The sequence below is a fragment of the Liolophura sinensis genome, chromosome 9 (genome assembly GCF_032854445.1).
Source record: "Liolophura sinensis isolate JHLJ2023 chromosome 9, CUHK_Ljap_v2, whole genome shotgun sequence".
NCBI lineage: Eukaryota > Metazoa > Mollusca > Polyplacophora > Chitonida > Chitonidae > Liolophura > Liolophura sinensis.
This window is the reverse complement of record NC_088303.1, coordinates 36,400,436-36,472,524: the sequence shown is the minus strand read 5'-3', so window position 1 is coordinate 36,472,524 and position 72,089 is coordinate 36,400,436. Positions and strand designations below refer to the sequence as shown.

At 39.3% G+C, this 72,089-nt stretch overlaps 2 protein-coding genes across 2 annotated transcripts in view; both read right to left on the bottom strand.

Moving 5' to 3' along the window:
- LOC135475826 (dentin sialophosphoprotein-like) overlaps positions 1-4,319 on the bottom strand; it is a 4,802-nt gene extending 483 nt beyond the window's left edge. Inside the window, exons 1-2 of the mRNA XM_064755766.1 lie at positions 4,254-4,319; positions 2,133-2,319 (exon numbers count right to left, since the gene is read on the bottom strand). Coding sequence (XP_064611836.1) covers positions 2,133-2,319; positions 4,254-4,319 — 253 coding nt within the window. The remainder of the gene's footprint in view (positions 1-2,132; positions 2,320-4,253) is intronic.
- A 29,346-nt stretch (positions 4,320-33,665) lies between these two features.
- LOC135475286 (transcriptional regulator Erg-like) lies at positions 33,666-70,975 on the bottom strand. Its single transcript, XM_064755125.1, has 8 exons — positions 70,958-70,975; positions 69,993-70,551; positions 51,660-51,863; positions 51,058-51,201; positions 44,977-45,030; positions 42,443-42,520; positions 35,891-35,938; positions 33,666-35,538 (listed from the first exon to the last, which is right to left on the bottom strand). The coding sequence occupies exons 1-8, from the start codon at positions 70,958-70,960 to the stop codon at positions 35,012-35,014; spliced, it is 1,617 nt and encodes a 538-aa protein (XP_064611195.1). The 5' UTR covers positions 70,961-70,975; the 3' UTR covers positions 33,666-35,011.
- Between the last annotated feature and the right edge of the window lie 1,114 nt (positions 70,976-72,089).

The window sequence follows — 72,089 nt, the reverse complement described above, 5'->3', positions numbered from 1 at the left end:
CAGTTCTATACCGACTGATCTTGTATACTCTTAAAAGTAGCGAATTAGAAGCCCTCCACAGCAGCATAGCTGAATTTCAACTATGTGAAAAAATGCAACAATGTTAGTTGCAATTTATCAGGCATCACTGGTGCAGGCTCATTATACCTATACTCTTGAAAATTTCACCATGCACTTATACTCTCCATGCAGAATTGTAAAATCATTTCTATCATAGAAACAAGTGAATGATGTCTTGACACTTTAGTTTATCACTAGATTCTATGACCATCCCTTCAGCTCTAACAACGTACACATATTCATATGTTTATCCGACAATATCCCGCAAGCCTATCAGCGGTAATTCGCTATCGTATAAACTGTCGTTTTGATTTGTCTCTTTACACTATCTACAGGTGAGGCCCAAAGCTATGGAACAATTGCATTCAAGTTATAAATCTTTCAATTTTAATAAGAATGGATATAATCGAAAATGATGCCATTTTAATTTGGCTCTGTTCGCGTCTAGCATGTTTGTATATATACAACAATCTATATATTATGTAAACAAGTGCGTCTAACATGTTTGTATATGTAAAACAATCTATATATTATGTAAACAACTCTGGTGAAGCAGTGGAATGGTCTACCGTTATATTTAATTATAAATGATATTATAGAGACGCTTGTAAATCCACATGTTACCGATTGCCGTAGTTGAAGTACATAATCTTTGCGATTTCATCATCTGTCTGTGTAGACCTGATCAGGCCGAGTAATTAAGAAGCTTTGCTAATGATTGCTTTAATTCTTAAAAGTCATTAGTGAGTGACATATCCTCTGTAAACTGAACAAATTCCGGGGAGGCTAGAAACATAACCAGGAATTTAACAGGGGCGTGAAAAATAACTGGCTTTAAACAATCGACTCTAGGTTTCTCTGACGCTAAATGCAGCGGGGAAGAAAGGGCTTTAACGCTGTTTGCACGCCGCTTCAGCCGTATTTACCGTCTCCAGAGAGGATCGGTTCAAATCACTTAATGTTTTTGTACGTCTTCAGTCACTGAAGTATCCCAAGTGGAAGGCGCCACCTGCTAAATAGTCATGTTGATAGCCTCTGGAGCGGCGTTGGGTAAAGACAAGAGCAATCTCGAAGACCCTAACACGAATACAGTCTGTTTGGAACGATTCAGAAACGTTTCCAAGACGTTTGTAAACATGGCCTAAGGCTGTTGTTGACGTCAAGACATTTTACAGAGAGATGTCCAAACACCTTCAGCCGTGGAATCTCCCGAGAACTGAGACAGACGGACAGCAAGATGGCGGACGCTTTGCCCTTACTGGTACACACTCAGCGTAATTATCGCTTTGAGGTCTTTTTTCTAGAGAAATTCTGCTTCCTTTGGCCAATAGTTGCAGGGCTAACACCATAACAGTTTCGAGTGGGGGAAAGAGCGTTGAAGGGTTAGTCTTCAATCGGTAATAGTTCATTGGCGCCACCCTTTCAAACAGGTCCAAAATCCACTTATCCATTCCAAGTATTGTGAAACAGAGATAGAAAATCGACTATGATTACGACGTGCTTTTTACCTAAGGTAAATGCGCGAACAGATGACGTAGAAGAGATGTGGAGAGGTTTGTCAAGCAGACATCTGGCATTGCGTTACCTTTAGTCTTCCACTTCACACAGCAGGTCACCTGATCAGCTGCCAGTCGAGAAAGACTAGCTTACATCCTGGCAACCTCAGTAGCTACAAAGCATTCTGGTCGTTGTGATGAACTTGTACACGTGTGCTTTTGTTCAAGATTTAAGCAGAACAGTTCAATATTGCTGGAAATGGTGGAGATGTAGGGATTCCTCTGTAATGAACAGACACACCTATGAAAATGAAATCTCCACCCTGATTAATATTTAAATTATGATAGTAATGAACGGGTCTGTTCTATTCATAACATAACTGGCCCAGTGTTTATTTGTTGACATCAATACCAATGCCAATGTTTTGTGTGATTAGAGAAAGCGTCATTAAGACGAGATTTGAACGTGGATCCCCTGATCAGAAATCTAGCAGTGTAACCAACCGAGCTAAGGGGAAGTTCACGCTAGCTTATGTAAGTATAAGTACGGAAAACCTGGCTTGTCTGCATGCAGACTTTTGTCAGAAAGGCTGTCGTTAGAGCTGTCGTCGGAGGTGTCGTTAGAGCTGTCGTCAGAAGTGTCGTTAGAGCTGCCGTCAGAGGTGTCACTGGAGTTGTCGTCAAAGCTGTCGTCAGAGCTATCGTCAGAGCTATCGTCAGAGTTTGCCCGCGCTGTTCTGCCTGGTGTTGTCGACCCAGAAATCTGATTGCCATCAAATACGGTGATATATATTTCAATAAATTCGTACCGTCCTGAACTTCTATGTTGACGTGACCACTCTTGTTGATGCGATTGCACATGTTTTGATGCGTCCAGACAACGGTGGATTAACTCAATGGGTCAGTCATACAGTCATGGAGTTTATAAGCACGTTAAGCGTGGGCAGCTGAATGTTCATTTCTGACGTATAGACGGGCTTGATTATTTACGGTACTTCGATGGAGTCGTCATCAGGAAATCGAGAAACATTAGCTTGCGCTGATCTTATCTAAGGAAAACCTACTCAGCTAAAAGTTTATCATGGCGACAAGTTAATCATTATCGGTGACGGGCTGGAAACAGTAGTGAGCCCTAATTAAAGACATACGATACAGCCAACCGGAAGGGGATGGGTCACGTGATCATGATGTGTTGTGCGTCTACAACCCGGCATGGGTGACACTCGGTGTCACCTGGTTCACGGATGGATAGCAAATGGAAGTATGCCGTTGATGTTCAATCAGCGCCGGGACGATTGATCGCTCCTTTGATGGGTGGACAGTGGTGTCCAATTACTGCACAAAAAAGGCTTCATCTATCACATTGTGTTTGCCAGTCGAAGCTAGACATGTTCACCGTAAATTTTGTCTACGCCTTTAAAGTGCATAACTGGGAATGCTGCCTTTGGCGTAGTGCAGCCATTTAAAACACGTTTGAATAAAACAAAGCTGACAGATCAATAGACATTCTTGTAAAGATACTATCATGATGTTTTTATTTTCCTATAAAAAGTATTGTACAGTTCCATCATTAAAGACATCATTGTTTGAGACGTTTACAAAGCCAACATTGCTTTCAGTTGCACTCACAGCAGACGGAAAACAATGTTCGGAAAACTTCGAACCACATGTTTTGTACGTATCTGTAGAGCAAAATTTTTAGAATACGTTGGCTGATTTCAGGTTTGTGCAAACATGATTTGACACCAGTTTACAATGTTTAAAAGTTCAAAGAGTTATTGGTGATGGTTACATATGGTTGACAGTTCGAATCCAGCTTCTTTCGAATTGGTGGAGTCTTTCCTCAAAAATAGTTTGTCAGTAACACGGCAAGGTGCGATGGTTTTGAGCGCTGACTGCTCAGTTTTCCTCATTCAATAACAGCCCTGAGTACCACAGTTGAAATAAAGGAAATAAACAATTATTAAAGTATTAAACAAAAGTAATAAATATTCAGTCCAATCTTCTTATGTGATACAAGGCACTTGCAGCCGACACGCGCCTTTAGCATGGAGCCCATAATCGCAGAGAGTCATCGTTTGGCAGCGCGTGTGTCAGTTGATACATGTAACACTCATCACAAACACATTCGAATTTTGCTTGGCCTTTAACATCTGTAACATATTCAGAATGTTGTTTGTTTATTGTGTTGGCTTCCCCTGGAAACCTCATTTTCCAATGGGAAATACTTCGAATTAGCAATATAGGTTTTTCCTAAGACTTTCGAGGCAAAAGTATATAACTCCCAAAGCAGCAGCCCATGGAAGACTTTTAACCGGAATACGCACGATTTACATACAGCATCGACACTCCTTGTTCACAAAGTGGCGTTTGGAGATAAATGTAGCTGTCTAAAGACGTTTATGTATATCTCATATAACTCTTATCAATGGTCTTAAAGAAAAAAAGAATATGTATTGAATTTTACGCTGTTTGTTTGTTTTTGTTTGTTTCTTTGTTTTTTGTTTATTTACCTATAATAAGAATACAAATACATACAAAAAAGTAAGATAAAGAAAATATAACATTAGGCATTTAGAATTATAAACAAATTTTTGAATGACTGCGAGATGGAGAAAGTCCGAGTGAACTTGTTCTTTCCCGATTTCATGTAAATACTTGTCTTTGATGGATATCTCCATCAGATATCGAACTTACCTTTACGCGTACAATACGCAGCACAAACAGATCTGCTGGGCTATGTTTCGTTATAACCGATGGCATGTTATGTCTTGCCTTTGCAATGGCGCCTATCAAATGCCACTATACCTGTTAGGCCTTTCTTTCGAAAGTTAATCGAATATTTTAAATTTGTTTCTTTATTTGGCTTCTAAGCTGAACGCTCTGAAAGTTCTTGCTCCGAATATTGAAATTATTCTTTCGGGCAGTATTTTTGTCCTTTTTGTAGAAAACTGCAAATCTGTCAGCAAAATACAGATATTGTCTTTCAGGGTTTTGAATTTTGAAGTTTGTTGTTAAACGTGAAGTTTGTTGTTAAAGGGACCGGTGGTTCCGAATTTACTTTTTCGTCTGCGTTTGTAATTCCACAAGTTTTTAAAGGACATCACTCTATTTCAGATAGAGAAAATTAAGCCCATTTATTTAACCTACACACTTATATTCTCTTAAACTGTTCATGATTTATCAAAACTTGGAGTAAACCACTACTAGATACTATAGGTGGAGGACACCGGAGGACTTGGAGCAAACCACTTTCCTTCGCCACAAATCTGATACTATAGGTGGAGGACACCAGAGGACCTAAAGTAAACCACTTTCTTTCCCCACAAATCTGATACTATAGGTGGAGGACACTGGGGAACTTGGAGCAAACCACTTTCCTTCGCCACAAATCTGATACTATAGGTGGAGGACACCGGAGGACCTAAAATAAACCACTTTCTTTCCCCACAAATCTGATGCTATAGGTGAAGGACACTGGAGGACCTGAAGTAAACCACTTTACTTTGACACAAATCTGATACGATAAGTGGAGGACACCGGAGGACTTAGACAAAACGACTTTCCTTCGCCACAAATCTGATACTATAGGTGGAGGACACTGGAGGACCCGGAGCACACCACATTATTTCGCCGGGGAGGACACCGGGGACTTGGAGAAAACCACTTTCCTTCGCCACAAATCTGAAACTATAGGTGGAGGACACCAGAGAACTTGCTGAAAACCACTTTCCTTCGCCACAAATCTGATACGATAAGTGGAGGACACCGGAGGACCTGGAGTAAACCACTTTCCTTTGCCACAAATCTGATACTATAGGTGGAGGACACCGGAGGGTCTAAAATAAACCACTTTCTTTCCCCACAAATCTGATACTATAGGTGGAGAACACCGGAGGATCTAAAATAAACCACTTTCTTTCCCCACAAATCTGATACTATAGGTGGAGGACACTGGGGAACTTGGAGTAAACCACTTTCCTTCGCCACAAATCTGATATAATACGTGGAGGACACAGGAGAACTTGGAGTAAACCGCCTCCCTTCGCCATAAATCTGATACCAAAGGCAGATGTCGTCCTGGATGCCGACGAGCTATACTATTGCCATTGACAGTGATCTAGCGATATACTTTGTATACAAATGCTATGCACACGTCTTCTATTTGACTGCATTTGGAATGAGAATATGGTGAAACCCAGTGATAACACTTATTCCCGCAGGAATATGCAAGAATGTATGGAGAAAATTCTCAACAATTCAACTATCTCTTTTTATATTATTTTCTCAGGAATTCTCTGTTTTCTTCGTCACTATGTTTTAATCCGAAAACATCACTGTCAAGTCGGACATGATGTGTTCACTGAGGTGTTTTTATTGCGCTTCCTGACTGGCTAGAGATAATCTGGAAAGTGTTGTCGTTGATCAGTCAATTATTCCAGATAAAACAATCAGCATGTGTCAGCAGTTTATGATTTATGAGCCCGGCCAATCCTGTAAAGGTCTCCAGTCATATCAAATCGCTAGCTTCTATATACATATTAGCTCACGTGACCAAAAATGAAAAAAAACGCACCTTTTGGGGATTTAATTGCAAATTAGACAGTAAAACAACAATAACAACTTTGAAAAAAGTCAGATTAACGTTCATCTTACATCATACTTATAAATTTAAAATTAAAAAATATGTCATTAACTGACCTCACATGACCCATGACAAGCGTCTGCAGTAGCCATTGGTATTCAACGCTTTTCGAAATTGATTTTGCCTGGTAAATGCTTTTAAAACATACCAAATTTCAGCTTGATACATGCAGAGGAGAAGAAGAGTGTAAAATATTTGGTCACCTAACGATTTACATGTTACATAGTAATTTTGTTTTTACTACTCAGCAGCAGTTTGCTTCAGTCATGACCAACACTTTTTCCCAGGAGGCTCTCACCAATGCGGTCGCTGTGAGTTCAAGTCCAGCTCATGCTGGCTTCCTCTCTGGGAAGGTCAGTCAGCTACCTGCGGATGGTCGTGGGTTTCCACCGGGCTATGCCCGGTTTCCTCCTACCATAATGTTGGCGGCCGTCGTATAAGTGAAATATTCTTGAGTACGGCGTAAAACACCGATTAAATAAATAAATAACGAACAGTTTTTCGTGGGAAATAAATAAAAAGTGGGTGCATGGAACACTTTTGTAATCGTCAGAGCGAGAATGAAAGGCTTCTAGCTGTTAGCGTGGAAACCTAATTACCATGAGATACATGAAGATGTCCTTCGATCTTCCAAAACTGTATACAATTACGCCAGCTTACGTCGGGGAGTGTGGAGAACTATGGAGTATAAATCAACTTGGAAATGTATCAATGGGTTTCTTTTTCTTCGCGCTAGTCGAGTGTCTAACTTTCGAAGTAGAACTTGTGCTGTATCAATTTGTGCGCCAAACAAGTGTTTCATTTTACCAGTTTACAAAACGGCAGAATGTGACTTTTCGCACCGCTCGATCCTTCCCTGGGATACCTGCGCATATAGAGACAGTATTGCACACTTTCTTGGTGCTGGACGCAAACTGTGCCAACTCACTGTAGCAATAATTTGTCCTCAGATAATTTACTTTCGGTACTTTTTTTGCAGGGACAGCATTTCTATAGGACAGCATTTCTATTTGAAATTACCGGCCAGGATAGCACAGTTGGTAAAGCGTCCGCTTCGATCAATCCTGGATCGAGTCACACACAAGACTTTAAAAGAGGAAGTTGTAACTTCCCCGCTTGGCGTTTAGCAGGAAGGGGATAGTGCAACGACTGGTTGACCCGCTTTGGTATAATGGGCTTACTTGCCTTCGGTAAGTCGTCTCAGTGAAGCAGCACTAGATAATGATCAAAGGCAAACTTCATACATATATATATATATATATATATATATATATATATATATATATATATATATATATATATATATATATATATATATATATATATATATATATATATATATGAAGTTTGCCTTTGATCATTAACTTCTGATTAGTTCCCGTGTACATGTCTGTTAATGGAGCTCTCCTAGTCCACCTGATCTTTGCTTTGTCTCTTACAGTGAGATTGAGCGAAAAGTATGGGCGAACGACCTTTGCTGCCAAATGAGTAATCCATCGGCTGTAAAGGGGAGACAATACAGAGACGAACCGCGATGTATTAGCGTAAATGCACGAACGTCCAGGCATGTTAAAGACAAAAACGTTGAAAACAGTCCAAAAGGGTTCCCTAATGGACTTGTCCTGTGATAGCAGTCAGCCTAGCATGGAACGAGCCGGCCCCACACGTGCGCCATGTATAGGTTTGAAACCATCTGTAGGAAACCGCCAGGCAAGCACGGGCCCTAATCATACAGTAGATGGTAGGCATCTCCCAGCATCACCTGGGTGACACGCGGGAACGTCACGTGATGAACAACTTCGCGCGTGGCAAGTATAATCGGGTCTCTGATGAAACGTGACTCTAGGCCAGCCTATTATTTAGTAAACACGGTCAACTGAGCCGGTCACGTCATAACAATACAACATAAACCCTTTGTTTGCATATCGCATTTAGTAGAAACTCGAGAAGATAATAATCGGCTAGTGGGGGCTGCAGCATTCCGTGGGGTTATCTTTGGGGCAATCACTTCGTCCCCGACCCCTGTACTGGGAATGTTTGTCCACGGACTAATCAACGGCGTGTCTAGTTTGCACACAAAAGGACATGCTCTTAGCAGGCTTTGTCAAACGTTATTTATCTGGTTATGTATTGGCCTATTGCATTTGTAAATTCTGTGTACCCGAGACTGGCATTTTTAAACTTCGAACACTACTCCGATATACAATTAGTGGAAAATGTAAATCATTCAACTCATTTTTACTTTATAAATATTTAACTATCTGAACCACACCGCTTTTATCTCCTTGTCCCACGAGGAATGGACGATTTTGCTGGAGATGCCAGAGCATGCAATTATTGCTGACTAGCTCTACACACCAATACGATAAGTATGCGTTACCTAATTATTTTTCGTGTTCAAGAAATCATAATTTACTAACATTATATTTTAGTAAAATATAGTTGAGTTACACCTTGAGTTACAAGGTGTCCATTAATATTCCCTCTCAAGTCAAAAAGTCACCCAATCAATGGAGACCTCATTTTTAAACAGAAATTAGAGATTCAATACTTATCTGGCTTAAACATGGAATATCAAACGGGTCATCCAGACATCATTAAACTCCAGATGCTAAAATAACTAATTTTCCTAGATTTTTTATCCGTGCCTTTTTTAAAATAAATCCAGATGTTGGCTTTCCGTTTTGTATTAAATGAAAACACGATACTAGGATTTGTTTTGTTTAATGGTCATAGATGTAGCACAAAAATAGTTTTCGCTGCTAACCTTATCTAGGAATTGTGAAAATAGCATGCTATATTTTATTACTGAAGTGTTTGCGATATGGAACTAACACCACTGATAAGTATCTATGCAAAAAACTTGTATCAATACAATCTGTGAAAGGAAGTTATATCAATGTTAATCCTCGAATACACGAGCCGTCGGATATGTATCATGCTCCAAAGAGTCATCTTCGCCCAGATAATTTGTCTCTGACACCCTTTGATGCTTAAAAAAGTACTGGATCGAGGAATAGATAAGCTGTCAGAAGAATCCTTGATGGCTTTTGTCCGCTCTGTGACATATCCGTGAAAGGGTCTGGTCGGACGAGGGTATCCAGTAACTCGTTGACACGTTGCTGGCGCTATCACTTGCCCTCGGTGTCGTGCCCAGCGCTAGACCAGAAATGATAGCCACTAATATTAGCATGGATTCCTGCGGAATCGTAGAACGTGTATATCAAAAGTAAATTGGAAGGGCCACAAGGTGGTTTTTTGTGCTTTTTTTTTTGTTTTTTTTTTTTGTGCCGATCGGGCTACTTTCCCGTCATTATATTGGTGATGGCGCGCACAGCGACCGGGATTGACGGTAACACACGACCAGCTCCCTCCACCTTTAATTATAAATCCTGGTCGCGTGTGTTGTTGGGACAAAAAGTAAACCCGTTGACCACGGAAAAGATATCATCAAATAATCGAACGAGATGTGCGCGTGGCAGGCAGCGGTCATGCCGTCAAGTGCAGAAAAAAAGTCCGCCAAAAATTCCCAGGAATTATTCCGGCAGGCAGTGTTAAGGGTGTGATTTGCAGTATAAGCCGTCTCTTACACGCTAAAGGGCGGAAAGCCACGTGGGGGCCTCGAGTCCGTGGGACCAACTCGTTTGTCTACTATCCACAGTGAGGATGTCCCATCAAATTCGTCTTAATTACCCTCAAAATTAATTGATTTGTACAATGTTGTTTTTGCCCAAAGTGTTTGACAGTGAACATATCATTGTCTGTAACTTCGGCTTACTTATAGAGAGAAGATAGCGGAAGATGCATGTGAAAATAATCAGGTACGCCACAGAGACCAAACGCTTATACATCACTTGAAGTAGACATGCAGGTATATGCGTTTACACTGAGTAGTGATTCATTCTGCGGTACATATCCACGCTTATAAATTACTATGGGTAAATACTGTTGTCTGTATATGACTTGGGGTAAATACTGTTGTTTTCATATTACTTCAGGTAAATACTGTTGTCTGCATATTACTTCTGGTAAATACTGTTGCCTGTATATTACTTCGAGTAGATATTGTTGTCTTATATTACTTTGGGTAAATATTGTTGTCTTGTTATTACTTGGAGTAGATACTGCTGTCTGTATATTATTTCGGGTAAATACTGTTGTCTGTATATTATTTCGGGTAAATATTGTTGTCTGTAGATTTACTTAGGATATATCCACGAATCTAATTGGGTTCAGATGTAGCAAGTTGCATGGTGAAAGAATTATTACATAGGTGATGACCCGTGGATGTGGGAATTGTGGTTCACATATACTGATAAACTTCGTGAATAAACTTATAGTGTGTTATTAATGCAAAAAAAATATCCTCCTAATCATAAATATTCCGTTTTTATAATATGCTTTGATTGGCTGTTGGTAAAGAATTCTTATGATTTCACGTGTTTTAAATTAGTCAGCATCAAGACGTATCTTAATGAAAATGCTGTTGTCTGCTCAGTTTTATACCATTAATTATTAATTGCTTATATACATATATACGAGGGACATCTAAGCAAAATGCCAGGGAAACACAAAGTGAATGGATCTGAAGATCTATGAAACATTATAAGAAACTATTACTTAAAATTTATTCATGGAGATCCAGCAGCAAGGTAATGATAATTAACTTTCGTTTTATTCAGAAAAATAATCAACTTATTTTTGGGTTAATGGATTAATGTAACCTCCGCAGGTTTGACAGCGACATGCAGACGGATTAGCATAGGGCGCCATAAAGTGGTCACGTGACGCCTGGCAGATTGCAACCTCTCGTGTCGTCGTCAGTCGCTTATGCCATCTTTGCGCGGTCAAATCTTGGCGTCACGACACGACAATTATCGCAGATTCGAATACGTGTATAACATTATCCAGCTCTGCATTACCATCGTCACCCACAACTTGGGAAGCTATTTTCACCCACCATTCGGGAAACACTATTTTCACTCACCTGGGGAAGCACTATTTTCATCCACAACGCGGAAAGCACTATTTTCACTCACCTCGGGAAGCACTATTTAAACCCACGACTCAGGAAGCACTATTTTCACCCACCACTCGGGAAGCACTATTTTCACCAACAACGCAGAAAGCACTATTTTCACCCACCACTCGGGAAGCAGTATTTTCATCCACAACTCGGAAAGCACTATTTTCACCCACCACTCTAGAAGCACTATTTTCACCCACCACTCGGGCAGCACTATTTTCACCCACCACTCGGGAAGCAGTATTTTCATCCACATCTCGGAAAGCAGTATTTTCACCCACCCCTCTAGAAGCACTATTTTCACCCACCACTCGGGCAGCACTATTTTCACCCACCACTCGGGACACACTATTTTCACCCACCACTCGGGAAGCGCTATTTTCCCACAGACAATTTTCTTAAAATATACTAGACCTACATATATGAAAAATTGGAAGAAAAATTGCAGCAAAGGCATGCAACCAATTGGAGTGGCCAAAACAGTATATAGTACTAGGTTTGCAGACGTTATTCTGTCAATATATGAAATGAGCCAGCAGACGAAATGAGAACGTAAAGTTTTCATGTATATGCGCCAGCAAAATTGTTAGAAATGTACATTTTAGTTAGGCTGCATCTCTAATTAACGGCATAACGCTGATCTTGTTTTTATAACTTGTTTTCTTCGATATTTATTCGGGTATGTGACCTCTTATACATGTCACAGGGACAGACTTGAGGGCCTAAGGAGCCACACATAAACACCCCTATATTCTCTGAACTCAGTCGTAGCCTGAAGGCTTTTACAGAAAAAAAGAAAACAATCTGACAAAATAAGGATAACACAGTGACCTTTTAAACTACCATCTATCCGTTATAGACTTTTTTGGGGGGAGGGCATTTATGTTTCGAGAATATTAAGGGATGAAATAGCTTGCTCAGTTTTTATGAGGGATGTGGGCATTGCCTGTGGTAAGAAGTTAGCATGCCTCCACAGCCAGCTTGGGTAACACAGGTAACCAGTCGGAAGTCGGTTCGTAAGTGACCTTTTCCTCACGGTCCTCTCTCGGAAGTCCTCTATCGGTAGCCGCACTAAACTACCGGTGAACAGGACAGAAGCCCGAAGGCTCCGAGGTTCCGTGCGGAAACCACTCTTGAACTATCTCTTCTAGTTTCCTTTAGCCTTCCGTCTCTTTCACCTTTCTCCAATCTGACAGCTAGCCTGAAATGCTTCCTTCTCTGGCTATAAAGAGCTCAGAAGTCACGGATGTGCTTGTTTCCCCCTGCCAACACGGTCCCTAAACACCCCGTAATTTGCTTAGCAAAAGCCGTCACACGTCATCCGTCTGCAGTGATTATAGATGATTATGTTGTCATGACCAGTGCATTAAAGTCAATGAAGTGAAATTGAAAGCAAAACCCGGCCTTTCATCATTTATTTAAGTAATCGCGAAGTATTAGAAAACACAGTCGCTGCACGCAATCTCGCCAGTACTATAACAGATTTGGACGTCCCTTCTATTAGCCCTTCAAATCATTTATATATTCTGTAGCCGTGCTGTTCCGCTCCCCACCCCTCACCCAAGACAATAAAGTCTGCATGGGCAGTAATGGGCGGGGTGGACGAAGAGGGGAGTTAAATGGGTCGTTATAATAATTGGGTTTAACAAAACAAACCTGCGACAGAACAAAGTTAAGGCCAATAATTAAATACGATTCTGCGTCACTATATAATAACATATACATACACTGACGCCATTTCAACTTAACCCTCTTATATGTTATAAAGTATTTCTGTTCCCTGTATATATTTCTGCCGAGGAAGAAACTTGTAAAAATTTATCCTACATTTTCTTAATTTCAGGTATGTTGTCTAACTAAGCCTCGTAAAATATGTTAATAAAGATCCCAGATTAAAAATAAGAGCTAATTAGAAACCCTTCCAAAAGGATGAATTCTTCACGTTAAAATTTCAACACAACAGCACCGCTTTATTGAACTTTTTTATAAAGCTGACTCACTGTTCTAATCACCAGTGGATATGTTAATTATATTTTAGGTGCCTCCGTGGCTCAATTGGTTAGCGCGCTAGCCCAGCGTAATGACCCAGGAGTCTCTCACCAATGCCGGTCGCTGTGAGTTCAAGTCCAGCTCATGCTGGCTTTCTCTCCGGCCGTATGTGGGAAGGTCTGTCAGCTACCTGCGGATGGCCGTGGGTTTCCCCCGGGCTGTGCCCGGTTTCCACCCACCATAATGCTGGCCGCCGTCGTATAAGTGAAATATTCTTGAGTACGGCGTAAAATACCAATCAAAAAAAAAAATTATATTTATCTCCTGTTGTGGAAAGATTAAACTATTATTATGATGGATCGGGAATGGATCGGGAATAATCTCTCACCAATGCAGTAGCTGTGAGTTCAAGTTCAGCTGTACCTAAGAAGGTCTGGAAGCAACCTGCGAATGGCCGTGGGCTTCCCTTGGGGCTCTGTCTGTTTTTTTTTCTCCCACCGTAGTGGTGGCCGCCGTTGTATAAGTGAAATATTCGTGTGTAACACATCAATCAAATAAATAAATATAAAACAGGGGAAGATTCTTGAGTAAGGCAAAAACTGCAATCAAATAAAAAAATAAATAAACATATAAATAAATAAAGCAATAGTGCAGGTTCATAAACAAGATCATAAGTAGTTAGTATTTAGTTCCATTTTTGGCCACCGAAAACATTGGTATTTACTTCCATGTTTTCCCCTTTGTCCCACATTTACCGCAATAAATTTTTTCGCCAAGCCCTTACAATTCTGCTCGCTCACAGTGGTCCAATCATTTATTGCCTAACCCCCCCAAATCATTAGACCTGATCCGCTATCATGAATGCCAACCTTTATCCTCTTCTTAAAACACGACGCTGATAAAAGACGAAGTTTTCATTAAGGCTATGGAGTTATGGCAGTCTCGAATAGTCGATTGGTGCTCACTCGCCATTATACTACGAGTCGTTAATTACTGCCATTCGGAGGATTTAAGAATACCACAAGCTCATTTGTTGATAATGCAATCTGAATTAGAAAGGTCGAAAGCGAACCATATAGACGTGGACATCTATTAGCTCTTATCAAGGCTTAAAAGCCCGTTTGTTAGAGCGATAAATAGAGAAGGATTGAAATAAACCCTCAAATGAGAAGCCATTTCTCACCGGAAATGCCGGGCTTTGCACAGAATTGGACAGTCGCTGGCGAAATTGAAAAGATTTCAAATGGAAACTGTATTAAATGGACTCAGAGAAAGAAAACAGAAACGATCAGAAATTGGCTGCCAGGAGAACAAAGAGAAAACAGCGACGAATTAAAGTTGATCAAACGTTCTCGGATTTTCAGTGTGGAAATCCTTTCGGAAATGGTCGGCACGTCCCCCTTTCCAGATTAAATTATAGGCACTACCGTTATAGGAGAGTTACGCCAGGTCCCTGCCCCGTTTGTAAAACACACTCTTCAATAACCTAAAACATGATCGATGACTTCGTGGCACTAGTCAAAGTAGTGAACACGGGGGAAGAGGAAATTTGGTTTAGCCGTCTGCTGCCGTAGCCACAACTCCTGGTAATTACCTCTTAATTGTACCTTTGAAATGCAGAACTCGCGAGCTCAATTACCATGGAAACATACCTTCCACCGGAAGTGAATTTCGGTAAGCAGAGAGGATGACGCTGGAGGCAGAAAATCATTTCTAGAAAAACTTCAATCGTTATTTTTTGTTTAGATTCATCGTCGATAAAGGGCTATAGCAATGAAGCGGGCGGCGTTTTTCGGAATAAAATGCTAATCTTTGGTAACCTTTTTCGTATTGGGCGTTAGCAGCGTCTGGTAAAATTGTCGCCGTTTGAAAGGACCACTTATCCCGTTTTCCGATTCTTGACATAGTTTACGATGGGTAATGGAAGCTCTCGGCGATATCTTTTTTAATTTCCTGGTTCAAACATGACCACGTCCCGCCTTCCCGGTCTGAAAGCTGGCCCCTCCCATCTCTCATACTATTGTGAATCCCCTGCCGCCAACCTAATTTCACCTCGACCCGACCTATGTCTTCTACCAACTGAAACACCATACTGATTAATTTTCCACCTGCTAAGATTGACATCAATAGTGGAAGGTCTTCGTCTACCAGCCCACTTAAATGATTGGTGAAGCAGCACCGATTTATACCGTTTTATTTCAGACAACAGCGTTGAAACACTGTTCCCTGCAGATTTCCGAGTATCGACTTGAAAAGTGCTTTCTTCTTGGTAACTACGTTATGTCTGTCACGCCTTACTGTGTTGATTCTTCATCTTATTGATAATAGCTATGTCATAAAAATAAACATAAATATTCACCGTAATGAATAAATCTTCCTTTCATTCCATACCAAGAGAACAAATATGTTGTTTTTCTAAACAATATACGCACAATTGATTACTTCACTTCTAACACTCGGCAGCGATATGAAGGGGATCAACCATAAATTAGAAATGTCACACTCTAATGGCATAATCTACGGTAAATTGATACTCCGCCGATCCCAGTCAAAGGCACTATCGCCGTCCAATCGCAGGCGTTTTCTGAAAAAAAATCCGAAATTGAATTGATTTCTAGCGTGATGGGAGTTCCATTTATGTCTCTGCCTTTCAAATTGTGTACTTTCTCTTGTTAGCCACGCGCCAGTAACTAATTCATTGAAATTTTAGCAAAAGAAAGCTACTTCCGGCTGGATCGGAGGAAACGCCATTATGCATTCAGACAGCAAGTCTTTGGACGCTATGAGTCAAGGCGTACTGTGACAGGGCCGTGGCTAAAGTGCTATCCATCTGAATACAGCCACTTATCCTGTGGAGTGAGAAAAAATTTGTAGTTACTGTTTCAGTTCCTTTTCGAGGCGGGTAACTTTTGAACAGTTCCGTCCGCTCTCCAACAACGGCTTTTATATCTCTGATGAGCTCCCGCTTGGAACCATCCTATCACGACTGACAGACAAGGAAGGGATAACAGGCTTTTGTGTACCTCCCATATCTCCGGTGTACTTACATATATAAATACCAAAATGGCAGCTTACAAATATAACATTACCCATGATATCCGAAAGCTTTCCTTTGATTTGAAGTCTTCGGGTGTATTTGCGCTCGACCACATAGGCCTTGACCTAAAACCCCAGACCTATCGGAAGAAGATCGGATTTAATTTTTATTCCCAACCACCACTTTTAATTAACAAACTGACATTAGACATGCTTTCTGGTTGATTTGGTGGATTAAGCCCTGCTGTATCAGTGTGGCGTAATTTAGAGATAAAGAAATTAGAGGCATTGTACAAACGCCAGTCTGACGATAGTAACAAATTAGAATCAGTTTAATTTCTATGCATTAAAGACGAACATATGCTAACTTCGCACGCATTTTCGTCATGGTTAGTTAAGCAGCCTGAATTCAGTGTTGTTTAATTATTAAAAATAGCAAAGTAATTGTTTTCTAAATAGTATTAAATACGGGGAAAATAGATTGGTACTGAGTGGGGAAATCTTGGGGATTTTTATACCGCATAATTCTGCGCGCTGGTCAATTTTGCATGGTTTCTGTAATACAAATAAAATTTATGCAAATTATCCCCAATTGTTTGCTAATACATTCTGTCAGAGATTTTTTTCAATCGGGAATAGATTAGCAACTCAGCAAGATTTTCAGCTGAATACTTATAAACTTAAATGCACCGATTAATATAAGCGTATATAAATTTTTGGATATGTTGAATGTTCATATAAATAGGCTGCAGATATGAGAAATCGTGAACGAATCGATAATCTGAAATTAACTTGGAGGAATAATTTTAAGCGCGTACAAAGCCAGTGATAATATCTGCTAAATAAGATTCTGAGCATGTATTTTGTGGTTACTGTGTGCATTCACACAGATTATACTTGGGATAGTGAATTGTATTTACGTGTATATACAAGCTAAAAGCCTGTGCGCGTGCTTTCTGTTTCATTTAAACTTTTAAGGGTTTTTATTTTCATTTAAAATATATATATATATATATTATGTAGGTTTCACTCTGGGTAGATATATTTTAGACCTGCTTCAGAATATGTATGCTACACATAAGAGTGTGTAGCTGTACCACTTCACTGGATTTCGGCTTCATGCTCACATATATATATAATCTACGTCTAATTAAAACGTTTATGTTTCTTCCACAAATAAACTAGACACTATATGTGCATGAAGAAGACTTACGCTTGACACAGACTTAGTTATAACTTCAGATCGTATAAGTGTAAACTGGCATAATAAATATGAGAATCCGCCAAAGCTTTCGAAGGTAAGATGCATGAACCGGGCCACTATGGCGTTACGACTCTGCAAAATCCTTCAAAACCATGAACAAATTATTCTGTCCAGATTTGTGCGGTTTATTTCTGGCCTTAAAATGTAACATAATCATCACCGTGTATTTATCCTGATAAATGTTGGTTTCGTCGTTCAACTATAAACATAAGATCAGGAAAACGTTGTCCGGTGGCTTATGACCGTTATATATATATATATTATTTATAAATACAACGTAAATCACCAGTGAGATAAGTAGGCCTATAAATAAAGATAATAATAAAATTTGTTATCATATGGTAAACTGTATGATATCAAATATAATTTAAACACAATAAAGTAAGTATGCATAAATGTATGTAACTATATGGTTATATATACTACTAGTATTACTGATTTAAACCGGTATTGTCTATGGTATATTTGTCTTTGTAAAGCATTAAAAAGAATGGCTCAGAATTCAGATTCAGACATTGCAATTAATTCAGTGATTATGTCCATAAAAAAGTTCTGGACTTTGTTATATTACATATAAAACCTTACTTTGAATATTTGAATATTTTCATATATTAATTTAAATATTTCGTTCAGTATGATTTTTGAAATCACCGCTCCTCTCACCCTGCAAGTCATCGCTTGACGGCAGTTGTCATAGAGATCTAGATTTAGGCCACAATTTTGGAGCCAAATGTTTCGATACATGAGCAATTATTTAATGCTGGTATTTTCAAAAAAAATCAAAGATCGTCATCTTATCGCACACTAATGAACCGTGTTATGTTCTCTGTTCACAAAAATCACAGATTTCTTTGTTGTTTTCTAGAACTATATTTAGCGAAATGTGTGGTTCTGTTCCTACCGTTTCACAAATATCGATATCAGTATGCATCTCATTTATATACTTATTTATTTATTTATTTATTTATTTATTTATTTGATTGGTGTTTTACGCCGTACTCAAGAATATTTCACTTATACGATGGCGGCCAGCATTATTGGTGGGTGGAAACCGGGCAGAACCCGGGGGAAATGGTTGCAAATAGACGTTGTCTACCCTATCAAGCACCTAAATCCGTTCAATATAAATTACGGGATAAATAGGATATGCAATTCATGACCAATTATATCAAATTTATTAGACCTGTGATATAATTTTCATCCTTTACAAATGAAAATTACACCATTCGTTTAATAAAATTAGGCCCTAATGGGTCATTCATTGTATACCCTCTGTGTGTATTATTGGTATATATTACAGGACTGATAAGTCAAATGCGTCACTCATTATATACAATCAATCATCTATACATCCATAATCGCATGACTAATTTCCTAAGCAACCCACAAGACAAACCATTGAGGAAAATGTAAGAAACTAGGACGGGTTCACGTAAAGAAACGCGATCAAGTTTTCAATGATGCTGGAAAAAGGCAACGAATGTTCTAGGTGATTGGGTAAATTCAGTCAGGATTCAAATCATGTATCCTAGATGAATTTCATGTTTGCACAAAAATGTGATAACATGGTATTGTTTCTACAAATCAGATGTATTAGTTTCAAGCATATTTCGTTACACGTGATGAAGTGAGCGCTAACTGCTGCAAGCCTGTAACAATCTGTGACCTGTGCACCCATCAAACCTGGCGACAGGGCCATCCCCGGGTCCGTATCACTCGGACAAATAGCCTCAGACCATATTGAAGCGGTAATTACCCGAGCATTGCTGTTAGATTCACTCTAGTGAGCGCCAAATAACTTAATTAGCTCATCAAACCATCTTATTGAGTGTGGGGGTGACACGAGCTATCTGCGGGCGACCGTGGAACAGCTCCCCTGGGAGGGATTGTTAGAGGCTGCTGGGCCGTGAGACAGCTCTCCGTCGACCCTCCCCCGGGCTACTCACTTGCCCCGCTGTTTTCATTCTTTCATTATGACTTTTTGTCGTTGTTATTCGGCCGGTCGCACAAGTACAAGGGTTAGGCTTAGCCTGTAAGCTCGACCTGAACACGAATACTTCGCGCGATAGCATCAGCCGAACACCCCATTGCTTACTGACAACAATTCTTGATGACGTCATTTTCTGTCATTAACACCATGATTTGTGCGCTGTGAGACACACGCCTGTCTCGTGACGTGACGTGTGACTTAACATCGAGTAAGAAATGATAAAAAGCATTATCTTCCATATAAACAAAATATGACATTATCATGACCAACGTGGCGTTCCGAGTTGCAGACCTAGTTACGCGTAATGTTTTTCAAACTCAACTTTTTAAAATGCTCTTACGCTCTGTACATGCATGGTTGTGTACATGTGAGCGCGTTATTGTGGAAAAATAACGAAACTTTCTGTGGGTTTACATCTGTTTTGTCACATTACATATATTTGCTACATATATATCTCTTTCATAGTACGTGGGGCCTCCGTGGCCAATGCGGTCGCTGTGAGTTCAAGTCCAGCTCATGCTGGCTTTCTCTCCGGCCGTAAGTGGGAAGGTCTGCAGCAGCCTGCGGCTGGTCGTGGGTTTCCCCCGGGCTGTGCCTGGTCTCCACCCACCATAATGCTGGCCGCCGTCGTGTAAGTGAAATGTTCTTGAGTACGGCGTAAAACACCAATCAAATAAATAAATATTTCATAGTACATGTATTTTACACATCAGAACTAATAGCTTAGACTAGATAAAAAATACCTACGTTTTAAAGAATCCAAAAATTAACGAATCGTCAATAAACATACAGTTTATATAGGCTAACAGTGGCTACTACATTTGGCACCATTTCTGACAATACTGCAATAACTGAAATCAAAGATATCTCCTATTTCATTCACTGGTATTAACAAAATGGAAAACTTAATTGCATATTCGATAATTATGCACTCAAACTGTAATAATCTATCCAGATTTTGTGCGAAGCAGATATAAATATATAACGAGGTATGCAACTCTCTTTTCTTATTTACGTCGTTTGGAGGGGAACCAACAGCCGATAACTTAGACAACAGGTAACCATAGCATTTGTTATCTTGGCCAAACACCCTAAAACTTTGATGATGTGAATTTGAAAGGGCTTTTAGCGCTGTGTATACATCTCTCAAAGCTTTATTTCTGAATGAATTTGTGGCTTGCTAGAAGTGTGTTTATGTTTATTGCCAAGTGTTTTGATCTCGGTATATTTTCGTCTTACAGTACACATCCGTTGTGCGCACAGTTAATTCGGTTACCATTTTAAGCCTCTTTTGATCCAGAGAAATACATTATTTTCGTAAACCATAATAACCAATATATGTTATCCCCTGCTCGTTTATGGTCATGAGATAGATACGGGTATATAATGTTGATCGATAACCAGCTAGAAGATATATTTGAATTTAACAAGTATTTTAATACTTGTATAATATAATTGAAGGCGAACAGCATAGAGAATAAAACCAGAGCGGCCTCTTGTCAGTTTACCGCAGTCAGCGTTTTATTCTAACTGTTCGCGTAAATGCATAAAAAGTAGCAATTTACACGCCCCATAGCATCATGGGCTAAACAGAATTATGTAAAAAAAAAACGCAGTGATGTTAATTGCAATTTATTAGACTTCACTGGTCTAGAATTACTCAAAATGCTGTGTTGTCATCACATTTAACATAGAATCACATTAAAATAATGCAAAGGAACCAGGCCTCGGGGATGATTAGTCCATCAGCAGAATCCTAGTTTATACAGGAATACAGTATAATTAAAGACGTACAGCGCAGAGAGTAAAACCGGAGTCAGCGACGACAGTGTGATAGCCGGCAAATGGTCACACGAAACCGGTGAAATACGGCCTCTTGTAAATTTATTACTTTCTTTATCAAGTTACTATCAGTCCTGAGTCATCGCAATATACAACGTTATCATCATTATATACAGCATTATCATCATTATATACAGCACTATTGTCATTTCATACATCATGATCATCATTATATCCATCTCAGTGGTGCTGGCAGCTTTTTGACGCCCTTCATTTAATAGGTCAACAATACATGTATGATATGCACGGTTTCATTTTGTCCAAGCCGTCGATGTGCCGATGTGGGCAAAGCGTACCACGCCCTTCTCTGAATGAATTAGGGGGTTTATTGAGGAAATAGATAACTTCCCAGAATATCCACATCTATCCTGAGCAATCATGGACTAGAGGAAACCGAACAACCGGCGCCCGAGGTAAGCACAGAGTACTTCCGTTCATTGCCAGGCTTGGATCGAAGAGCGCCATTGTCATGGGGCGCTGACATTGACTATCCAGGCTATCGTTTAGAGAACGTCAATCCTAGAGTGGGCAGTGAGCTTCTGCCCGCTCACACAGGTGGGCCGTGGGAAGCCGATGTGATTTCGCTTGTCCTCTAGCCGACCGTACCTGTGCTCATCTAATGATAATGAATGAATGCTGTTACAATATAAAGTACACGTAAATGTGACGACGTAACGCAGGGGGGAAAAGTTCAAAAAAGAAAGAGATAGAAGAAAAGACCTAAAAACAACGAGCAGAAACATGTCAATTGTTTGGCCTATACAGGGGCATTCATAACCGCCCTTATACCCCGTGTGAAATTATCCAACGTACTGGTCCGTGTTTAGTTTTACCAAGCACTCGAATGACATGTCAAATAGTCTAATCGAGACGTGATTGCTATAATTGATGACAGAGCGCGATGGATCTGTTTTGTGCTCACCATTAAAAAGGTTTAATCAATATCGACTCGTTCAGTGGCTATTGTACAATTCTTGTGAATCAAAATAAACGGTCGCTCTCACATCTCTTTTTGTCAGCGGGACAGATCACGCGTGATAAGGCTAGCACGTGTATAACACTTGAGCAATTCCTAAAAGCTTTGTTTCCTATGCTGTATGTTTCATGGTTCCAACGTGATCTATACTTCCATGTAACGTGATTAAATAGAAAGCTGTGGGAAACGAGGAAAAGCCGGTTTTAAAAGAAGGAAAAGGAGCTATGTAGTTGAGGGAAGTATTCTCTTGTAAACCAACTTGACAATTTCGGAGTTTACTCAGTGTGAAAGTTTCCTAAATACTGACACCATACAGTTTTGAAGCTTAAGCGGTGAAAGGAACAGGGGAGACAACTTTTCCAGAGTGGCATGCTGGTTTTTTTTTTGGTTTTTTTTTTTTAATTTTGTTAAGGTACTTTACACCAGAAGCTAGCTGAAAACATTATACACAGCAAGTGACTTATGCTCGAAAAACATATTTTACACATGACAATATATTTGCGACTCTCTGTTAGTGAACCCCCCAGCACAGCACACGCCTCATGTAGGACCTACGCCCCTTCTCTCAAAGAATCGTGAAGAATCTGAATTCAATTACTATACACTGCTGACTTCAGTGTAGTTTTAAACCATATGTAAGTTTTAACAGGCAGTACACCTGCCCCCGTGAGTCATCTTGATGGCCGTCTTGTAAGTGATATGTACGGTAATCTTGCATCACTAAGAAAGATAAAATCTAGAACAACAAATGTACGAACGGGTTTCAAGATCTCTTCGTGCGCATATGTTTGTATTGAACTTTATACTGAACCGCTGTTGTCTGGTATTGAACTTTATACTGAACCGCTATTGTCTGTTATTGAACTTTATACTGAACCGCTCTTATCTGGTACTGAACTTTATACTGAGCCGCTATTGTCTGGTATTGAACTTTATACTGAACCGCTATTGTCTGTTATTGAACTTTATACCGAACCCCTCTTATCTGGCATTGAACTTTATACTGAACCGCTCTTATCTGGTATTGAACTTTGTACTGGACCGCTGTTGACTGGTTCTGAACTTTATACTGAACCGCTCTTATCTGGTATTGAACTTTATACTGAACCGCTGTTGTCTGGTATTGAACTTTATACTGAGCCGCTATTGTCTGTTATTGAACTTTATACTGAACCGCTTTTATCTGGTATTGAACTTTGTACTGGACCGCTGTTGTCTGGTATTGAACTTTATACTGAGCCGCTATTATCTGTTATTGAACTTTATACTGAACCGTTCTTATCTGGTATTGAGCTTTGTACTGGACCGCTTTTGTCTGGTATTGAACTTTATACTGAGCCGCTCTTATCTGGTATTGAACTTTATACTGAGCCGCTCTTATCTGGTACTGAACTTTATACTGAACCGCTGTTGTCTGGTATTGAACTATATACTGAGCCGCTCTCATCTGGTATTGAACTATATACTGAGCCGCTCTTATCTGGTTTTGAACTTTATACTGAACCGCTCTTATCTGGTATTGAACTTTATACTGAACCGCTGTTGTCTGGTATTGAACTATATACTGAGCCGCTCTCATCTGGTATTGAACTATATACTGAGCCGCTCTTATCTGGTATTGAACTTTATACTGAACCGCTGTTGTCTGGTATTGAACTTTATACTGAGCCGCTCTTATCTGGTATTGAACTTTATACTGAACCGCTATTGTCTGGTATTGAACTTTATACTGAACCGCTATTGTCTGGTATTGAACTAAAGCTCTACAATGTAACATGTAAGAAAAAAATCTGCGAACTGAGAAATGTAAGATGGGCCCCAGACCAACTTTCGTTAATACATTCGACGGATATATATTTCATTGCGTGGTTTTTCTTTGACGTATATAATGTCAGATTTATGAATGTCGGAAAACGTGCAGCACCAGGGGGAAAATACCACACCTAGCTGAAACATGTGACGACCTGCCTTTGTATGTCTGGACGGCTCGTTATATACAGTGTGTATCTGTAGGCAATTCTCACGTTACTTAGCAAAAAAAAATTTTGAAGCCTTTCCATTTAGCCTGATGTTTATACCAAGATCCCTACCAGTTGAAAACTCAGATAAATTAGCTGACAACTTAAGAAACGAATGGATGAATCAGTCAATTAATCAATCGATCAATCGATCAATCAATCAATAAGTTCATCCATCCACCAATCAATCAGTCATCCTATGAACCACAAAGCCTATCAAGCAATAGATCAATTAAACAGACAGCTTCGGTGGCCTAGTGGTTAGATAGTCCGCCTCAATCGTCCGCATGGACTGATTGCCACAAGAAGACATAGTATATGTACACACACCTAATGACACCTAATTGTAGTCATATGACTGAACAATTGTTTAAAAAAAATCGACGTTAAACCCCAAACATCCATTCATTCATTCATTCAATTAATCAAGTAATCAAACACTCAATCAATGAATAAATCTATCCACCCGCTAGTCAACTTCAGGAGGATTCAGTGTGGAGTATTCCTTGTGTGATACCGGTACCTCCTTCCCTGTTCTCTGATTGGAGTGCTGGACGTGCCCTGTAGCTTAGAGTAGGTGACGGATAACTAGTTTAGCTGATGGTGTCCGGAGAGGAGAGATGCCGCTAATACACCGTTAGCTTATCTCTTCTCCCTTTCCTGATATCCGCCAATAGCACTTTTCTTTCAGCGAAGGCCCAGCCAAATTAAAAGATGTCGTACGATAAACAGTATTTATTGCCATTCCTTTCCACTCGCGGATAACGTTCGAAGTTTAATCATGAAACTAATTAGGCAGGGGCAGTCCGGGGAAGGGCCTCTCTTCCCAGACATTTCCACGCTGTGTAAGTTTATCTGTATGCAATCAAAGCCATTTCCGTTTCACTTCTCCTTACAAAGTAATCGCCGCATCTTTGGAAGAATAAACTTTTAGCGGAGAATTAGATTCAACATGATTCATGATCGTTTGTTTAAATCATTGCCACTCTTATCACTGAGCATGCGCAGAGCGCGTGACACGTGACCCCTAACACGTGACGCGTGATCCTCAACGAGGCCTAATGGCAACAAACTTGAGGTGGCCGTTGATTAGACATACGTTCAAATAACGAGGCGCTTTATCTGAACGTGATTATTGATCATCTAAAGTCATGTTTACAATAATGAATTTCCCTCTCACCGGACTAGAACGCTGGGAAATCACGAATTGGCCAGGAAAATGAACGCAAAAGAGACAGCGGATAGGAAAACATGGAGACACGTTCCTCGGGCAGTAATTTCCGCTTCCCAAAGCGTATCGAAAGGCATCGCTTCTTAGGTGGATCGCTCTAACAGATTGTTTATTTGTACTCTCAAATTGGATTTCTTTCCTGAATTCGGTTATCTTTCCATTATGAGACGATTGATCCATAAAACCAGAATTCCTACGCGCTGTTCGCACTCCTTTTTTTCTGTGACTCTTTCTCTTCCTGTGGTTTTACTGGTTCTCTGATGTTATTGAATCACGACCTCAGCGATCTCAGCGAAGATGTCCCTTCCATCAGAGGCCGTTGTTTATTGAATACCGTGATGCAGATAAGGAGAAAGCTGTCAGAAATTGAGAAGTGAGAGGAAGTCATAGGGAACAATACATCTGAGAATCTCCCAGCCTTCATCGACTAGATAGTTTTTCTTTAAAGCGATCTGTTGACTGCGCGCTTGCATGTGAATAAGCTGTAGTTCCGTGTTATGTTTGCAATAATGTATCGGAAAATAAGTAGTTAATAACTAAATTTGGAATACGTCAGTTATTTGTTTATATACAATTACATTTATGGACATATAAATTTGGAAAATGAATAGATAAGAGCCAGTAAGGCGGAGTTTTGGAACCATGACCCATCGATGGCGGATGGTTAGTGTCAAACAGAAAGATATAGCGCAAACCGGGTCATTATGTTATTCTGACAGAAGACGACTTGCACGTTATTCACTAGCATGGCTCCATGGCGTAACGGTTAGCGTGCTAGCGCAGCACAATCAGCCTCACAACAATGCCATTGCTGTGAGTTCAAGTCCAGGTGGTCGTGGACTTCGGCCGGACCCTGCCTGGTTTCCTAACACAACAATGCTGGCCGCCGTCGTATAAGTGAAATATACTTAAGTACGGCGTCAAACTTCAATCAGATAAAGAACTACGTAAATTACATATATGATATATGCATTTCTTCGGTATGACTTTATTACATTATTTTCTATTATTTAAAAATTATGCATATAAGACAAATCTGTTTTTTTTTTTACAGAAATGACAAATCTCCCTGACAACCCACCCCCCACCCACAAATTCACACACACATTCTCTCAGGAAAAAATGTGATGAATCATTGTGTATATTTTTCCCAAACATTCATTGGTGTTAAGCCATGATCATTTATTCATTTCGTACATTTCCCTGTAGCTGACAAAACTGTGAACATTACACATATGCATTCAAGACTATGTATATAAATGAATCTTACAGACACGAGTCCTTAAGGCTGATATACCTGTGTTACACAACGCTCCATTAAAATTATTTTAGTAGCATTGGACGACATGGAACAAAAAAGAATCAACTGGGGCTGCATTAAATCACCGCTACACATTCACTTTGGCGCCAGGCATTACACTTTCCCTCTTCGGGCTAAATATTTAATGTGCCAGCATGGCAATCCCATTTCCGGTCCGGAAAGGGCGACAACCGTGGAGGAGCTTTTAGGATATGACACTTCACACATTTTTGCCCATAGCATGTGGCCAGAACATTTGCTGGAATGTAGGTATACATTAAAGATCATTTCTGTAATGAACAAGACAAGAAGAATAAATGCAAACAATGGAAGATGTGGGCGGTCTGTCTTACTGTAGGAAATGTTCACCTGGTCCCAATAAATCGGGAGTACATGCCAGGTGGTCAGATCTGATGTACCTTATGCTACACATTCCATGAAAACACATGACGGCATTCTCCCAAAGCTGGCTTACCATAACAATGTCGGTGATGTTTTCAAAGCCAGCTATATGCACTTTTCTGAAGATTCAACATTTGATATGTCGCTAAGATTCTTATACTACAAAAAATGCTGATTACAAACTATGGCCAAAGAGTAGGAAATTGTATTTGATCTCGTGATCCGTATTTGCCTTGAACCAGTTAATCCTGTGTCCTGTGAAAACTGAAGCGTATCTCCATATCTGTTCATATTTTGTTTATTTTGATTTTGAAATATTTTATTTAAAATGATGCTTATACTACCATTTGCAATTGTCCAGGACTAAATAGAATAAGATGTGAACTGCTATATGTACCTGATCATTATAGGGGTTCTGAAAGCTCTGTTCTTAGCTGACAGGTAAGTCATATCGTGCACTGAATTTCAAAAATTTGAAAAGGTCTTCTATGCACGGATATCATAGGACTGGAATTTCTACAGACGTGGATAATCGTAACATCATCTCCTACATTTAAGGTCAATTGGTTTTTGGTTTGTAAAATATTATAAAAACGTTTGTTCTTGCTTTTGGTTGAGTGTTGCCAACTACAATGTGTACCTGATTGATATACGATTTTCATGATTCAGTAAAACTGATTAGGCGATGTTATTGTTTAAATGTTAACGTAGCAGCAGAGCACCTGGCGAGACAACCTTTAAAGTCTACTTGGTGTGTAGGTAAGGGAACATTTGCCATGTTCCACAAGTATCGTTCCAATCGTTTAAGGTATATAAGGCTTTCAGAGATTCCCAGTAGTGGTTTATCCATGTCCAATCCCAAAACGGAAATGTTACATCACGAGTTATTTCCCTTTGACACCGTGCGCAATGATTTTGATACCGCGTTACACAGCTTTTGGTTTATTGCCTACTACGTTAAACCCTCAAATCAATATTTTTGTATTAATTAAAAAAAGTCCAGTCTTGTCAGCTCTAATATTGTATTTGAAATTAAGAATTCTAACAACGTGAATGCTGTACCGTGCCGTACACCGAATTAGCCTACCTCTGATCAGCGGTCTATGTCACTAGAATGTCAAATCAAATATGTATCAATCGTAACACATCATTCCGAGTCACCGGTAGATCTTGTACACATATTAACAAGAGGCACTTGATAGCTATGACAAGCCAATTCGCAGTCTATATAGGCAGTCAATAGGTAGTCTACGTGGGATATCCGGAAATTTATTTTCCAGATATCTAGACTTGGGCCAGTTTATTTCGACTCATCTTAATTAATTTGACATATATGGAAGTCATTTTCACATATCTGAAATTCGTTTTATGACATGTAAAATAAATTTTGCCTGGAACATACTGAAAGAAAAACATTTCCGATATTTAAAAATAATTTCCAACACTGTCCAAATGCAGTAAAGGCATCTGAATATAAACGCTAATTTCACATATTATCACGTAACAGTTATTGTCAAAACACACGTATTTTACCACGTGCCATGGTTTTCCCGGACGATATGTATGTTCATCTCCTACTTAAGGAGCGATAATTGCAATTTTGTTTGATTTCTGATTTGTGGTATTTAGCGATCATGTAGACCGTGATTGTTTGTGGATATACGTTCAACAGAATTTCAGAGAGCTAGAAAAGGTTTTGAGATATCTGAAATATATATAACAAAATGCTGCTATTTGAGAAAGCTGAAAATGACTGATACCTGAAAATTGGACTGAACTGGTTTGCCCTAGAAAATTTACCATTCATTTTTTCTTTTTTAGCACGCCAGCACGCAGCAATGACCCAGGTGCCACTCACCAATGCGGTAGCTGTGTGTTCAAGTCCAGCTCATGCTAGCTTCTTCTCCGGCCGTAAGAGGGAAGGTCCCTCAGCAACCTACGGATGGTCGTGGGTTTCCCAGGGCTCTGCGCGGTTTCCCCCCACCATAACGCTGGCCGCCTTCGTATAAGTGAAAGTTTCTTGAGTTTGGCGTAAAACATCAATCAAATAAATAAATGAATAAATCATTTCTCTTTACTTCACAATTTACAAGCTCTAATATAAAATTCAGATATAGTGTGTCCGTTATGTGTGCTGTAATTACAATGCTGTTTGTGTCTGTTACAGATGCTTTCATTACAATGCGGTCTGTTTCTGTTACGGATGCTGTACCCACATGCAGTTTGTCTGTTACAGATGTTGTAACTACTATGTGGCCTGTTACTTATGCTGCACCCTCCGTTTAGTCTGTCCATTATGGATGTTGTAACCTCCGTGTAGTCAGTCCGTTACGGATGTACCTTCCGTGTAGTTTGTCTGTTACGGATGTTGTACCTTCCGTGTAGTCTATCTGTTACAGATGTTGTATCCACTATGAGTTCTGTGTTTGTTGTGGATGTTGTACCCTCCGTTTAGTCTGTTCGTCATGGATAATGTACCCTCCGTGTAGTCAGTCCGTTACGGATGTACCTTCCGTGAAGTGTTTGTTACGGATGTTGTACCTTCCGTGTAGTCTGTCTGTTACGGTTGTTGTGTCTGCATGTTTCAAATGTTGTACCCTCCGTGTAGTCTGTTACGTTCCAGGTCAATAATACGGAGGGTACAACATTTGAAACATGCAGACACAGACCACATCGTCTGTGTCTGCTGCGGATGTTGTACCTTCCGTTTAGTCTGTCCGTTGTGGATGTTGTACCCTCCGCGTAGTCAGTCCGTTATGTATTCTGTCTATTACGGATGTTGTATCTACGATGCGGTCTGTGTCTGTTTCGAATGTTGTACCCTCCGATGCAGCCTGTGTCTGTTACGGATGTTATGTCTGTTACAAGTTATTCAAGTTTTTCGCCGGGAATAATTGTCCGGGTTAAGTGTCTTCATATGTTTACTAAATCCACGACTCAGGAAGTGATAATATATCTTTAGTATCATCTTATTTATTATGATGTCTGGTATGGACTTGAGGGCTCGAATTCAAGGTGGATTTGGTAACAATGTTCAACTAACACCATGATTTGGCGCATATATTCCGTGTTTAAATGTCTTTAGTGTATAAAAGAGTAAAGGAGAGTAAAACCAGATCAGCGATGACAGTGTGATATAGCCTTGTCGCTTTACCTCAGTTAGGCTCTAAATCTAACTGTTCATGTAAACGCTTCAAAATAGCAACAGTCTCCAGCTTAAGCAAATTACATATGTATGTATATATGCTTGGGGGCTTTACGTAGTACTTGACAATTTTTCAGTTACATAACGACGAGGATTCATTGGGTATATATAAATATACTGCGTCTTCCTGCGGCATGGCGAGTCCAAAGCGCTGTTGCCACTCAAGAATCGTGCCGAAGGCACCAGACAGGACACTCTACCCAGTCACATTATACTGACACCGGGCCAACCATTCCTGTTTCATGCTCTAACATTTCAGTGCTAGCCGCCAAGCGAGACTGCAACAAGCACCAAAGTCTTTTAAAGTCTTTAGTATGACCCGACCCGAGTTTGATCCCAAGTCTCCCCACTTCGAGGCGGACGCTCTAGCCATTAAGCCACTGAAGTGGTCTAAGCAGAATTAGGTACAAACAAACAGAGGAGTGGTGATAATTGCAGTTTTTTTAGACGTCTTTGGTTTAAATATGCTCAAAATGCTGCATTACCATCACATGAAAATAATGCAAAGTGATCAGGGCTCGAGGGTGCTTAATCAGCCACGCTAATCCTAGTTTATACAGAGATATATAAAAGACTACAGCACGGGGTTTGATAGTTGGCAAATGGTCAGACGTAATCGGTGAAAGCTTTCATTACTCCCGCTTGGTACAGCTAAGGTCTACAATCAGGTTTATAAACATCTCGAAGATATGTATATACAACGATACCTTTATCAACATGCGGATTGTCTGTATGCCATATCCATACCGTGAAGAATACACATACAGTTGTTAACACGATGAAAACGTGTTAATTTACGCTGCGATTGGATAATGTCTGAAGAAAGCAACAGATATAAGCCAGGCGCAATACTCCTCCATTATTCGACAACCACCGGCACCACTGCCTGCCATAGCCTAGGTTTACAATCCGACCTGAATCAAACGTCGGTTACATAAGTAATCAGTCAGGATACCTAAACATAGAAACGATGGCATACCCGCTCTCCCATCCCCCCAACCCCGTCTCTAGCCCCACCCCCAAGATATTCTGGATCTCAGATATTAAATGAAGATAACGTGTATTAGTCGTCCACAGTCTTACAATTTTAGCTTTAGAACTCTCTGCTGTGCCAAGTTTCGGACTAACCATTGTAAGTTTTACTTGACCAAATGTGTGTTGGGTGACAAACTGAAATTTTGTGCTTAAGGTCAAACGTAAGATTAGGAATAAGATCATAATTCAAGGCTCATTTTGCACTAACCTTAAAACAGCTTTCTTTTCCCGGGACTTGATATCAGGATACAAAAATCGCTTCAGTGTCAGTTATTCGTTAGAAAATGTAAAACTTAGCACTGTTAACCACCATCTGATTTCAAAAGATAGAACCATGTTGGGCAAAATTACGTCGGCGATCTGACTAACGTTGAATCCAAGAGTTTAGCTGTTGGTAATAGCTGATGACAAGGCTGTTTTTTTGCATTACACCCCGTCAGGGAACGCTATAATTATATCTATATAATCTTGATGAAATACATGACACACAATTAAACAATGTTAAACTGTTCTAAATATTTAGATACATGGCTCAGCAACCTTATACAATCTTTCAAGGTTTGACCATATGTTCGACTTGTCATTTAAGTTTTAAGTCACATGTAAATCTACCATCTGGTTTATTAATACATGTACGGAAAGAATATTACATAAAATTGTTTTCTGACCTCTGAAAAATAATTTTGAATCACGAACCTCTGGTATAAACAAAACAGACATCACCTATGTTAAGCACTACAGCATAAACTATATACGAAAAAGGAGGGAGAAGTTTGGATTTACTTCACTGACCAAGATTGTATGTTTTTAGCTGTAATAGTTTTAACCTATACATATATTATGCGATATAAATCAAAATAAATTTTTTGGAGGATGTAAAGACATGGTGCTTTTATTAAAAAGAAACACAAATTTTGTTTCTTTTCAGCTAGGTGTGATATATAGATGTATTTGCAGTGGTGCTTATTTCACTCTAACAAGAAAAACATCCAATAAAATAAAGGGAAGCCTTTCTTGTCGTGCTCTGTGTTATTTCACATCAACATTAATAAAAGATGCTAGCATGAAATTTTGGCACAATTTCACCCAACATTTAGCATAGCAGTGGATTTACTTTACACTGCTTTACTTCTCTATATATACCCAACTAGAACTGATATTTTAAAGCGGCTGTTTAAAAGATTAAACGCCCAACCACATCGATCGCTTGACTATTTTCGTTAGCGACAGTCCGCCAGTCGCAGACCAGGCAAACCTGGATATGTGACACTATAGTACATCGTACTAAAAAAAGACATTTTAACCAGCCAATATTATAAATTACCCGTGCTTTGAGAAAGGTGTGAAAGGATTTAAACCCTGGATGTGAAATTTTATCCCTTCTCCTAAGAAATGCCACACACATTTTAAATAACGAACGCGATACGAGGATAAGGATTTTGTCCCAATAATAGTATCAAATAAAAATCTATAGCGAGCGTTAAACACCAATGAAATAAATAAATAAAATCTAGCGGATGATATTAAAAAATTAAACCATGTTCACTGTAGAAAACGTTAATGTGTTGGCGTGACGTCACAAATATATGACTACAGCATGGAATGTTGTGTTATAAAGAAGAAAGCATTGGGCTGGGCTGGCTGAACATTATTTTACCCCCTTTTCCTTTCCTCAGTGTGATTTATATTCCCCGTGTGGCCGTGGCCTACGGCTTCGGCAATTGTATATCGATACTTTAATCTGTCTTATTAGACACTGGCCGCCCAGAACTGAATTTGGCGTGTTATAAGCAAAACACTAGGCAGCTTTTCAGCCATGCACTCAAAAAAAAATTCTGTTAATATTAGCAGAATGTCTGTTGTCTGAGTGATTCTAGAATGTAGGTCTGTTCTGTTATTATAACACAATATTCTGTTATATTCAACATAATATCCTGTTAGTCTAATAGAATATTTATGTTCAGTTATTAGAATATGTGTGTTATATTTAACATAACAATCTGCTGCGATAGCAGAATACATTTCAACCTCACTCAAACAATAGAATTTATGTTAAAATTAATAGATGATTTTTTAGTGTGCCCTAACTGAAAAAAAAACTCTATTTAATTACCTACAAAAGAACAAAATGAAAAGAAAAAAACAGTACAGAAGGAGTAGCTTTAGCTTTAATAGTTGGTATGTACATATACATATATACAGAAAAAATAACCAGTCAAAGATATGAACCTTAGAAACACACCACAAGCTCTTGTAACATGCATGCCACACGCTACAGGCTTTAATGTGTCACTCATTTCTCATCTTTATTTGGGATACAGCCGGAAAAATCTATGTCTGGTTTTGTGAGAAAATACCATTTCAGCATTATCTTCTCGATCCAAAAATGACATGTTTCTATGCTTGCAATTTTAATACAAAAAATTAGCGTCTTTCCCCCTGTGTACCATATACATATCGATGTTCCTTGGCCACATTACCGTCAAACTGTTACGCTGATATCATTGTGTAGCAGGACAGACTGGATGCTCAAGTCCACTGCTCACACAGACTTGAAGGTTATTCCCATAAATGCAACTAATATCTGAACATCCCAAAATTTAGTAACACCGCTGTAATGCCACGAGTTGAGAATTTCTGCTACAGGGTTCATGAGTAAACTTGGAGTATAATCGAGTGTCATTACAGTCGGGACAGAGGTTAAGGGGAGGTAATTAGAGGAAATATTGATTATTAGCTCTTCTGGCAGCTTGCTTCATATGGTGGATCAATAATGGCTTCCGTTCGGCTAAAATGAATTTTGAATTATTCACTGTTATTAAAAGAATAGCTCACCAGGCTTTTCAGGTCTTCACAGAAGCAGAAGGAACCTTGCTTTGAAAGCTATATAGGCGAAACCGACTTCAGCGGTTTGTTACTACCCAAAAGACGACTCTGGTAGGCCTATATTTGAAAACCTTCTACACTTGACAACAGACAGGAAAGTCTTCGAGTGTCTAGTGCAGGGCAATAATTGCTTGCGTCACAATCCTCAGCTTTGGGATAGTGTTATACGTACTACCTCATAAATCTTGTAGTTTCAAACGTTTTTTTTTTTTCTTTTTATTTTTTTTTTTTTTACCTTTTAATTGATAGGTAGCTTACTATGTCCGGTTCACGCATATAATAATCGATACATGCAGATAAATCCGGCTAGTGAATGATGATCATTTGATTGGAGTGATCAAATCCAAGTCTGTCACAGTGTTCCGTGTATGGCGTACTGTAACACAGATTCATGCATTCAGATTTATCTGTGTTTAATTGTGCCCATTTGGGGTTTTATATAACCAGATCGGATAAGAAAACTTTGTCAGTTTAAGAAAAAACACTCAACATTCACTCCATCTCCGCTCACTAAGACATTTCAACACTCAAAGTCTACGAAACCCACGAAAATATATATATATACAAACACGGGTCTGTACAACAAATGATTGGCCATCCACACATAGCATTATGGGTAGTAGGAAGTCAGATGTGAAGACATATGGCCCGGATGATGAGTCAGAATGTGATTGGATAAATTCGGATACAAATTTCCATTCGAAGATGACCAATATGGACCCGGCGCCCCAAATAATCCGGAAGTGTTTGTTGTCATGGGAGCATGCGCATTCATACAGTTCAACCTTGGGCTTGGGTAACCGTGCATGAGGAAGTCTTGTTGATATTTATAAGCACTGGGATCAGCGGTTGACGGCTGCATTGCCTGAGCCAGTCCAGCAAAGTCAAATTTGTAGGCGTATCTTTTGCCATGAACTTTGGTCATGATGTTTTTGTCGTAGTAATATCGGAGAGCTCGGCTCAGTTTGTCGTAGTTCATGTTGGGTTTGCTTTTGCGTTCTCCCCATCTTCTTGCCACCTCATCCGGGTCGACCAGTTTGAACTCTCCGTTTGTTCCTTCCCATGTTATACAGTTCGCATTGCGACTGTCCGACAGAAGCTCCAAAAGGAACTGCCACAATTGGATTTGTCCGCTTCCTGAAAAGACAACAATAGGGTCGGAGTGAAGCATTTACACACGATAAAACTGGCAAAGTCAGAATGTCAATGAAGGCAGCTCCCTATTTCTGTGGCTTCTCAATGCATATAATTGCTTTGCCAGGAAGCAATGTGAGCAATTAACTGGCTTTGGGTCTTCAACCGCATATGGATTTGTATAGGGACATTTGGTGCAGATTTTGTGCCCAGACACTGACTCGCCACATCAGGTTTTTATTGTGTCATTGGAAATATTTAAACCACTAGATGCTGTCACTACGGATGCTTTATGTCTCCATAGAAAGCTTCCTGTGGTATCTAGACGGTGGGTAAAAACGTGAGCAGTACTTACCAGAGTGAGATAACCTGCTCGACATAGGTCCAAATAACTGATATGGATCTGCAACATAATATAGAAAAGGTATTCAATAATTCTCAATATTTGAAATTAACATAATCCTTACTGTACAGTCACAAAGTGTGACATGACAGGAACAAATCATGCGTATGAATCGTGTGAATTTTGGATATGCGTACGGACAATATCTCGAGCGTGGTTTATGTTGGAGATGGCTGACGTATAAAATCTCAGATTTAGGGAATATGGATGAGTTTTTCAGCTTATACAGAATAAAGTCGCCACATGACAGCAGTTGGTTGGACGGTCACGTCAGTTGAAAAAGTAGAAGGGATTAGGGTCTGGTAGTGTTTCTAAAAGGAGTTGTGTAGTGAAGCCTATGAAAATCTGACTGCACTGTTAATTTCGTTTAATCACCATCACCCTATCCCCTAATACTGTTTCTCGAGACGCTCCGTGGCTAAAGGCGATGCTCTATTATCTGTGCGAGTCAGGGACGGACCATCATTTCTCATAGGTCATAGCTTTTACGCGTTTTTTCGCATCACTGCATACAATGATGCTTGTCATTATTAGAAACAGTGGTTAAACGAGAGGATTTGACGCTGGCCGTAATTGTTGCCCTATTACTCGGAAATAAGGCAGGCGCTGAGCTATCGCTTGTTACGATGAACAGCGAGCTGGGCTAGTGCTGCAGGCCCTTGGCTTGTTTCTTCTTTATCGGTAACTCACAAAGCATGAGTTGAGGCAGAATTGATATTGTGTGGTAATAAGAGATTTGATAAGCCACTATCGCTGTCAGCAACGGAACGTTATAATAAAAATTGTCAAGTTATTGTCAGAAATAGCATTAGTTAAAATATTCCACCATAATATTGAGACATATTGTGCGATGTCTACACACAAACCCCTACATCATCGGGGTTTGTGTGATTTATGTTTGTCAACGTTTATACCAGACACCACGACAGGTCAGAATGATTAAGAAATCGTCCTCATGCACTATTTTACCACCCTTTCTTTCTATGAATATAGTTTTAAAAGTAGACTAATGCAATTTACATGTGTCTATGTATTTTCAAATGAATTATTTAAGGCAAAACCCAGAGATCTGCACTGATAAAGTTGTACTTGTAAAGGAATAAAGTATAACAGGCTTCTCTCTCTCTCTCTCTCTCTCTCTCTCTCTCTCTCTCTCTCTCTCTCTCTCTCTCTCTACCTCTCTCTCTCTCTACCTCTACCCCTCTCTCTCTCTACCTCTACCTCTCTCTCTCTCTACCTATCTATTTCAAGAAATAGAGAAAGATCCCCTGGTGAGGAGAATTTACATAGGAAAAAAAAATCCCTTGAAAATAACATGCAGTTGGAATATACCAGACTGTAGAAAGTTGACAAGGCGTTTTATTATTTTTTTTCTTATATATAGATATATGTATGTATACATATATATGGCTGGTGAGAATTATCGATGCCCCACACAACTTTCTGATGTACGCTATATGTGAAGGTAATAAGCTTGTGATCAGGAGGGTTGATAAGCAAAGAGTAAAGGGCTAGGTGTCACTGACCGACACAAAGCCTTGTCACATACACCTCCATGTTGCTGTCTAGTCTTTATTGCGTTATATTAATGTGAGATAGAGGTATGATAATAATGGAAATCCTTGATCACGCTGTAGACATTGATTATAACGATGCGGCCGTGAACAGAGATCCGAAGACAAAGGTAAGCCTCCTGATTGTCGATATAGATTAATTACCCCACGGCCTAGGGACCAATATTAGCTGCTTCTTCTATATCATTGTCTTCCAGCGACAATACTTGATGTAATGGATTTTCACCCCGAGGCCACTCGTTTTGATGTTGAGTGGAAATTGTAGGGGATTAAAGGTCAAATAGTTGTCTCAATTCAGTTTACCAAGCGAGAGTAGAGACAGATGAAAACCACCAGAGCATGAAGATTTGAAGGAGAGAGCCCTTAGGCAGCGTTAGCGTCAAAGCCACGTTTTCCACCACCAAGGCAAAGATTTCAAGGCCTTATGATACCATGAATCAAATTCAAGTTACAAAACAAAAGATCATCACTTTCTCGCACATTTGTCATATACCTTTATCCCTCGTTCATCTAGCATTTCTTTAAATACTTTTAAAAATTGTATTTTCACCTGAAATGCTTTCATAGTTAGGTTCAGAGTGTTTTCAATGACACTAACAGGCTCAGCAAGAAAAAAAGATGTTTCAAAACAATTAAACGTTTTTCCGTGTGGAAAATATATATATCTCTCCTCCTGCATATACTATCGTTCTACAAAAAAAACTCACAGGCGGTTTCATCGGTTTACATGCATATGCTGAAATCAGCAGCCTACTGTCTATAAAAAGAAACCATAGATTCTTTACCGGAAGTTGTCTAGAAACAGAAGGATGTAACTTCACAGCGAATCAATACGCTGTAATATGACCTGTCCATTTTAGAGGACGCCATGTGGCGACTGGCAAACTATGCTATTCGGATACTTCCAACCCAAGTCCGTCTAAATTAAGGTAAATGGCTTTAAGTTTTTATGAAAACATTGGTATTCCGGCCGGCAAAGTTCCCTCATAAAACTTAACGTGCGTCTTGCCATTTAGCAATATCAGCATCATCATCGTTTATATGTTAGGGTGTACAGAGAGACACAAGTGTCATTTGTATGGGCAGCATTCGGGGGTGATATCCTCGCTAACATGGACAGTCCCTTATTGCTGGTTTAACAACGAGAACGGAACTTTCGACACAGGCTAATGTAAAACCGACGGGGCGTAATGAAACGATTTCTGAATATCACCAGAGAAAGCGGGATGCTTAAAAGCCGTGTTTCAAATTGTCCAAATAGAATTTCTTGTTTGAGATTGTCATTAACTCCCTGCTTCGCCACACATCAAAGGTCCGAGCTTTTACGAGGAATTCCGCCTGGAGTACGTCTTGCCAGATCGGACGTCAAATCGTTCCGCAAATTGAAGACCGGTTAATGTACTTCACAACCTGGTTAGTCGATCAGAGATCTAGCTTTTACATTTTACCCTACATCCCTCAAACTGCCTTCTATATACGTAACGCTTCATGTCCTAATACGAACAAGCCCCACGATGAACGGCACTCTCACTTCCCCTGCCTGAAGATTGGCCCTATTCGTACTTATATCTGTCCTGTCCAACACAACATTAGCACGGCACGACCATTTCCTTTCTATGAAACCAACCATTATTTACTTACGCCCCGCCCCATCCGCCCTCTGAAAAAAGTGAACGTGTTTGACAGAATAAACGGCGACGTTCACTACTCGATAAAATCAATTATTCACCCTCCGCCAACACCCACTGACGTGACACGTATGACGACCCATACCCCAAATTCAAGATTGTGTATATTTTGTCAGCAATAATGTCTTTGCTTTCACTCAGTAGTATTATAATTCAAACTGTCTTATTACTGATGTTTTAGACAATTGATTGATACATACATATAAACAGGAGTGTATCAAGTTTATAACTGAAGAAGCATGAGAAAAATAAGCATAAGTCTAATCTCGGTATACTTGGAAGAATGTAATCAATTACTTATTCAGTATCATTACTTAATTATGTAATTACGTAAATGATCAAAATGTATTTGGTACATCCATGAATATATCTTTCACCTAAGTTATCACATGATTTCAGCTGATGAATGTGCCGTCAAATCATGAGATAAAACCATCTATGCTCTTTCAACATATTAACAAGTATGCTTCCCTGCCTTGCTATTAACCCTGCAATTTCTGTATGTATAGTTTGAGCTTGATGGTAATAACCAGTATACGGCAATCATGGGGACGTTTGTGACATCTTACATACTGGGTTAACCAATTGTCTTCAAACAAAATGGTGTGAAAGTCACATGTGTGAGATGTTGTCTTTTACTTGCCGAAGGTCGGTGAGTTGTATCGTGCATTCCGTTTCCTCAAACCATAAAACTGGCCGACATCGTCCTAGTGAATAATTCTTGAATAAGGCGGTAAACAATATTCAAATAAATAAATATTAACAATATCATACATTGTCCTTCAACTTGATACAGTTGTCCTTCAATGCTAATTTCATTTTAAATTCAGATATATCAAATGGTTAGTGGACAGGGTATTTTACATGTCAGTTCGTTATAGTGATTTGTCGTTATTACAACGGCCCCATATAACAGGCTGAACTTCTTATGTGAAGTTACCTGCCTGTGTATGTTATGGTAACTTTTTTTTTCATTAACAAGAATATATGATCTGTGCATAGATCATGTTTTGAAATGTATATAATATCACCACATTATTTTACTAGATACGAAACCGTGAACTAAGCGATCGTAGGTTATCACGCTTGAACACATGCCTATAACAGGCAATTGTATCAGTGTTCTAAATGGAGATTTTTAAAAAAAATCATAATTTTGCAATTAAATTTTAGCAACGTTATACAACAGAGATTTTGGGTCACACACATTTTAACCTGGATAGAGAAATACCTGCAAATAATTATAAAGTTTATAGAAAAAAAGGAAACAAATATGCATACAAATATTTTGGCTCCAACCTGACTACAAGAAACTTACATTCTGAAACAATAACAAATGAGACTGGAAAAAGTTAAAAAAAAAAAAACAAAAAAACAAAAACAAACGCATGAAGTTCCTCGTAAATCTAGCTTCACGTGTGCTGTGGGCGGCAAATTCATTGTTCTCAATAAATATACGTACTTTACTCACTGTTTCTAACTATGCAGCAAATTGGCTAGAAGATGATCCTACTATTGTGGCGAAAGGACCTGTGCTGACATTTTTATAATTGTACTTTATCATAGCTGTCTCTGGGTACAGTATATCCAAATATATTTTACTCTTTGTGTCATTTCGGTTTAAGAATGTTGCTTTGACATGCTCGTGACTTGACGGCTGCCGACCCAGGGATAATGCTGCTGGAGGCTTGTGAGTGACTGTGCATTATAGAATTGTTCCAGGTTTGCGTGTCACCGCTCCAAAAGCCATCAACGGAAGGAGAGGGGGTCGAAATCAATCAACGGAGACGATTCAGGCGGGTTATCAAATAAACAAGCCTCTTCTGTTGTAAGTTCTCTGCTTATTATCTAGCGCCAAAGCTCAAGTCAAGTGCCGACTCGGCTTTGGATTACATGTCAACTTTCGCGTGCTCCCGACCATAGAAATGCAGCCAGACCTGTAATTTGTGCGAATTCACTGGCGGAAAATGAGAAATTTAATATTGGTTGGAAGAATCATGAGACGAGCTCGTCCGTAAACTCTGTATATTGATAATAACATATGTCGGACCCAACTCTCCTTAAACGAATTTTCAAACTTCACCTTGTGTCCCGGAATAGCATCGGAAACAAGCAGAGCAATATTAGTCCCCTTCAAAGAGACGGACAAACTGATTTGAGGCCTTTTCGGAAGCTGGCTTTCCTGTAATTTGGCGTTTGTATATCCGCCCTTAAGCGATGCAGTGTTGACTTAATTTCGTTGGAACCTCATTAAGGTCTCTGGCAACATTGGCAGACGACTCGCAATACAAGCCGGAGTCCAATGCCGTCTTTACTCTGTTAGTCAGTCTGCCAACAACACTGCCAGGAAGGCACCAGAATCAATGTCTTGAATGAAACGATGTTAAATTTCAGTGGCAAAGATAAGATTTTTGCTCTTGGCCTTCTTCTTGAGAGACTGGGTGTAAAAGACAGAAGACATGAGGAACTCCTTGGAGCGTTCGGGGCCAATTCACCCCTCCCAACTAAACTCCACGCTCATTTGCTTCCAGCTAACGACAACAATCATCTAATTTTTTCCTCGACTTGATTGCAGCGATAGTTGTCAGCTCTTCTACTAGACCTCTCATTTTACCCCCTGAATCGTATCAGCGATCATTCTTAAAACAAATTAGGTGCCAAGCTGCACTTAGTGAGGTAGGGCTGACGCACTCAACCCTATCTGCCAGCACGACATGATGAAATGGATGTCAGACGTTAGTGACCCGACCAGCTGCAAACGTAATAGGCAGTCAGATACATACAAGTATACCTGTCCCTGAGCAAGTCTGAACTTGGTTTTCAAACATCTATGTACATACGTTATTAACATTTCGTTTAGGCCTGTACAAAAATAAATACTTCGCTTTGAGCCAAAAGAAACAAAAACAATGGAAAATCAAATGCCATCCGCTTAATTTTAGTGGATAACTTTCAGAGAATCCAACGAAAAAGAATTGCTTGCGTGAACGATGAGATAAAATATTATTTCATATCGGTAATATCACTTGAACCACCGTAAACGCGAGGTTTTTCAACTTTACCATCGTCTGCTCAAGTGTGTTCAGCGTCGTCGTCGACACACACCAGACACCACTTATGGTTTCTCGACCATGGTTACACGTAAATGCAGCAAGCAATCTTTCCTTCGAGCACTTCGTACGAAACCGCCTGAGCCATAACATGCACAATTTCCAGCAAACGCTGAATGTTCGTTTTCTTACCCTGGGGCCTCCACTGCGCATGCGCACTTTCCAGGTTTGAAGATTTCGGTACCATGGCCATAGATGAAGGCCCATAACCTAAAATAGAGACAAACGATATCTGGTGATAAATATGATCTGTCAAGTTATCGAGTATAACGTGCGGAAATTTTCACTAAGCTGCAGGCAGCAGGCTGAATTGTAGTGTATTTTCCACTGACCAATCAAAATGTGCTTACTTCATTGCTTACAGTCTCTGGCATGTCGATTTCAGGTTAATTTACTGCATATGGTGTAAAGGAAATGTCAGAGGAAATTCAGCGAGGGTCTGGAGCGATATAATTAAGGCGATTTAACGATTTTGTTTGCATGGCGGATCACCAAACAGGCGTCTTTGTATTGCCATGCTCGAGTTGCCCTTGGAAATGGATGTATTTTAGAGATAAGAGGATTTGTGGCAACTCTCATCAATTGCAAAAATAAAACTGCAATTAGTTAGGGAATTTTTAGCGGTGAAGGGAGAGGGAGAGAGAGGGGTGATTTCACATGGTCTATCCAGCGTCAACCTTAGTCACACACATTCTTTCTCTTCTCCAAACCTGTCTCCATCTACTTCTGCTAGAAGTATCTTTTGACACATAGTGATTATTTTGAAACTTTGACTCTGTCATTATCATAAAGCGAGGGGAAAATTATTGGATCTTTTCACATTGATGGATGGGTTTTACTTCGTGCTAAGGTTCTGTTTAAAACAAAGAGCCCCATTATAGTATCGTGTGATTAACTTCTGCAGCACGTGTCAGTAGAGTGCTAACAGGAAATGGCTCAGGCGCATTTTAGCATTATCCACAGCCACAGTTTGAACTAATAGCAAAGCCATTAAAATTTGTACGAAGGGCATTATTTCTGTTCACTGATGCATCCAGTCAATAGTTAAGAGGTAACTGGGCCTTCTAGATCCTATATAATTCTTGTGTCACTGCTAGTCGGCGCACTCTTCAAATGATACGACTGTGTTTTGCCCTTCGTTATTATTTGATTTATTTATTTATTTGATTGGTGTTTTACGCCGTACACAAGAATATTTCACTTATACGACGGCGGCCAGCATTATGGTGGGAGAAAACCGGGCAGAGCTCGGGGGAAACCCACGACCATGCCCAGGTTGCTGCAGACCCGTTATTATTTAAGCCACAATGGATCCACAGCATGACTCTCCAGAACCTAACTGTATATCAAAGACGTGTGGATCTGTGTCAGTGAAGTCTGTACATTTGTAAGCAAATAATCCCCCCACAACATGCCTGCTAGAGCGCATGTCTGACCTTTTGCTCAGGTTTGTTTATCACCCTATTGCCATTACCCGCAACCACCTCAAGCTATTCAGGCATTATAATACTACTTTGAAAGTTTATGCTTTCTGAAATGACTTATATTTGATGTTACATGAAATATTGTGGCACTACTAAAACTTTGAAGCAGCATTGGTAACTGCCTTCTGGCTTGTTGTCTATTTATTTGACAGGCATACTTCACAATATGCACTATAAATAAAGAATCGTCGTGAGGCACATCTGGCGATATTTCCCTTTCATTCACAGAATAAAATTAATGGCCGTACATTATTTTCACCAGGTGTAGAAATACCTTTGGGCAACAATTAGAAATATCACTGACTACAAAGTAAATCTAGATTCGTTTGGTTCACGCGTATGATGAACAAGGAAATAAGGCTTTATTCACAAACCTGGAGTTGAAATATTAAGACAATATTTTCATACAATATCTTATCAAATTGTCTTATTTTATATAAATTAAATAAACAATGTGATGATTAACAGAAACTGAATAACGTATCAATTGTTCTTGTAATCACTGATTAACATGGAATATAGAAATCGACTCTGTGAAAGAAAATTTTGCCTGTAACTAATTTTAATATGACGCCAGTTAAATGAAGGCTTATCGTTTTCAGAAAACAATGAAATTATACAGTACAAAAAAACGTGTGGCAAAGGCGGATTTTGTTTTACAAACTACTGCAGATGTGTGATCGATGATTACGTTGTGTGCAAGGTAAGCGCATTTGAAATAAGACCAACAATTTTCTCATATAAGATTTGTGAAAAAATGGAATTTGTGAAGACTAGCAATCACAATCGTATTAACACCTAACGACTTATCCACCTCTGAAGAATGAAATGTCGTTCAGGAATTTTGCGCGCCATATTGATTGCATGCATTTGTTATATTTGAACACAACACATGCTGTAGATATTATATTCCCATACACTCGCGAAGGATTGTGCTGTATTTTATCAACAAAATAAATATTCTATAGGCTTCGAATAAATATGTTTCAAAAAGGTGTTCAAGTGTATACGGCATATACAAAGTCACGCTACTGGCACCTGTCAAGATGTAGTTAATTGACTTAATATGAACATGGCGTACTTTACCATCGAGACACGAAGGTGTATACAACCGTTAATGCATACACAACGGCGTCATATGTACAACGTCACCGTGAGCAAAACTCACGGATGTTCACTTACCTTGGCTTGGCGATGGTGTCTGCGAGTTCCATGGGGACTTGGAAAAGGTCGGATCTGAATAGAAGTCGAAAAAGGATAGTGAGCTTGTGCTAGAAAAATGACCACATTATTCCGAACGAGTAAGCCAGAAGTAAGTGGCATTAGTTTCTTAAAAAATAGCACACACACACACAGCCTTTGATTTGAAAATGATTGATTTGATTTAATAATTAGAATACGGCGCTGCAAAAACAATAAAACATTCTCTCAATCAATCTGTAAACAAATCATACCGAAAAAAATTTATAAAAATACTTGATTGATAGTCAACTTTATCCTGTTGATTATTTCGGAGAGGTTAAATAATTCCATGGAAAAACCAGAACATGGGTTGTGATTTACCTGCTAAATTACCTGCCAGAACAAAGCTAGAGAGTCCACTGAATGAACAGGGTCGGAAATAGCTTTGCTGTTTAATGGTATGCATAGAGACCTTTAGTTTGCGGCGCTCAACCGGTTTAAACAGGTGTTCAAATGAAAACGGTTATCCTTAACGTTGTCAAGGCTTTGTCTGATTAATAAATACTGTGTGGATACCACTGAGCCTCTGTGAAAGATATACTGCACGTTAGCACTCAACCAATATTCCCTTTACAGATTGTTTTGTGGTTTAAAGATCTGACCCACTATTTGAAAAACCAAAAACTTGTGCCCAATAAAATTCAAAAATGCAACATCATCATCGTTGTAAGGTATCCATGTAAAAAACATCTGGGCAGTGTTCACTGTCTGTACAATATCCTCTTTCTGCACCGCTCGTATTATCAAAAGCGGCTAGAATTTTTTCTGGAAGATCCAAAGTGTTCATTCGCATCTGTTGTTCGTTTAGCCGTTTGTAAGTTGTCGGGCTTCCGAAGATCCTGGCCAGAAGGCATGGTGCATGCTATACCCAATGATAGATGACAGGAGAAAATAACCGTGTACTATCTCCTCAGTGATTGTCAACCAGTTAGATTCAGTCTCTGTTCCATTTTTGTCGGACTGGGTGTATAAATGATTGCTGCTGGTTTTCCAAGCTCCGCTTTGGCTGTGTGGGATGGATGTGCCAGTTTGTGCGGAGTTTCTGATTGACAGTTCCTATGTGGAGCCCCGCAGACGTCACGCAATAGCTAACGGACGTTGTCGGAAACAGTTCCCTGACGTCTCTTTCCGCACTCCGACCGGTACCCGGTTTTCCGAGTTTCCCTGTACAGCTCGCGCGCGCAACGGGGCTCCCTTATATACCCGGACCGACACAATGCCGGCAAATTTGGAAGTGCCGTCCAATCAATTGAATCTGAACGCTCGTTTAGTTAAAGCTGACGAGAGGAGTCTAAACACTCTTCCTCGAGCAGCCTTTGTGTAACGATCAGCTAAGAGCCAATCACACCACGCCAGCTAAACCCATCAAAAATCCCCAAGCAAATCATAAACTATCAGTGTTTCATTTAGAACGCATTTAAATACCCATGAAATTGTCTGATGCTTTATAAGAAAAAGTCAGGTGGTCATGCCTGGTCTTAACATTACTAACAGTGACAGTAATGTCAGTCAAATGTGTTTCATGCACAACTCTGGCGCGATCGTGTGCTACATGGGCACCTTTGCACAAATATGACACGTCATCAGCAAATGTCAGGTTTGATTTCAAACGGAAATGCAAGATTCTAAAACGTCTGAACACATGTGCAGTTTCTAAATATAGAAAATCTGTAGATGCTCTGTTGAGAATAAACTGCACTAAATATAGATAAATATCTTTAAACAAGATTTATTAAGGACAGTACGGTTTGATCATCACTACACTATGGGCATATATTTATTTAAATTTACAGCCCGGTACAATATGGCTTCAGCATGTACAAAAGTGTGTCCTTGTCTCATCTGTTTGCTCCCTTGGGTAGGGTTTATTTATTTATTTATTTATTTATTTATTTATTTGTTTGTTTTTACCATTCTCAGGGAAATTTGACTTATGCGATTGTGGTCAGGTTTATTTGTTGAGAAATGTTATGAAGGACGCTTTCAACTTTAGTCATATCACATCAGCGTATCTTCCACATCCCAATGCTGACATACTGAAAGTGTTGCCTCACTAAGATAAAGACACGGTAAGCAGGACACCTCACTCATTCACAGTAAACTTACATCGGACAGAACACTAATTGATATATACCTTTTTTTCTGAGCGCATCATTTGATCATTTTATTAAAGCTATGATTACGCATCTATCAAATTAATACCTAAATGCAGCCTTAGGTAAGTTCATTGTTTTCTTTTCTCTGAAGAGAATCGCAATAAAAATGATCTACGCCCATTTATCTACGCTATTAAAGATAATAATTGGTGTATGAATCAGTGATTCATCTCTCTCTGGCACCTCAAGGCTTTCGGTGTCTCCATGGTTCTCATTTCAGTTCATTATAGTGAAAAAGTTTACTAGGTATCTGTTTTTGCTCGTTGGTTCTCTTCACTGCACACCTATCATACAAGGAAAGCATATTTGACAACGGCCCAAACAATTATCTAATAAGGTGCAAAATACTGAGATACAGTATGCTGAATGAATTTGAACCAATTGTGAATTTACAGAGTTAGGAAACTGTACAGGTGGAATGTATACAATTCTTTAAACTAGTGTTATTTTCTATGCTGATTCTATGCCGATCCTTACAGTATTATACTCGTCGTTTTCATCAGAAAAAATAGCTGACAGTTTTGCAGTCCTTGTCACTTCCAGAAACAGACACATGTAACATGTAGGCACATATACCAAGTATTTTAGTCCATTAAAATGTCCTTTGCGATTTATATATGATGTAAAAGTAACAATTAACAGTTCCTTAAGTGTATATGCTTAATGCAATTTCAGAGTTAAGTATAAATATATATATATGATCGTACAAATAAAACTAGGTACAGGTCAGAAAAATGAAAACATGCTATCTTGTGTTAATAATAAAAGTTGAATATCTCCACAATACATGGGAGGCAACTCGTACTGGTTTTCCTAATTCATTGAAAGGCGATGAATAGAATAATGTAATTCTCACCAGTTAATAGTGCACTACAAAACGACACTCGCACATCCGATGACCACAGGATCTTTGCAGTTTTTATGCAGATTTGTAAAAGTCATTATTTGTCAAATATACGACAAGCTAAATTGAAATTACTAGATTTATTCATATGATTGATGTTTTACGCCGTGCTTAAATATATTTCATATATTTCTATAAAAAAAAAATATCATATCATCGGGTACCTGACAAACCTCTGATGTTATGCTGTGGCCGTGGGGTCAGACTTCAATCATGACACGGTATAAACACCTTTATTTACTATTTATTAAATTATCTGTTACGTGTTCCTTTGGGAACAAGTGTATTAGTTTATTTTGGAAATGGGTCTCGCGATTATGGTCTTGGATTCTCACGATTCAAAGTCTACCAATGGTATACGAATGTCGTACCTGACAACATTATTTTTAACATTATCGACATGCTAAAGAGGGCCCGTGCATTGACCGCGGACCGGTCCAGCTTACTCGTCTTAAAGTAAAGAAAAGTAGGGAATATTTCAATTCGTGTAGATATTTGTTGAAAATACAGTGGTAAAAATGTTTTCATAACTAAGGAAGACGGATGCGACTACTCGCGTCCTGGAACAGTGTTTTTCAAGACACGCGGGTCGAGAACTTGAGAGTCGAGATTACCAAAAATCCTGCGGTTTTGCTTAATCTCGACCCGTAGGTTTATGACAGGACGGGCGAGGCGAGAACTTGAGAATGTGAAATTAGTGAAATCGCGAGATATTATTGCTAATCTCGAGCAGTTTGTTAAATACCGCGCAAGAATAACTACAAAAATCACGCGATTTTTGGTTCTCTGGACTCTCGTGTTGTCGACCTGCGGGTTTTGTGACGGGATGCACGAGTTGAAAACTCGAGAGTGTGAGATTAACGGAAACTACGAGGTTTTGTGGTTATCCTAGCTTGATTTTTGACAAACTGCGCGAGATTAGCAATAATATCACGCAGTCTATCTAATCTCGCATTCTCGAGTTCCCCACTTGGATGTCACGTTATAAAACCCGCGGGTCGAGATTAAGCAAATCCGCGCGATTTTTTGCGCACGATTTTTGTTAATCTCGTCACTCGAGTTCTCGACCTGTCTGTATTAAAAAATGCGGCTCCAGAATGCGAGTGGCCGCGTCCGTCTTCCATACATAACTCCATGGAATTTCTTGTTATTGCTTGAAAATAGCATGAAGTTTGAAACTGCAGTTGGAATATAAAAGAATGTAGAAAGTTGAGAAGGCGTTATATTATTTTTTCCTATGTAAATTCTCCTCACCAGGGGATATATATATATATATATATATATATATATATATATATATATATATATATATATATATATATATATATATATATATATATATATATATATATTAGTAAAATAAATAAATGCTGCGAGAAATGGAGTTCTACAATGAAACAAGATTTACAAGACAGAGTATTGGGCGACAAGAAAAATATAGACAACAGTCTGAATATTTCTGCACAGTATTTAAGATAATGTGAGTGCAAACTGGAATGTGTGGGGGCTTCTTTTATACCTGAAGGTAGTGAATTCCACGATAAAATGCCTGAAAAGGTGCAAATGTTTCTGAGATAATTAGTTCTCGGTTTTGGGAAGTGATAGTTATGTCTTGAATTTCGCAGATTAAAACTGGACATTTTAAGGTTGGGAATAAGTTGCTTTAGATAGCTGAGAGTAAGGTTGTTTAGTGTTTGGTAGACCATTGAGACAGTTCTGCAGTTTACTCCTGCATATAAAGGCATCCCTTTTAGACTTTGGAAGAGAGTGGTACTTGGAGCTGCGAAGTTATCTTGTAAGACCAGTCTTGCAGTAATTTTCTGTAACTTCAACATTTTTTTCACAATTGGATTTTGTACTCTTTTCCCCATACCGTGGAGCAGTAATCAAAGTAAGGCAAGATATAGGGTTTGACAAAAATCAGACTACAGTGAATGGTGAACAATTTCCGTCTTCTTCTGAGAATCCCCAGAAAAACTTTTTTGCGAACACTTTGTACACGATCCTTTCATGTTAGATTTTCATCAATGTGGATACCCAGAACCTTGGTAATTTACGCACAGCATGGTATATGTACAGCATGGTATATGTACAACATGGTATGTGTGCAGCATAGTATATGTACAGCATGGTATATGTGCAGCATGGTATATGTGCAGCATGGAATATGTTCAGCATGGTAAATGTACAGCATGGTATATGTGCAGAATGGTATATGTACAGCATGATATATGTATAGCATCCGTAACAGACACAGACCGTATGGAAGCTACAGCATCCGTGACAGACACAGACCACATTTTAAGTAGATCAACAGTAACAGATACAGTATCAATCACATCGCTTGTTTCAGTCTTTCGTTTGCAAAAAGTCGTACAAATAAAAAATTAAATAAACCAAAGTTTTATGCATTTAAATAAGCGGTGAGTTTCGTGTGTAATTCTGCTAATTGTTGACCAGTGACATCTAATAGATTGGAGCTATAACACCACTGCCTTTATTTCCTAATTCTGCTTCAGCGATGTTGTCAGGGGACGCGTGAGTTGCTATCTTTTAAGCGTACACATGGACAGTCGGAATGAAGCCCTGGCGGAGGTAAATAGGCAAGAGACCGGATTTCACTGGTAATACGTGTGACCATTTGCCAACTACTGTCATCACTGCTCTCTTATTTTATAATTGAGAGTTTTTGGATAAAAAAATATATTTTTGCAAACAGGTTTCATAATTGGTAGCAATCAAAGCGTGACAGATATTTGTATTCGACCTGGAAATTAAGCTCGAATGACTCGATGCCATGACTAAAATATCGAATGTCATCGTTGCAAGATTGTAATCTGCAGACTGTTTCTCCTTTAAATGATACGTCGAATGTCGAACTTATTGTTTTACAAAGATGTTGTTAATATGGATCCAGGAAAATAAGTTGTCCGTTAAGATAAATTGTGATAATGAACTTACCGGGTTTGGGGAAGCGGTACGGGTCCACAGGTTCGGACAGCGGCATTTGGAAAGGTTCGGGTTTAATTCCGGGATCCAGCCCTGATCTCATACCTTGCTGATAATAAGAACGATCCACTTCGTCTGAATGCGGGGGTATAATAGCTGCGAATGAGAACAAAAAAAACTACGTGGGTATTTTACATTACACCACATAGGCATACGATATTCAAAACTCTGAAACCTTTATGTACAATACATGCCTGAGTCCATGCCTAATTTTTGATGAGTCTGTGTTTAAAGTCTTTACTTGGAAATAACTTGTGCCCAGTTGTAAGATTTATACTAGACGTCCCCATCCCCAAATAAAAGTTATATTTCAACAGATTGTTTGTACAGTAACATTACTGATGGAATAATCCGTTGACCACGTGACATTTCCGATTCCAGATTTCGATGGTTCCATTGATGCAGTAAGGCAACTGAATTTTCCCAAATAGCCGAACTTTACCAGTTTTCCTAACCTGATCACAATTACATGCGTAAAAAAATCTTGATTACAACGCAAAATCTCCATTAAAGTGAAAAGAAAGAAAAGAATGATAGATAGGAAATATATTTACATTGTCTGAGGATATCTAGATGGTAGAAGAGGACTTCGGCATTCTGTGTGTTGACTAGCCGTGCTAGCTCTTCCCGAGACATACGGCACAACGCCCTGCCGTCAATGTGAAGGAACTTGCTGAGATCTACGTCTAGGAGTTGGAATTCGTGCGTTGCCCAATCTAACCACTGTTGAATGTGTTCCACTGTCCACACCTGCGGATCTGTAAAATCAAAATGACAATGCAAAAACTAAATAGGAATAAACCTTAATACATAACACACTCATTGTTATAAGTGCTACTGTAAGTAAGCGTATATGAAAGCACGACGGTACCAATACGCAGTAAGTAAAGCGATGGGCAATAAAAGCTCACAGGAAACTAGTGACGCTATTTTCCCGGTAGCAAAGACATAAACTTATGCCGCAAACTCAATTCTAGCTTGTATGTATATAGTCACGATGGAGATTTCGTACCCGGCGTCGAATTGTTGTCCAGACCTCGACTTCTTTAGGGGGAACAATCAGCTGGCACAACCACCGCCGACAACCTGCGCCCTGATCCCTGTGCTCGAAGCCTTTGACAGTTGTCCGAAAAATGTTTGCAAACAGTTTAATGTGTTAGATTTTGGATATCATCAACAATTGGCTGAAACCTTTTGTTTCGCTAACTGTTTCCACACGTGCTGGGGCTCCCCCTTGGGTCCCTTCACAGCTTCAGTGTCAGCCTCGACAGTGAGCGCGCGTGGCTTTCACACACAACCAAACTGTCCCCACCTTAAAGGATATTAGAGCCACATTTTGGGCTTGTTGCAAGGTTACGAATCAAGAAAGAAGACATCCGCTGTTCCTGTGAAAGTTTTAACTGCAGGTAAATGCCTATCATTTTGGAAAAACTACTATTAATTGCAGAACATCATTTGCATCGAACTGCTACACCAAGTTTCCATTAAGTATTCGAACAGATCAATACATAACCAATCATGCAGTTCATTTTCAGTGTTCAGTATCTGCAGTATTGAAAATCTCATTTAAAAAGTACCTATATACTTATTTTAAAACTATATGAGTCGCATTAAGATAATGTATATATAGTTGGTGACATGGGCGGGGATTATTCTGTACGCTTCGATTTCCTCCATTTTTGTTGCGGACCCCCTTTGAACATTTTTTCAACACGAGGTGGTATTACAAGAGGACAATGGTCAGTTCGGCTTGGGTCTGAGTCGTCATTGCCCGGCAATAGATAGCTCATTAGGAACCCATTCTTTAGGCATCTCTGAATCGATCCTCCATCCTTTAAGTCTTTGATGACTCGCGCGCCTTTTTGAAAAACCAGGAAATGACGCGCGATAGTTAGCCATTTATTTACCGGAAGTCGTTGTGCGACACTTGACTATGACGAATTCGCAGTACGGTCTGCTTTTCTTACGTCTATGCTTCAGGCATCTATGTGAAAGAAGTGTTAATTTATTAATCTAGTGGACAAACTGATACCTTTAAAATTATAATATAAAAGACTACAGCGTAGGGTAAAACCAGAGCAACAACAAATACGGCTTCACATCGAAAATTACCTCAGTTTAGATTTTCTTCTACTTGTTCACGTGAATGGTTAATAAGTAGAAATTCTTCAACCAACTATACCTGCTCACGAGGCCAAAGTTGTGCATGAATATATTCAATTCAACTTCCGCGTATTTATAAGTTGTATATATTATAACGACATTGTGCATAAGAGTACAAGTTACCTTGATGTCAACAAATATTGAACGGACAATGGTATACAGACATGGTGTTCCTGGGTGACAACAGGCGACGTGTTGATGGCTTTACAGCAAGGCGACTAAAACTAACCCTGTGTTAATGAGTCAGTGATAAACGGCCTGGGTGCAGGTGCGCGTCTGTCGTTAAGCGTATGTGATGGGGTTTGAGGCTATACCGTTAAGCTCAGGTCAGAGATCAACACTTTATAACGTCACCTCAGTTGACATTGGCGCTACGGTCAGTTTGTCACCACCTGTGCTGTGAAAGGCGTGTTTTTTTTTTTTATCTAACACTTACTACACGCAAAAAATTCTTTGTAGAGCAGTTTTTCACGTCCAGGATTCAGTGGTCTTTTGTGGCACACTTAACGTTTTCACCTTGTTCAGTGTGCGCAGACCATTGGACTCTATATTTAGGGATGTGAAAAAAGCTTAGATATAACGCTAGAGTGATGCCTCAGGGACACCTAGCATTTTTGTGTCACTAAAGATTGTAACTTACAACAGCTTTAAATGTTTCGGTCAGTCTCAGTCTCTGAAAATACATCGTACTATAACAGGTATTACTTTCCTTTGGCCGCGAACTCACTCTCGTACAATAAAGCTGGTCGCCACCTTTAAGTAATATATTATTGAGTCCGACGTAAAACGTCACTCAAATAAATAAATAAACTGTCCTGGGGTTGAAATTGGTTTTAGGCTTGCCACGCCACTAGTCAGGTCCAATCACTGACTGGAGAGCCAGATAAGGGACACATGCTTCATCACTTTTAAACTTGAAATACTTGAATCCTCACTCTGATTATCTACGTAAAAAAAATGTAAATACACCTTAATAGATTACTCTCACGCCTACACTGTGGACTAGGGACATGGAGGTAAGGACATGAAATAGATGTGGCGAAAAATTTATGCCTCTTATTTATCAAATATTCCAGAATATAACAATTATACTGGCTCTCAATTTATTTGCTTTCCGAACAAAGCAATTTGTTGTTTTCTCCCCAGTTGGCAATGATGCATGCGGTTCACAAAAGCGCAAATTCTCGATGCAAAAAGCTGACCTTGCTTTGAACTCATTGAGTGCTTTGCGAGTGTTAACAGGTAGGATGTTAAAAAGTTAAACAGATCTCAAAAATTTGACACACAAACCAAAGGACGAACTGGCCGACAGCTACGCAGGCAGATCGACTTACGGAGATGTTTAGCGCCGCTAAACATCATGGAGGATGCATGCTGTTTTTACATGGTGACTCTCACCGCCAGAGAAATGAGAAACACAGCGTGTAACGGTCTGGTTATAGACAGACCACACAGCAAGGAAAGCCCAAGACAATACACCAGATTCCAGCTTTATATGTAAAAATGTGTAAAGATTGACTAATCGGTCCCGGGTCTCGTAGTTTATCCCCATAAAGTCACAGGGGACGTGCCATAACACACGGATGAAGCTTTCTCAATGAAATTGTACGGCTTGCCCGCGTTCAGGTTGTGCATAAATATTCGGGGCTCTATATGTTTTACTACACTCTGTGCTTATATAACATTTTAACGGTTATAAAAAGGCATATCATATCAGTACTTCATCACGATTGGCTTACGGAGAACAGGCAAATGAAAACTTGTAAAAAATACCCAGGGAGTTATTTTTTCATACAACATATTTGTTATTTTGTTTTCTGTGTATTGCACCACAGGGTATACAAAATCAGATTATTGTTGAGGCTCACACGTATTACTGGTGAAATCAACCAATTGCTAATTTACCTCAGTTTTTTCTTCCAACGTAAAGGCAATGTAAAGGCACCTAAACTGTGATGACAACTGCAATATACTAGACGTTACTGGTATGGATTTACTCGAAATGATGTGTTGTCACACGCTGAGGGTGTTATCCCTCATAATTTGTATCGTTATGAATGATCGTATCGTCCGTCCTCTCTCGGTATTTAGTGACACGCATTTGTAGACGTCTCTAGTTTTTCTCATATATAAATGGCTGGGTCACTGACCCACGTGTTCAACACCAAGTCTTAAAGACAAGCTCTCTGCTATACCCTGGCGATGATAAACTATACACAACTACAGAGCTCAACACCCACAGGAGCCAACATTAAAATCACACAATGGATAGTGGTGATCGTCCGCCCGGATGTCGGTTTTGGCGTTCAGAACATGTGTCTATGGTATTTCACCGCCAGGAAAACCAGGAGCTTTTGTTTTGTATAGCGGTCCCATCATTGCCGTCATTATTACGTGGCGCCCAGACCGGTCAGTTCCGATCTGAAGTGACCGGATTCTTATTTCCGGTCGCAGATTAAAGTGCCTTTGCAGCCTTTTCTTGTCAACCTGTAGTAGCCTCATATTATTGTCTGAGATTCCCAAATAAGTTGGAATCAAAGAGAACCAACACAGAACCGTAGAGCAGATCAAGGATGCAACCAACAGAGGTAATCATCCTATTTATTAGGCAAACCTAGTCTAAATGCTTTAAGTTTGATACGCTGTGGTTTAGATGTCATCTCCAGCAGCTAACATAGCGGCATTGGTGCCATGGTCAAACAGCATTCCGCGAACGATAAAAGTGATGACAATTAAATTAAAGATGCAAATAATTTTGACAACAACTGAGCCACAGTTTATCGTTGTTTACAAGCATGAATGAATCCTCATCGCTAAATTAAGTACGTGAGCATGATCGGAGTCAACATTTTAAGTATGAGTTTACCTAATGAGCACAGGGTAGAGCGTGGATACATGAAAGTCATGATGAATTCCAAATGTCAATATTACCTTCATTCGCGTTTAATCTAAGCCTACCTCACAGGTTTTTCACAGACCTGCAAAGCTGATTATGATTAACAAATATTGGGTGAATTAAACCTGTATTTCAGGAGTGGTTCACGTTTTAAGTAGCAGCTTCATCTTAATATAACAATATTTAATTTAATACTGGGCTAAGCACCTAATGCACCTTTGAACAACTGCACCGTATGTGTTTAGATCTAAGCAACTTGTCTTCCTCTCTCAGGCATGCACGACGGTCCACGATTACAATTCTTGGTGTCTGATGTACTTATTTATTTGCCAAAGAGAGACATCGTATATCCTAAAACAATATGCACCAAATACCGCTCGGTGTATTCACGAGAGTCTTTACACGTAAGCATTTCAAGTTACACAACTGTACGTGTTTATTACTTCAACGACAGGCGTAGACCATCTCATCGTCGGTATATACAGAGCCATAATGTGATGGTTGGGTGTAACTGCATGGAGACATGGAAGGAGGTCATCGTATTGGTGATCGCAAACATGAATGAGCTGTACAAAACACACAGTACAGGAAGCCAGGGCTATTATCCCCATAATACAAACAGTGAAACAATATCAGCGGGGGTGTGTGACACACATAAACCTTTGCATGGATACATTTGGAAGGCATCATTCGTTCCAAAACGATAATCAGAAAGGATGGAATAATTTCTGATTCTACTAAGATTTTCTGATCTCTTTCTACTGTATCAGCCCGGTTGGTTAAAAAGAACCCATATGCTTCCACCTACCATGTTGGCAAAAAAATGGGGGGTTTATGTGGAACATAATAAATAAGCAAAAGTCATTCATACACACGCTGAATGTCTCGAGAGATGTCGTTGAGAGAAGCAACCCACGCGCGCCACATGTCACTATTCCTCTGCGCCGTATATTTACACCAGTGAACAGGGTGCCTAGGTGCAGATCGGTCTTTCTCCCACAATTTATTTATTTTTTGTTGTCATGATATGCAATCCATTACTGACAATGACTTACATAAGGCAGTCAATTTAGCTCACACTTGGAATAATACGACAACCCTTTAAGGCCGAAGTGTCCATACAGAGACTTAAGGCTCGGATCAACATGTATATCTTGACAACAAGCGCACCGCCAGGGAATTTCGTCAACTAATCACACTTCACATGCTTTCATACTTCCCCAATGTTCAGCGAACTTTTACGATGTTTCAGTGCATCCTTAGATCCAGTATGACACCTTTCTTGTTACACTCCATTGTGGATGAGCTTTTTACTGAAATGACTAATTTTCCGCTTTCCGGTGGTCTGGTGATGACGTCTTCTATGAACATATCATACACGTAACGATCAGCTTACGGTTTACTGTATGAAATCACTCCAGTAAGAAGAATATATTAATCTAAAAATATTTTCTAAAAATTTTTGCGGAGTTTTCTTAGATGAAATTGTATTATACTGATGTATGTTCGATATGTATCTGGTATCCACATCAGGACATTGAAACAAAATAAACGGTAAAACTGTGCGATTCAACTGTAACAGTAGTTTTTAAAGGTTATGATGGCAAAAAAATCTATTTCTGAAACTGTATAATCGAATGTTTACCCATGTCTGTTGCGCTTTTTACAGCATGCAGATGCAAGATTTGGTCAAGAAAAAAGAAGATATCTTTAGCTGGAAATCAGCCTTTTGTCAGAATAATGAGGAGAAAAAAAATTCATATATCTTTCCTGAAGTGGACGTGCACTAATAAAACCTGCGTTTTGTCAGATAAGACTTGGACGCATTGAATATTACATGAATATATTCAAATCCATAATGTGTGAAAAGAAACAATAGATGGAGTTGCAATTATCCTGCTTCAGCGCTGGTTTGTATACTCTAGTAATATCGCCCCGGACTCCCAGCTACTTCCTTGTTTCCGCTAGTTTGTTTTTGTCTCAGTAGGGGGCGCGCTACAGCCCAGCTCGTGCACTCTGTCGGAACACATGCAAACCAGACTTCACAACTGTACGGTATGCCGCCATGGCATCGCATTGTTTTCCTTAGTTTTCAAAACTGTTTATTTATCGAGAAATCATGGCGTTTTTTGAATGAATATTGTTTTTTGTAAAATTGTACTTGAGAAAGGATCAAAATTAAAACCATTTTTCATTTCCTGTCACATTTGGCCAACAGTCTGTGGAAAACGGTGCATCGGTACATTCGAAAACGCTTAGGGATATTCCCAGACTAGGAGAATGTTAAACAGTCTATGTCTGCATGGTTCGATGTTGTAACAAGATTGAGTTAGAATAATTGTATCGTTATCTGCACAATGGAATTTATTATTCTATATGTGCGTAAAAGGACACAAATTCACATTGATTTTCACATAATTTTACATTCGTTTCGCGAGGTTATGGTTAGGTTATTCGAAATTCTTTGTTTCCGATGAGGAATCTGATGACATTCCTTTCACATTTCTTTGAATTAACAAAAGGCTGAACTGTACCAATGCCTCGAGCAGATGAATGTATTCTCTCTAGCCGCCGTTTGCCCCAGTCCTCATGTCATACACAGTTCGGAATCTGTCCGTCAGATGTCGCTATACCTGCCTGCTGTGTCAGACAATACTCCATCATTTCAAACCTCGCCATATGCACCTCGACTTTAAAGGTATTTGGACATGACTTCAGCAAGAACTAAACCGCCACATTAAAAACAGTATTCATTTTCACGTGATATTTGGGCAGAAAATACCAATCGATATAATTTGAAAATGAGAAATTATCTGTATTATATGTATGCATGCTTGAGGTTATACGTCGTACTTAAGAATTTTTCATGCCGCAGATACCAGACTATATACGAACACCGAGCCAACCACTCTTGTTTGCTCTAACCTCACCGCGCTGAGCGTCAAGCGAGGCAACTGTAAATTATTGTCTAAAGTGATTTTCAGGAGAGATAAGATTCTCTCGACTTTGAGGCGGACACTCTAATCATTAGGCCATCAAAACGGTCATTTGCATTATACATAACCAATTCGTAATATCATTTATACACATCTTACAAATTCATATTTTAGACATTCATTATCGTTTACTAGTCATCAACCATAACGAATCATCAAGTAGCGCAAACCACAATGCCCACAAAGAACTAAAAGTATAGAAAGTAAGAAATTATAATGGACTTATGTAAAGAGAAGCGGTTAAGAGTGTCTAGGCGCATAAATTTAACAGATATCCAAAATCTCGTAGCATGCCAGTTTACTTAAATAAAATATGTATCTCATTTATGCCTTCATCGCAGCTGTTCATATATTCTATTCAAGAGACGATTCTGCACGAATCCATTCCTCAGTCCGACAACCAACAACCACTTTGTCAGGCATCAGTTATAAAAGCGACTGTTTCGGGACTAACTGTTTTCATAAATATTGCACATGGTGTTTTCTTCCAAGTCAATAGTTTTAAGTACTGGCAAACGCCAAGGGATGACATTTTAGTTTCATGCGATAATCTCCTTTTTATCCGCTTTAACCTTCCAGATCACATGGTGTTGAGTGGGTATAACAGTTGGCAGGGACAAAGCTATGTAACATTAGAACCCACTCAGTACAGGATCAATTACTTCATTCGAATACATTGCGTTTCCCGTTAATTGAGCAAGAGCCGTGATTCACTTGAATATATGGAATATTATCCAACGTTTCCGGTCTGGAATTGTAAAAAAAGTGGAGCAGTTCATGCACACAATCGTCTGTGCTCTGCCCTAATTATGTCGGCATACTGTACATCTAATGGACCAACAGGCTCTGTTTGAATGTAAGATGCTGCAAAATACATACATTTAGGCTCATATCCACAAAATGTAATATTGAAAGAAAATGCTGTTTTCTGATGTCAGTGAAATCATTGGATCAATCAAATAATGTTCTCACAGCAAGCGTTAGGCTTATGTTAGTCGCTCGATGAGGTGGTGTACTTGACTCCAGTGCTCGCTGTATGGTTCTCCCGCGACTTTTAATCAGGCGGTTTGTCAGGTATAAGAAACTTGCGAAGGGCGGTGGGTTCTATAGTCTCTGCAAGGTTTACCCCACTCATATAAACCAGGCCCCAGGGTCATCAAGCGATATTACACTTAAGTCAAAATTTTGATCACTAGCCTTGGTATGTGTCTTTCCGTTATTTTAGCGGAAATTCGTTGTACAATAACTGACCCTGGGTCAATAATTTGACCTTATCAGAAATAACAATTTTAAAATGATTTGAAATTTTGAGTCTAAGATCGCTTCGTGATCCCGAGGCCTGAAAACCGCCCTATATTCCTGATCAAGCTGTTTAGCCATAGTCAAATAGATAAATGTATTATCTCATCTTCATCCGTCATGTACAGTTGACTTTGACTAAATGATTATCAAAGCATATTGGAAATCAGCGCGGCAAACATGTTTACCATCAATCTTACAACGATGATGTATTAACAGTATTTATAGAACAGTTGCTAATTTATACTGTTTAACGTGAACAAGTATGATTTAAGTTTCTCGGAGAAATCTGTGGCCTACCAAATTATGATTAATGTGACTAGGCAGTGCAAATGTTTGCTTCTTTACCACTGCATTGTAAAAAAACACTGTAAAATTTTGATCAAGACCTTGTACAAGTTTACAAATTTGAACAACTTGCACAACTTCACTAAAATCGTCAAATCAAACATTCGTATACCGCTCGTAAACCATGCAATGGCGTTGATAATCCCAAGACAATTTCTAAAACAACCTTCAAGTCTCTCCTTACCCTTGTCTAGCTGCTGATGACGCTTGCACATATACAATAACCCTTTGTTGGTCAGCTGGTGGGCTTCTAACATGTACGTACTGAATGGAGGAGAAGTGCCTCCTCTGAGGTTGAAGTAAAATAAAATGCCTAAAGTTTTGCCAAACACCAGTGTGGCACAAACCAACATATTGAATGTACATAGCAATCGGCTAGCAATAAAAATCAGTAGAGAACGATGATCACGCCTTGTCTTATCCGGCATATTAGAAGAAGAGAGAGTATCGACTTTCAAATAGATAACATCATGTGTCATAGGGCCATAGGTCTATGAGGGAAACAGATGAAACATTGCAAACGAGTTTAAATAAAACACAAAATGAGAGTAAAATTCTGAGAAAACTATTCCCTATGAAATGACGTTTTTCGTGTGTGCTCGGTTTACGTATAGACTTGATGCAGGTAAATTTATCCATACCTCACGACTGATAGCTTCGAAAGTCTGAATATTTTGAGCAGTATAAAGTCAAATAAATTTTTGAAAAGGCAAAGTTATAAATGATGCAAAACACTATAGAACACATTGTAAATGTCTGTTTTTAACCTTGAAAAGAAACGCCTTTCACCGAGCGCAGAATGAATTTACACATAATTAAGGACCTTTGATAATAGGAACAGATTAACATGTCTGTCAAAGTTTGGAACCTTCTCAAGTAGAGATTTCCGGGGCGCTGTTATTACTAGGCGTGCTTCAAATCGAGGCTCTCTCTCGTGCTGATACGGAGTGACTTCCGGTTCAGTGTTCCACCCTGCACGGCTCTGAGGGAGCTGGTGTATCAGGTTGCCAATACGATGTGACTTTTCCTCCACTTAACCCCTGACCGGCTGAAATAAGGAAGATAATGGAAGCACGGCACCATCACATGTTAGGCCGTACTCTAATAAGATTACCTTGGGATGCTTTAGCCTTGATGAAAGCTTCATTTTAATGTATGGAAAATTTCATTTCCTCGTACTCTCTACACGGCATTTAATTTGTATATCAGTAGACAAATCCTGTTCACTAAAGCAGATTCTGCACCGAAAGCATATGAAAAGTTAGTTCAAAAATAACTTTGAACACATCCACAAAGAGAATTTACATAGGCCAGAACGGTATGAGAGATAGTAAAACAAGTCTTCGGTTTCTGCAACGGTGTGAGAAATGGCCATTCCACATAACAAATAGTCATCCTTTCATTAGTACCTCTGGAAAAAAATATCCGTGTTGCAGGTTTAATACAACGATTTATCTAAATGCACGCAAACGCAAAACTGTGATACGAGCTAAAATATTTGTCACAATGCCATTAAACACAGTGAACAAGGGCTTACACTTCAGGGTCATGCAATTTTTCACATTATTCCATCGCCAAAAGTGTTTACACTATATATGATAAATTCTATCTAAACCACGGTACCGAAGAGATTATTGCTAAAGAAGGATATGAATGCATTGATATAAATTGTATTTCAGTCATAAATCCAAAATACACACGGTAGACCTCTCTATTACTTTGAGTGCATTTTAAAGAACACATAAGGAAGTGATAATTAACATATAATGGTCTACATTAACATTTTGCTGAGATGGAACAGACGCTACGCAAAATACAGAAACATGTTTGTAAATGTTCTGATAACAAATCATACGGAAAACTCAGAAGAACTCAGACACCAAGAGAAATTCAATAATCCTGAATCATATAAAAGTACACCATAATGATGTACAGAACATAATTTCAATGTGCAAACTGGGAGGCATACAGTGCCTAAAATTTCAAGAAATGTTGTAGGAAAATCCTGATCATTCTATTAACCCCTCTCCGCTCACCAATGTGCGGCATGTCAAACTTGCAGCAACAAGGCGCTAATTTTCCATTGTTTTCCCTTCGCCATCGAGCACGAGCCATGTCAGGTATGCCCGGCAACTGTTTAGATATAACAAAATGTGGAAATGCTCATATTTCCTGCATGCTTGAAGACTAGCACTACTCTGTAAAGATTGGTATTAAGAACAACACCCAACGATCCATTCCAACAACAAAAGACAGCGGAGAACACTTAGCCACCATGTCTGTATAAGCTGACAAGAAGGCATGTTATACTCAGTGAATGAAGCTTAGGCTGTTCCATAATATGTTATAGTACAGAGAGGATGTTTGGTTTATATATACACACGAATCCGCAAAAAACTAAAGTAGTACATCTATTCAATTAAACGAATTTTAACGCCATATTGACAGTATTTCAGCCATATTGTGGCGACTGAACATCAATGTAAAGCTTACCAAAAATGTGAAAAAACTTTTTCTTTTTCTATATATTAGAGACCCGCTACAACTTGGCAACGTCTGAAACAAGAACGGTGAATTATTGCTAGTAACTTTCATTTACCTTCAATCATTCGTCGTGAATATAAAACATGCCTTGAACACCAGTGACTGACAGATCTAAAAGATTTCAAGATAGGCTTGGAGATGCCAAACCTGGAATTTATGTACGTTAACAGTTACCGGCCAGCTTGTGTGTACTACTAGCAAGAGACAGGCTTGTTATGGAGGACCAATAAATAATGTCGGACAACACAGCTCTTTAATACTAAATTATCAAATACTGTACAAGCAGAATGTACAGCACACAAGTGACAGCCACCATACGTGATAGATCAGTATAATCATCAAATACTGTACAAGACCGAAGGTACAGCACACAAGTGACAGCCACCATACGTGATGGATCAGTATAATCATCAAATACTGTAGAAGGCCGAATGTACAGTACACAAGTGACAGCCACCATACGTGATGGATCAGTATAATCATCAAATACTGTAGAAGGCCGAATGTACAGTACACAAGTGACAGCCACCATACGTGATGGATCAGTATAATCATCAAATACTGTACAAGGCAGAATGTACAGTACACAAGTGACAGCCACCATACGTGATGGATCAGTATAATCATCAAATACTGTACAAGGACAGAATGTACAGTACACAAGTGACAGCCACCATACGTGATGGATCAGTATAATCATCAAATACTCTACAAGGTAGAATGTACAGTACACAAGTGACAGCCACCATACGTGATGGATCAGTATAATCATCAAATACTCTACAAGGCAGAATGTACAGTACACAAGTGACAGCCACCATACGTGATGGATCAGTATAATCATCAAATACTGTACAAGGCAGAATGTACAGCACACAAGTGACAGCCACCATACGTGATGGATCAGTATAATCATCAAATACTGTACAAGGCAGAATGTACAGCACACAAGTGACAGCCACCATACGTGATGGATCAGTATAATCATCAAATACTGTACAAGGCAGAATGTACAGTACACAAGTGACTGTCAACCATACGTGATGGATCAGTATAATCATCAAATACTGTACAAGACCGAAGGTACAGTACACAAGTGACAGCCCACCATACGTGATGGATCAGTATAATCAATCAAATACTGTACAAGACAGAAGGTACAGCACACAAGTGACTGTCACCATACGTGATGGATCAGTATAATCATCAAATACTGTACAAGGCAGAATGTACAGTACACAAGTGGACTGTCACCATTACGTGATGGATCAGTATAATCATCAAATACTGTACAAGGCAGAATGTACAGTACACAAGTGACAGCCACCATACGTGATGGATCAGTATAATCATCAAATACTGTACAAGACCGAAGGTACAGCACACAAGTGACTGTCACCATATGTGATGGATCAGTATAATCATCAAATACTGTACAAGACCGAAGGTACAGTACAGAAGTGACAGCCACCATACGTGATGGATCAGTATAATCATCAAATACTGTACAAGACAGAAGGTACAGCACACAAGTGACTGTCACCATACGTGATGGATCAGTATAATCATCAAATACTGTACAAGGCAGAATGTACAGTACACAAGTGACTGTCACCATACGTGATGGATCAGTATAATCATCAAATACTGTACAAGGCAGAATGTACAGTACACAAGTGACAGCCACCATACGTGATGGATCAGTATAATCATCAAATACTGTACAAGGCAGAATGTACAGTACACAAGTGACTGTCACCATACGTGATGGATCAGTATAATCATCAAATACTCTACAAGGCAGAAGGTACAGTACACAAGTGACAGCCACCATACGTGATGGATCAGTATAATCATCAAATACTGTACAAGACCGAAGGTACAGCACACAAGTGACTGTCACCATACGTGATGGATCAGTATAATCATCAAATACTGTACAAGACAGAATGTACAGTACACAAGTGACAGCCACCATACGTGATGGATCAGTATAATCATCAAATACTGTACAAGACAGAATGTACAGTACACAAGTGACAGCCACCATACGTGATGGATCAGTATAATCATCAAATACTGTACAAAACCGAAGGTACAGTACACAAGTGACAGCCACCATACGTGATGGATCAGTATAATCATCAAATACTGTACAAAACCGAAGGTACAGCACACAAGTGACAGCCACCATACGTGATGGATCAGTATAATCAACAACTACTTATAAGGCTAACAGACCAATAAGGGTTTATAAAATGCGTAATGCTCGAGGTATAGAGCACAAGGGGGTGGTTTTTGTACAGTATACAAATACATCCTTCTGTCAATTTCTTTTAATATTCCGCAATATATCAAGGCTAGTTGATGTGTACGGTAGTATATATAAGCTATTAATATTTGAAGAGGGAAACAGGCACTTACAAGTCTTGTCCCTTTTCTGTTTGCAAAAGCGTTCCATTATTTATTTTCTTGTATATGCATGTATCTATCTATATAAGTTGTTGTTGAAAAGTTTCAGTACAAATCCTGGAACCATTGTTGCTAAGGATAAGCATAAGTCGCAGACTATATGAATCGGATCCTGTCAACTCAGATGTAAGGCATAAATCAGCAAAATAGACATGCGCATAACTCATCAATAAATGGTAGCTATCTTTTCCTTATATACACATAGACCTACCCATAACAAGAAAATAACATTATATTTGACATGCGGCATACTAGCTTAGAGCAAACTTCGAACACGATTCAAGTGTCGGAAACATTCAGTTGAGAAGATGCCTTATATATCTTCTTTGATACATGCGTATTTTTGTGAAACAACGGTAATTTAACTTAAGGGCTGACTTACTCAGGTGTCCATTCGGTTTCGATCAGCACGATGACAGGTTACTATAGAGGAGACAAAAGTACGCAGCCGAATATTGGATGCTCCCCAAACGAGAGGCCAACTCGGTGGTTCAGTACTAACAGACGTCAACACAAAGTCGTAGCCAGGACCAGTCGTCCACAGCCCCGCACATATGGGTGACACGAACTTCAAATGCCGAATGCTCTCTACCACATGGGGCATAAAAACACACACACAAACACGTGTACAGCTATTTTCAACATGACGAGAAATTCTCACCAACGGACTTGCCGCTATCCTTGACACACCGAAGTTCTGTTTACAATCGACTTTTTATATTGCCATACTCCAAAAACAGTTATTTCCCAATATGAAGCACCGTGGGGTTGGGTCTCCAGCACTCACATAACGGTGAAAATTGAATTGTCTAAGAGGTTACGACCGGCAGAGCAGCTGCTGAGCCTGACGGTGGACAGAGGATTGTCAGCAAGCACCCCGCCCAAACGCCCAGCCGCTCAGCCAGGAGAAAGCGCGCATCAGCATCTCATAACAGACCTTCATTAATCGTAATTACATCTGTCAGGATCTAAATCATTTCACATTATTCATATCTGTAAACACTTCATACCCTATATCCATACATAAACATGTTTTAGCCATGACATGGTAAATTATACCGGAATACTAGTGATTTCCAATAAAATTCATTAGAATTATAGGATTGTTTCACTAGAAACAATGTTGCTACTTTTTTTGTTCTTTGAAGACACCATCTAAAATCAAAATAATCCCGTTTGCTACGTGAAACACAAAACTACGTGAAATAAGATATGTTCACTATGCACTGACGTCGTACTGAACCTTGATCGGAGAGACAACACATTTGCGGTTGACGTGGGGAAAATATTCTTCTTTTATGTTTATCAGTCATGCACAAGCCAAGGAAGGCCTTTTATTTAAAATATTTTCTGGCATTTCATCCATTTTGTGACAATGTTTATATGCTTATATACATGTAGAAGTGCCACATTGTGTTACGAGTAAAATTTGTTCTCCGCAAAAAGAAGTAAAAACAATACACGGTTTCCCCTCCAATCTCCGAAACCTTCAAACATGTAAATATATGGTAAAACGTTTTCACTGCATGGACTATGTTGAAAAAAATGGATTAAATTTTGAAGTTATTACAAAGCTGTTATGAGGTCCATGACCTATAAAAAAAAACTTCCAACGATACTGGCTATATATCACTTTAGTGACGGCCTATTATATTATACTAACGCCTTGTCTAACATGCCTGTATATATACACTTGAAAGTTTTAATTACAGACTGAGATCTCTGACAAACTAATTCAGAGGCCTGTCTGAATTCCATATTGCTTGTATTGCCATATTTCTAACGTTTCACATTAAAACTATAAAACATTTATAATTACCTATGTCTTTTGTTATTATTCATTGCTTCTCTTGTTTTTTTTTTTCATCTTTTGTGCAGTATTACGTCCAGATTACCGATCCATATGGATATCGAACTTTATTGTCCTATAGTTTTCTATAACATTCCTATAAAACAGCAATCTAATACAAAAATAAATGTTCGTACAAACAACATTAGGTCTCATTTGTTTATCTATTATCGTGGTCATGGTCAAACATATAGTGTTGAATCTACTCTCCGTTAGCGCCATCAAGTCTAATAATCAACATCCGACAAGGAAGTACAGAAAAAAGGGATAAATAAATAACAATACATAACTTTTACATGCTTATGTTCGTTGCATATATGTATATTTTCTGTTCGTAAAGTATGTCTAGTATACGGTTATTTTCTAGATGTGTGGTTTTGTAAAATTTTATTGTACTACACGATGGCCAGATCGCTGAATACAACCATGCATACGTGTAACGCATACATAGTGCGCGTGTTGCGCAAGTTCTAAATAGCACGCGCTGTCTTACAAACATTGCGCTATCCAGCTAAATGTTCATTTGAAATATCAACCTGAAAACCTGCTGTAGCCAGTCAGGTATCAAGCGTTAGTCAGCTGTGAAGGGGATATCCGGCCGGACATCCCTACCCTGGCTGGTCAGGGCCTAGGTACGCAGCTACACAGGCCCACAGAGAACACAGCATCAGAAAATACACGAATACACTAACCCCGACCTTCTCAACAAACCCTCCCACTGTGCCAAATGCACTGTATGCCCCTTTATTTATGTCTCATTTACCGCAGACTATAAAACCAACAGTATATATGTGATTTGAATACTTATAATCAATCTTTCACATTGTCACTGCCAAATGACAGATATTTGAACTATACCACTTTGTTAAAACAGATGGACAGATTTTGCTATATCCCTATATGTGTTTATGTTGCATGCTACTATTTTATTCCACTTATTTTGGATAAGATGGAGATAAATATTTGATTCCATCAAAACCTCATTTCAGCCTACTCAGATTTAATACTCAACAGCTGCAATACCGTCAGTAATGTAATTTCTCGATTTATTTTGTTATTTTCCAAAAGGTTTATCATTTTAGTGTGCACTTTTAGAGTAAACATTTGCTAAAATAAATGTTCGTCGCCGCAGCTGGAGATATATATTATAATGTTTTGATGGAGAGAACAGGTATAAAAACAAGAAGAAACAAGGCAACCTTCTCAGATTTCTACGCTCTTGTATCCAGCTGCAGTTTCGAACTTTCGTTCTCATCAGGGATTCCGAGTGATGGCTGTGTAAAATCATGACTACATGCACTATGGTCAGCGTTTACAACGCTTACCACACGTGCTTTTACGTATATTTATTTTTATTTTCAAGTTTTACAGTGTTTTATCTTTTACTAATGGTTCAAACCTCTATAACATAATTACAGGAGTTTTTAAAAGTATGCTTAACGAAATGTAGAAAAACGTATAGCCCATGTGACAATTTATTTATTTATTTCTTACGTCGCATTTATGCATATTTTACCTATATGACGACAGTCAGGTGTTATAGGAAACCGGGCAGGCATCGAGAAAATAAACACTGTACATTAGGTACTTGACAAACATCCTAAGTAAAGACTGCAGCCGAACCTACGGAAACTTGAATCAAAAACGTGACATTATTTATCAAGGGCCGATCGGCTGAAACATGAACGAGGCTTTAGCAGAGTGGGACACGAGCAGCCTTCGGATATATGCAAAAGATGTTTTAGTTTACGTTAAATAGAAACCAATTCCGTCCATAATAAACCATCTGTACAGGCAATAAAACTAATACCAGTAAATAAAGTAAATAATACAATGCCAGATGAACTATTATTGTATAAGTATAAAAGTAATGTCCTAAACCTATGTACTATTTTAATTGATGTATCTAGAGAACATACGGAGGTAATTTCACGCTAAACAATATATTATGAACAGAAAACCTGCATAAGTTATGATTTATGTTCACTGAAAGTGCAATAATTTATACACGAAATAATTGGACGAAGTATTCAATATATACTGTTACAATTTTACTGCTTAAGTGGTTACTTGATGGTGACCATTAAAGCCCTCAGTTCAGTTGTGATGCCTAAACCGTCTTGAAGGTATAGTTGTTAGGTTCTATATGATACTTAGACCTAACACATGAAGGAGTTTATGGTTAGCCTATATTATGTCTATCTACACACTACACTACACACCAATGATGACATGCCTGGAACTAAAATATAAAAAAGAAACAAGCACGATGATAAAATTATTTTTGAATAATGAAAGCGAATTCCATAAATTCCCTTACCTGCAGGAATGATTACCCGCTTTGGAGACGTCTTAAAATTGACGGGAGAAAGTCTGGGTCTGTCAGGGGGTAACGTGGGCAGATTTTGACCGGTGTTGTCCTCCAGAAGGGAAAGTGGTTTGAAATGAGAATCCTGGCCTATTGGAGACGAGATTGGCCTTAAGAGAGCGGAGGTATAACCGAAGTTAGCACAGGCTGACGGACTTAGCGACGGCTCATTCGCATCATTGCCACCTGTGTTTTGTGACGGTAGAGCATCTTTCTGCTCCTCACCCTCCAAACGGCCCAATGGGGGCAGGCGATCCTCGGATAGGGCTGACAAAAACTGCGCCTTGTGCTCTGACTGCCCCGCCTCTCCCGAAGCGGGAACGCTGAGAGTGAAATGGGTGTCATCGGGATAGGGACAATCCCCCCACCCGATGGACGGTCCCGGACCGGGCTCTGTTTTGGTCAGCCGATACGGGGACTGGGGCTGAGGATCCGTCCAGTCTCGGGTCTCACGACCGCTGTATTCTGGACACCCGTCTTCATCCACGCCTTCTTTCTGGTAAGGCTCATCCTACCGTGACAAGGTGGCAAGAATCAGAACAACAACAACAACATCGCCGAGAAAATGACACAAATGTTCAAGAATATCGGGAAAAGTAAAGAAACAAAGGTGACAAACGGTGATATCAATTTCCCCCCGAGTAAATGAAAGACAGAGCTATAAACTTGACATAAACAGCTCATTCCTGATCGGAACTGAGGAAATTGACATGAATTCCTCCTCGACTTAGCTAGGATATCCTTTACAACTATACGCAGGCTCAAGTTGCTTCTCTCTCACATTTCACCCTTTAATACGCAAAACCTCGTCAGCCGCACAGATCTTGTCAAAAATAAGATCTACACTTATTATCATAACGTTACCAGAATTTATGTCTGATTCAGACTGATTTCCTAATCTACCTATTCATACTTACCATTCCACTGGCCAGCTGGACTATTGCTATAATTGTCTACACGGGGAAATGCTCATTTGCTACTATTTAGTGTTTATAAAAAGACGTTGTATAGGGATTAACGGTTTGAGCCTGTAGGTCCTGTAGCAAGTGTGATGAGGGGCCCAGGATCGAGGACAACGTGACTGTGGGTATTGGAGACTTAGTTCCGGAAGATGGTATTATCTTGGGGGACACACATGGAGGCGAAGTTCGGTGTGACAGGATCAGATAGGTCTAACTCGCCTGAGTCATATAGCCCAAACGGCTTAGCAGCGCTTTAGTACAACACTTTAATAAGGCCGGCCATGTTATAGCCCACATGTACTTGTGAAGGGTTTAATCACCAACTTCCCACAAATAAAACCATCTGTATTTAGTATATGTACAACACGCATAGCTCCACATGAAAGGCTATAGACTCAGTTATTGTGCGTTTGTGTAGAAAAGAAAAACTTGTCTCTCATCATCCGTTAAATATATAAACCTCCCAGCTCAGGTCGAAATTATATCTTTTTAAATTTATTGCGGGCTTTTGAGTAACATTTTGATGGCGTGGAGCTGGACCGTATCGGGTTACGTAAAGGCTGGTGTATTATGGTTAAACCCACAGCTGGCACAAAGAGGAAACGTTTAGCTACAAGATAAACGCACTGATTTCCCACTCACGTTTTTATACTTACAAGGAATACTTTATGTGTAATTGCACGCGTCATCCGATATCAGTGATTTCAGCAGAACTGATTTTCTGATAGCCTTGTACTGTGCACAGCTAGGAGCATTTCTTCAAACTTTTGACATATATATACATATGAAACAAGTTCTTTTGTTATTTTGTTCACTCTGATTTCTTTGGAATTAGATCCATTGTTGAACCGCACCAGAGGCTGGTTATACACCAATCAAATCATTAAATGAATGAAAATCACTAGAACTGTTGCGCGGTGTTGTAATAACTTGTACTTATGTTCGAAAGAATCTTGACGTGTTTCCATCATGTATTCAAATATTTTATAGGTGATTTTATCACCTCTATTAAGGTTAGACCATATTTTTATTTAGTGTAGTGTCGGCAAAAGACCCGCAGTTAAATGCACACATTTCTTGTATCTCT

Excerpts from the sequence above, each read along its gene's own strand:
- LOC135475286 (XM_064755125.1), bottom strand. Across the intron at positions 51,864-69,992 it reads GCGGGTAATCATTCCTGCAG|ATCCGCAGGTGTGGACAGTG; the intron begins GTAAGGGAATTT and ends TTGATTTTACAG. Across the intron at positions 42,521-44,976 it reads GACACCATCGCCAAGCCAAG|GTTATGGGCCTTCATCTATG; the intron begins GTAAGTGAACAT and ends TCTCTATTTTAG.